Source organism: Nuphar pumila, chromosome 13 (genome assembly GCF_984573655.1).
Source record: "Nuphar pumila chromosome 13, dmNupPumi1.hap1.1, whole genome shotgun sequence".
Taxonomy (NCBI): Eukaryota; Viridiplantae; Streptophyta; class Magnoliopsida; order Nymphaeales; family Nymphaeaceae; genus Nuphar; species Nuphar pumila.
In genome coordinates, this window is record NC_143261.1 from 83843239 (window position 1) to 83915327 (window position 72089).

Here is a 72089-nt window from a genome sequence, read left to right on the forward strand (position 1 = left end):
ATAGGTTTGATAGACCTGGGTGTTAGTTTTGGTTGGGCCATATGAGTTGGTTTTTTAGCTCGGGTCAGGTCAAGCTCATGAGCAAGCACTTATTTCCATAATAACGGGAATCACTTTCTCACCATCCAAACGTGCCCCTATTGAATTTTTTTTTTTGATATTTACACGGAGAAACTGCCTCCAATAACAGAGACCTAACTGACTATCCTGTCAGCATAAAACTCTGTGGGCTTACCCCTTGCCCTTAAGGAGTCACCACGCTTCAGCTTGCACAAGGGGCAATGTCCATGAGATTTGAACCTAGACCACCTGCCTAGCAGCTTAGGCCCTCATTGAATTTGAGAGTCAAGTTCTAGCATGTAGAAGCGCCACATTTATGGGTAAATTGGAATAAAGAAAGGAGGAAGGGTTGGAGAGAGATAACTTGCATGATTTACTGGTTAGAGTAGTTGAAGGAGAGATTTATTAGGCTTTATTTTAACAAGACATTATTGGATCGATAATCATCTTCAATTTGCAGATATTTTATCATTAACTTTTTATATTTAAAAGTTTATTGTCACCTTTTTTTATTACAAAGGAGACCACTATGGAGGGTAATCGAGGATAGGGTGGGCAGTGGACCCAAGGGGCGGGGAGGACATGAAACAAAGAATGGACCGAGAATGGAGGTTAAAATCAAAACCCATGCAGGGATGGACTTACTCTTGCCCCCACCCCGCCTCGCCCCGTCCCCGATCTATGTTAAGAAAATACTATTATACCTTTTTACATATTATAAAATCCTATATATATAACTCTAACATAAAACCCTTTTTTAATCTCTCATCTCTTCTTCCTCTCCTTCCTCTAAAGAGTTGCGCGAGCTCCCATTTCTCTCCTCTCCTTCCTCTAATGGCAGAAGGATCAAAGAAACGAGGCCCCGCCTTGTCCCTCTTGGATCAGGGATGGAGGACATGAAACGAAGAATTAACCGGGAGTGGAGGTGAAAATTAAAACTTGTGCAGGGATGAAGGGCAAAATTTTGAAATGGGGCTGGATTGGAGACCTTGCCTCCTGCCTCCACCCCGGTCCATTGCCATCCCTAATCGAGGATGGATTCATGGATGCTAGGGATGGCAGTGGACCGGGGCGAAGGCGGGGGACAGTCTCCACCCCCACCCCCATTTCAAAATTCGAACCTCCATCCCCGCCTCCATCCCCGCACAGGGATGGATTTTAACCTCCACCCCGACCTCCATCCCCGTTTAATGTCCTCCATCCCCGGTCCAAACGGGGGCGCAGGGCGGGGCCCTATTTTCCCTTTGTCTATAGTTATCATTTAAAGGATTGGGGACGGGACGGGGCGGGCAGAGGAAAGCATAAGTCCATCCCCACACAGGGATAGATTTTAACCTTCATACCTGCCTCCATCCTTGTTTTATGCCCTTCATCCTCAGTCCAAATGGGGCAAGGCAAAGTGGGGCCCCGTTGTCCCCCGGTCCACTGCCATCCCTAATGGATGCTTTCCATTTATGGACCTGAAACCATTCTATCACCAACCATTCTTTCAAGATGTAAAACATCCGAGTATTGCACCCCTTCCCACCAGGAACATCTGCCACTAACTTTAATCAAGTGAATAAAGAGCCATAAATTGGATTCTAAACTTCAATTCAGATAAAAAAAATTAAAAACTATTCTTTACAAAATTAAGCAAAAAATACTAACATTGATCATTTAGAAGAAAAAGATAAAGAAAAATCAAAATAAAAAGTTTCAGCATACTAAAAGTTTATTTCTAAAATCAACATAAATGAGCGTATTGTATGGTAAAATAATGCATTTCCCTAAATACTTCATAATTTGTTAAAATTTGCTCGATCACCAAAACCACAAATAGCCAACTTCGTTAGCACCTTTTTACCTTTCACATGTGTGAAACTCACGAAGTTTACGCAATATATCTCTTTGCTCATCGGGTATCACAAACTCACACTTAAAAGGAGGTTTACACATTTTTTTTTTGCAGACCGCAAGAAGCACGTAAAAATTTATGTTATTTATGTGATCTTCTTTGTTAATCCTAAAATCACAAATACCTTAGTAAAATTGAATCTTTTATACCAAAGCTATGGGGTACCGTGCAAACCTCCTTTATCCTTTCTTTACTCCTCACTTAAATGTATATTCTCACATATTTTTTTGTGGTCTTCATAAAGCACATAAAAATAAGTTTTGTGAACCTCTTTATGAAAGTAACTTTACAAATACCAAAGCTAGATTGTGATGAGAAAGATGAAAAGTTAGGTCCTATGATCAATGAGATCATTAAGGAAACTAAATCTAAAATATGCAAGCCATCTTGATTATATAAAGGAACCACTCGTCTCATATGGAAAGAAAGTTTCATTGCCTCTAGACTTAGACCCTTCCTTGGGTCGATCCATGTTATATTTGGTTTGTATGTGTGAGTGTGTGGAGATTTGTGATTCAGTTTACATATTATTAGAGCCACTCTAATCTCCTGATCTATTCATGTGTGTATATCTACAAACTCGTGATCTACATAAAGTTCAACTGACTTACATCATCGGCTAGCATGTTTGCAGAAAACAATAGTCTCATAGCAAGTTCGAATAATTCCTTTTCCTTGCTTCCTACTCCTACAAGTTTACAATATTTTTTGTCTGTGAAGTTGTCTACTGACAACTTTCTTTTGTGAGAATCATAGTTTATCCCATTGTTGAAAAGTTACAACCTTATGGGGTTTGTAGATGGAACTAAACCCCATCCCAATGTGTATGGTAGTGAATCTAGAAAAGAGGTCGAGAAAAATCTTAAACACCTCAAGTGGGAATGCATGGATCAATTATTGCTAAGCTGGATCCTATCCTCACTACAATGTTAATTGTCAAGTGGTGGGCTTAACCACTTCATATAGCACATGAAACACGCTAAAAAAAATCATATGGTGTATACTCCAAAGCTCGAGTACATTAACTTAAATCACAATTACAAAATCTGAAAAAAAAATAGATAATATAACTGGTTATTTTCATGAGACCAAAAGTAAAACCCATCAACTTGGGATGGCTGGGAAACCCATCTCTAATGAGGACCTCAATATGCATATTTTTGTGGGTCTTCCTATGAGTGAATATGGGTCCTTAAGAACTATATTGAATACTATAGATGATTCCATCACCCCCAAAGATCTTCTGAGTATTATGCGAGTTCATGAACCCCAACTACATGAACTCGAAGAAGCCAAACCACCCTTGGCCAATCTGACCTACAAGCAGATCAATAAGGGCAATCCCATGGAAATTGTAGCACTCAAAATAGGTTTAACCCCTCAAGAGGCAGAGAAGGACGACACCTCAATAGGTCTGGTCAAAATAGAAGATATAATCAATCAACTCTAAATGGCCCATCGAATTCTATAGTCTGTCATGCATATGACAATCAAGGTTGCATTGTCGTATAATGTCAAACCACATGTCAAGCATGTAGAAAGCAGTGACACGGTGCTTTACAATGCAAAATATTTAAGTTCTAGAAGGATCCTCTCAATTCGGAAGCATACAATGCTACTATGATGAATCATATGGATGATGTAACTTGGTTTCCTGACTCCACAGCCTGTTCAACATATCATGGCATATCTGAACAATCTCTCACTCTAGACAAAATATAAGGGAAACAATCATATCAAAATCGATAATGGCTCTTGCTTATAAATAATGTATATTGGTGATTCAATTTTTAGTAGCTTAAATTCTAAATTTGTTATGAGCGATATTTTTCATATTCCTGCCATTATTCGTACTCTTTTATCCATCCAAAAATTTACTAAAGACAATTATGTATTTTTTTTAATTTTATCATGATTGATGTTATGTTAAGGATTGCAAAATAAGGAAAGTAGTGTTGCAGGGTACAAATGATTGCAGACTCTACAGATTGAACATTAATAAAGGGGGTTAGGTAGAGAAAACCCAACAGGGGGCGAGGAAGGGCTTGAGGCCGTTCTAAAGTTTAAGTTTTTAAAAATTTTATTTCCTAAAACTAGTTTAAGTTTTGAAAATTTTACAGCTATAAGGTTCCATTTCCTAAAACCAGTTTAGGTTGCATATATGCATGCCTATAATCCAGCAATTAGGTTGTATTCCTTAAAACCAGTTTAAGTTTTGAAATTTTTCATTATTTTATTATAAAAAATTATATTGTCCACTTGATATTTTAGTTTGTTTTTTATTTTATTATAAAAAAAATTCCCCCTTTAAGCAAGATCTTTTCATTATTTTATTATATATTTTATATTGCCACCCTTTATATTTTAGTTTTATATTATATTTTATTATAAAAAAATTTGCCCCCCCCCCACCCCCCCTTAAAGCAAAATCCTGGATCTGCTGCTGCTAAAACCCTTGGTGTGTCAGCATATGTAGGAGAGCAGGCATCTATTGAGTAGTGGCATGCCCTTCCTTTCACACAGTTCATCAAGTTTTGAATAATCATAGTCTTCCATTTTCAAATAAGAACTATATTTTCATATATGAGGCATATCAAATGGGTAAGAGTCACACTCTACCCTTTAAACCATCTACACATAAGGTGGATGAACCACTTGATTTGATTTAGTCAAACATTTGAGGGCTTGCATCGGTCCCTAGCATTAGAGGACATTTATATTATATTAAGATTTTTCAAGATTTAGTTGGATTTTTTTGTAAAAAAAAACTCAAGTTTTATCAGTGTTTCAAAGTTTTCAAAAACAAGTGAAAATCAAATTTAGTCAGCGAATAAAGTCCCTCTAAAGTGACGGGGAAGGAGAATATAGGTTGATTTCCATGTATTTGAAATCGTGTCACTTGCCCGCACACACGAGCAAAATGGATGTGTCGAACGTAAACATTGACACATAATTTAGACAGATCTTACTCTACTAGCTTAAGCTAGGTTACATTAGAAATATTGGGATTATGTGCTTTTAACTGCAGTGTATCTGATTAATAAACTCTCGTTTAGTGTTACAAATAAAAAGTCTCATTTTCAAATCCTGATCCAAACCATTCTTAATTACAAATTTTTTAAAACTTTTGGGTGTGCCTATTATCCATGCCTCAAACCTTTCAATAATCACAAACATTAGTTTATGAGCAAAAAATGCATCTTTTTGGGCTATAGTGGACAAGACAAAGGGTATTTTTTGCCTTGACCTTGAGACTAAGAAAATTATTATAAACAGAAATGTCCCATTTGATGGAAATGATTTTCCCTACAAAAATCCCTCACACCAACACCCGCATGCGCCTCCTCCTACCTCTCATGTGCCCATTCCACTCCCTCTCACACATGATGTACACCACCCCCCTCAAACACCTGATTTTACACATCTTCATCCTCCTCCCTCATCAAATCCAAAATTGGACCCGGTACTGAGTACATCTATACCTAATCCAAAACCAACTCTTATACTTGTGCTTGATCCAAATCCAACTTCATCCACTGTTCAGACCTAGGATCAACCCCATACTCATACCCACCAAATGATTACTCGTTCTTGGACCGGCTCCTTGAAACCAAAAACCTACCTTGCTAACTGGTATCCTATTCTTGTCATCATTCTCACTGAACTTCACCAAGACTATAAATCCACCTACTTCACCCAAGCCCAAAAACATGTTCACTGACGCAAAGCTATGGAAGTTGAGTTTAATGCTCTTCTAAAAATGGAACCCGGACTCTTGTTCCTCCCAAGCCCAACACCAATATTATAGGGTGCAAATAGATTTTTAAAATAAATTATCGTGTTGTTGGCACCCCTGAGAGGTATAACATGTGTCTCGTTGCTAAAGGATATAGTCAAGAAGAGGGGATAAATTATTTTGAGACATATAGTTTGGTTGTCAAACCTACAACTGCATGTTTGGTTCTTACTATTATGATTTTTCTGGGGTGATCCATTCGTCAGCTTGATGTTCATAATGCATTTCATCATGGAATCCTGATTGAAGAAGTATACATGACACAATAGCAAGGCTTTTTAGACCCTTGCTACCCTCACTATGAGTGCAAGTTACATAAGGCGCTCTATGGCCTCAAACAGGCCTCTAGAGCATGGTAATAGTAGTTAAGTTCCTTTCTTCTAAGTATTGGTTTTGTGAGCTCTCATGTTTGTTCTTCACAAGGAATGTCTCATTGTTTATATTCTCATTTACATGGATCATATCAATATCACTAGTAGCTCTACCAGTTATTTAGCTCATGTTATTAACAGGTTGGGTGATGAATTTGTTATCAAAGATCTGGGTGACTTATATTACTTCTTGGACATCGAATCTACAATTACATTTGATGATCATCATTTGTCTCAACAAAAGTATATGTTAGACTTATTGGAACGCACTAACATGGCTGGTGTTAAACCTGTCACAACTCCTATGACCACCTCTACCAAGTTATCTATTCATGATGGTGGCCTGCTAGCTTGTCCAACCCTGTACCAACAAGTGATGGGTGTCTTGCAATATCTCACCCTCACCAAGCCAAACTTAGCCTTCATGGTCAATAAAGTTTGTCAATACATGCATAAGCCCACTAATGTGCATTGGACAACAGTCCGAGGATTCTTCGGTATATCAAACATTCACTCAACTATGGTCTTCTCATTCCTAAGTGTCACAACTTCTAACCTGGTCCAATGCACTTCGGGACAAGCTCAACACCCTCCATTGGTTGTTGAGCTTGGGGGGGCTATTAAGGAGAGTTCGGTTCTAGTACCGGTCCATCAAATGGATTCCAGTTTTGATAATGTCCAAGATGAGAAAGACATCAATTGGGTGAAGACTCCTATGATGAAGCAAATGAGAAGCTAATCCAAGAAAGGAAAGACGCCATCTGGGCAAGGACTCCTACAGATAATAGGATAACATCAATGATAGATTGTGAAAATGCTGGATTGTGACGACAAAGATGAGATGTTAGGTCCCATGATCAAGGAGATCATTAAGGAAACTAAATCCAAAATATGTAACCCATCTTGATTATATAAAGGAATTTCTCCTATGAGAAAAGTGTAGAGAGAGAAAGTTTCATTGCCCATGGATGTAGACTCTTCCTTGGGTTGAACCACATTATATTTGGTTCTTGTGAGTGTGTGGGTCTGTGGTACCGTTTACATTTATACCACAAGTTTTACTAAATAGACTGTAACCGTAGGGAAATGAGATAGCCGATGTACAAGATCCAAGATCAAGGGAAATTGCAAGAGACGTGCTTATAGAAGAGGATTTCCAAACAAATCAAAGATTCTAGATGTTTTATTTGACATACCAACAGTATATTAACATGCCTATACACCCACTAATGCAAATAGAGATAAACCGAAAACTAGTTTCTGCAATCAATAGAAATACGTGAGAAAACTACATATGGAGATAATGAAACGTACAAAAGCATAATGAAATATACGCCGGTAATGTGCTCAATAACTGGAATGTATCCTCGATTACACCAGAGTCATCCATTCCCCAAAACAAATAAGAAAAAAGTTATACACCAAGCATGTCTGATCAGTTGATACTTGAATATACACGTATTTTGCGAATTTACCTTTTAAGCATGGGGCTGCCATATTAGGCATTCCCCAAGATATCCATCATCTTTTGTAACTGCTGTTTCATTTTTTCATTCTCTTGCCGCAACTGTCGGTTCTCTCCCCAAATTTCTTCCATCTGCCTTTGTAGAATACTTGTCTTTTGTTCTGCAATTGCTGCTCTTATAGCAGATCTAGCAGCTTCCCTTGCAGATTCAGCCCGGCTTGGGGTCAGAGTTGAACCCCCAAAATCAGATGGGACAGGACCCAGTCCATAAGTTCGTACACGTCCATGTCGATCTACTCCCATGACTTGGGAAAAGATGTCATCTTGGCTTGTCTTGTCCCATAATCCCACTGGGAGTTCAGACGACAGTTTGTTGAACTCAGTCTGCACATAAGCCCGTCTTAATTTATAAATATAAAAATCATCATAACTATAACGTATAATTACTTGAAAAACTTGGGGTCATAAAGCTTACAATTATTTCACTTGCCCTAGCATTCACAAGTCCTCCACACTTCTTCTTATGGGTCTTTATGAAAAATTCAACTCTGCTAGGTTCTGATCCATCTCCTATTCGGGCTATCTATCCTCGTGAAAGAAGGTAAAAATTGATCAGCATAGCTTCATTTGGTCATTTATCAAGTTAGAGTTTACATGAAATGCTACCTAAAAAAGAGAATCATTAGTTACCTCCTCCTCACGTATACGTGCAAAGCTCTTTGTGCCTGTAGTATGATTACAAGTTTGCTTTGCACGATTGGCCTTGTTTCTATTGCTCAGCTTCTAAAACGTGGAACAAATACAAATCACCTCTCAAGTATGAAAAAATTACATCAAAGCTTATAATTTCATCTTCAATATTCTGAACACATACCATTCCCTCTTCGGATCTCCAAAAGCGTACAAGGACAGCCCATTGGTCAGGCAAAATTCGTTCATCACAGTCTGCCAATCGCTGCTCATCTGTCTCATGATTGTCGTAATGCTCTTTCTTAAGTGTAGACTTCCAATTTTTCCATTTCTTTGACAAAGACATCATGACCCAACGCCTCATACAATTGTCAATTTCAAATTTATCCTGCAATACATGAAACTCACAATCATGTTTCAATCACATAAGCAAAAAACAAGAAAAAAGTAGAGACAAACAACTTGTTATCTATACCAAAACACTATGCCACATTTCATCCTTATGTTTCTGTGGCATCATCCGCCAATCTTTGAAAGTAAGAGGTGCAATGTGCCCATTGCGCGCTATTGTGCCCATGAAACTTGATAGTTTATTTGCATTATCACCAACCGCTTGCCCATGCTTGTTGCAGTGTATTTTAATCTTTTGACCTTTTGGCAACATCAGTACATCCAAGGCTCGAGTAGGTCCCCGCTTTCTTCGCAGATGAGGCACCAAACCTATTGATGAAACACACGCACTACAAATAAGCACAGAAACATGGATTGAAAATGTGTGATATAGCATCTTAACTAGACCTTTAGAATGTGTATGCAACATATCAGCTGACAAGGATAACTCTGTATGGGATGAGTAGGATGGATTGGGTTGAGATTCCTCCACCAAGCTAGTGCTACTGAACATGGCATTTTTCACCTTCTGAATTGCCTGCGTAATAGCCATCAAGGTGTAAATCCAAACAGAAAATGTTAGAATTACCAAGGATATATATATAGAGAGAGAGAGAGAGAACAGTGGAACATTGTCTCCAAAAATGTACAAAGGTTAAGAAAAAACATGTTACCCGTTCAAGGGGCAGTAGCTGCAATCATATTAAATACTAGCCTAGGTGCAATGAGTAAAACCTCACCTAGATGGATATTTAAGTAGATAAGGTCATAAAATGGGTTTAACATGGTTCATCATGTAATGAAGCGGATAAAATCCAATACACATGCAAGAACACACTTTCAATCAAGTAGAATACTTGGTTGAATCACCGATCCAAACACTCAAAGGTCTAAAGAATTGTTATTGCATATATTAATCATGAAAAAAGAGTTAAGAAACTACAAGGCCTTCAAGGCCTATTTATAATACAAAGCCACATGAGGAGCAGCCCAAAGTGGCTGTTGGGCTGCTCCCTACAGTCATAAATATGACTGTGGGGAGCAGCTCCAACAGCTACTTTGGAGCTGCTCCCAATACTTCAAAAGCTGAAAAAGTAAAAAGTGGAAAACAGAAAAAGTAAAAAACAGAAAAAAGAAAAATAGATTGTCAGCCCCTCTGACTCCTATTACAGTGAAAATACCGAAATACCCTTAATGGGTATTTCGGTTTACAGTTAAGTACATATACATATACGTATATGTATACGTACATGTACATATATATATATATATACACGTATATATGTACATATATATATATATATATATATGTACATACCCCCCCTCAGACCCATGATTCAACTACCGAGAGTTTGCAAGTAGGAAGTGAAATCTGGGTGACGGTAGCGCTTTGGTGAAGACATCCGTGAGTTGGTATTCTGATGGAACATAAGGTAATGTGATAGTCTTTCGCAGGAACTCTTCACGAACGTAGCGACAATCCATCTCAATGTGTTTCGTTCTTTCATGAAATGTATGATTGCTTACAATGTATACAACACTCTTGTTGTCACAACACAATTTTGAAGGTTCTGCAGTATGAACCCTCAAGTCTTTGAGAAGTTGTCTCAGCCAAACTAACTCAGACGTAGTGGTCGTCATGGCACGATACTCAACTTCAGTGGAGGAGAACGACACCTTCTGCTACTTTTTGCATCGCCATGAAATTAGAGTCACCTACAAATACACATAAACCAGTGATTGAGCATCTATCATTGATATCCCCTCCCTAATCAGAATCAGAATATGCAATTATTTATATTGAGGAAGAGGATAAGATGATAAAAACAAGCCAAAATTAATAGATTTTTTAATATATCTAACAATTCTCATTACAACACTCATATACACTGTAGTGGGAGCATGCTGAAATTGACTAGCAGAATGAATAACAAGGTATATATCAGGGCGGATAATAGAAAGATAAAGCCCCAATTATCAGTTTGTAGGGCGTTGGATCTTGCAAAGGCTCTTAATCATCTTTTTTCATTTTGACATTTATGACTTCCAGAGTGTCGACCATTTTTTCATCCGAGAGTCTTGATCTTTAAATAATCTTTGTTGCATATTTAGTATGTGACAAAAAATAACCACGATGTGAGTAAGCAACTTCTATTCCAAGAAAGTATCGTAAAAAACCAAGATTTGTCGTATCAAAATTGGCTTTAAGCACATCTTTGATATGATTAACTCCCTACTTATAATCTTTTGTAATTATCATATCATCTACATACAATAGTAAAATCATCATTCCTGTATTAGAAGACTTAACAAACAATGCAGTATCAGTAAAACAGAATTTAAAATGAAGTTGTGTCATCACATCATTGAACCTATCATACCGAGCCTTTGGAGTTTGTTTTAGGCCATACAAGGCCTTACACAATTGGAGACTCCCCATGTGCTAAAGTCAGGCCAAGTAGAGGATCCATGTACACTTCTTCATCTAGATTACCATTTAAAAATGCATTTTTGACGTCTATTTGAAATATAGGTTATTTCCTAATTGATGTTATAGCAATGAGAGTTCTAACAGTAGTCATGCGAGCAACTGGGGCAAATGTCTCATCATAGTCAATCTTATTTTCTTGACTATATCCCTTTGCCACTAACCTAGCCTTATATCTTTCTAATGTTTCATCGTACTTAGTTTTTACCTTGTAAACTCATCTGCATCTTATAGTTTTTCTTCCTTTAGGTAATGTTTAAATCTCTCAAGTTTTTGCTCTTTCTAATGCTTCTAACTCATTATTCATGGCCTTAACCCATTCAGGATGATGCTTAACCTCATGATATGATTGAGGTTCAGCATACGAGTGAATAACCATTAGGCAATATTTATACCTTGGTTCAAAGGAATCGTATGAAACAAATCTACTAGGAGTTTTTGAAATTCTTATGGATTTTCTAAGGCTAGAAGGGTCTTCTTCTTGGCTTTGAGAGTATCTTTCTAAAACACATGGTGGATGACCTTCGGTACGTCGAGCATAGGTTTGTAAATTATCGTGAGATAGGTCTATATTGTCAAGACTCATACTCACATTCTCATTTGCCTCGTGTATGACTTGGCTTTCATGAATATTTTCACATTTATCATTGACTAGATAAAAAAGAAACGAATAGTCACAACTCTCTTGGATATTATCCTTGAAAAAACCCTTTTCATTTTCGAGAAACATAACATTTCGAGAAACATACAATTTGTTTCTTTCAATGTCATAACATCTATATCTTTTTTGGTTTTCAGCATAACCCAAAAACACACAAGGAATTAATTTAGGAGAGAGTTTATCATTCTTGTTGGTAAGAACAAAACATTTGCACATGAATACCCTCAACCTTTTGTAACGGGAAGAAACATTTTCAATATTTTTTTAGGGCATTCTATTTATCAAATAGACTGCCGTAAGAGCGGCTTCGGCCCAAAAAACTTTGGGAACATTTCTAGATACTAGAAGTGTTCTAATGGTTTCAATAATGTGTCTATGCTTTCTTTCGGCAAGACCATTTTGTTGAGGGGTGTACGGGCACAATTTTTGATGTATAATCTCATTTAAGTCAAGATAATTTTCAAATTCTTTTGACATAAATTCTCCTTCGAAATCAGTTCTGAAGATTTGAATATTAGTTTTAAATTGATTTTGTATATGATTATGAAATTTTTTAAAATAATCAAATACTTTATATTTGTTTTTTAAAAAGAATATCCAAGAGTGTCTACTATAATCGTCCACAAACCCAACATAATAAGAAATGCCTCATTTGGATACGATCGGTGTGGGTCCCCGTATATCTGAATGCACTAATTCAAATGGATTCTTAGGTATAAGATGTCTTGTTCTAAAAGGTAAAGACTTTATTTTGCCAAGAATGCAATCTTCACATACAAAAATTTTTCTTTTACAATTTGAAAGAAATGGAAACAATTGTAATTTTGTCTCACTAGGATGTCCTAGTCTTTTGTGCCAAATTTCTATATCTTTCATTTTCACAAAATTATAAAAAAATTGTTTTGCAATTCAAGATTGTTCATAACATAGAAGTCTCCTCTTCTACGCCCTTGCCCAATCGGCTTTCCGGACTGGAGATCCTGTATTAGACAATCATTAGATGAGAAAACTATTTTGCAACCATAGTCCGCAATTTGAGAAATGGATAAGAGGTTTAAGTTCAATTTTAGTACTACTCTAATATTTGGTGTGTGAAAGATAGGTGTTTTTTGATAAATATCAAAACTTTTGATTTTTAAAGATGTGTCATCGGCAGTAGAAACGCAAGAATCATTTGAGTTAAACTTGCATTCGGTCAATATGGACTCATTAGGGGTCATAAGAAATAAAGCACCGGAGTCTATGATCTAAGAGGTCTTATCATGGTTGTCACTTGTCGATATAACCGCTCTCGAATAAGAAGAAGATTGAGATTTAACCACAGGTTACAACACCTTCATTCATTGAGCTAAGGAGAGCGAACCAGTGTATTTGGAGTTGTCAACTTCACTCCTTTCAACCGAAGTCACTCTTTTGTCTTCTTTATAATCCTTCTTTCTTTTGGGACAAAATGTTTGATATGTCTCAGTTCATAGCAATGATAGCAAATAATTTTTTCACCCTTTTTTGAATCATGATCACCCTTCTTTTCATAGTTGTTGGGGTTTCTACAATTCACATTTCTTACAAAATGAGGTGGTTTATAACTCTTCGTATGATTTTCGGGCTTTGACATAGCAAGCACGGATTCTTCTTCCTTAGAAGCGGACGGTCTTTTCAATTTATTTTCTTCCATAGTTAATTCTTCAAGTATCTCAACTATGGAAGGAACCCCTCCTCTATGAAGAATAGCGAATTTAGTTCCTTCAAATTCGGGCCTAAGCCCATTTATGAATTGATAAAAATGCTACGCTTTGATTTGATTTTCGCAGAGCTCAACATCTCGTGGGCAATGCCACTTTGGCTCAAGAAGAGTCAATTCATCCCAAAAGAGAGAGAGAGAGAGAGCATTGTAGTATTCTCTTGTGCTCATATCCTCACTTTATTTTGGACATCACAAATATGCGCAATATCCTTAAGACTATACATGTCTTTAAGGTATTTCTACGCATCACTAGCGAAGTCAAACTTTGTCAAACTAGAACATTTGTGAATGTCCACACTATTGATGAGTCATCCAATAATTTTGGAATGACCCATCCTCCATTCCTTCCATCTTTTCTCATCTTCGGAAATGGCTTTAGCCATTTCCTCTCCTTGAAACACAACTTATTTTTTATTCTCCAATTTTGTAAGGATAAGTTTAGGCTCCTTTTCGATGCCGTCAACCAACCCCTAAAACCCCTTTTCTCATATTTTATGTTTTATTATGTATGCCCACATCACATGGTGTCATTTAGGCGTACGGGAATAGAGACTATCACTTCTCTCTCATTCTTCATTTGCAACAAGAGAAAGCGAAATAAAAGAAAGGGAGAAAAAGGAGAGAAAGAGAGAAAATGAATGCAATATAAGACTTTTTTGGAGATGGTCCGCTTCTCGATGCAACAATCAAAGTTTCAATGTCTTTTTCCAAGTCAACAATCCTCTTCTTGATCACGATCTTTCTTCTAACAAACATCCTTTGGAACACCAAAGCTCTGATACCATGTAATGAAGCGGATAAAATCCAATACACATGTAAGAACACACTTTCAATCAAGTAGAATACTTGATTGAATCACTGATCCACCCACACAAGGGTCTAAAGAATTGTTATTGCATATAATGAGTTAAGAAACTACAAGGCCTATTTATAATACAAAGCCACATGGGGAGCAGCCCAAAGTGGCTGTTGGGCTGCTCCCAACGGTCATAAGCAGCTCCAACAGCTACTTGGAGCTGCTCCCAATACTTCAAAAGCTGAAAAAGTAAAAAGTGGAAAACAGAAAAAAAAATAGATTGTCAGCCCCTAATGGGCTGACGCCTATTACAGTGAACAACAACAACAACTATGCCTTCATCCCAAAACAATTGGGGTCAGCGATATGAACCAAAAAAGAAATTCATTTTGGGTCTTCCACATGAATCCTTTTCCTCCAATCATTTCTATCCAACGCCATGTCCTCGGTGAGGTTCAAAGCATTCATATCCTTTCCTATCATCTCCATCCAAGTCTTCCTAGGCCTACCCTGACCTCTTTTAACTAATATATTTTCCCATTTATCCAACCTTCTAACTGGAGCATCATTAGGCCTTCGCCGAATATGTCCAAACCACCGTAAACGATTCTCTCGCATCTTATTTTCAATGGGTGCAACACCTACCTTCTTACGTATCTCTTCGTTCCGAATCTTATCTTTTATTGTATTTCCACACATCCATCTAAGCATCCGCATCTCAGCTACACTCATTTTTTGAATATGATGTCTCTTGGCAGCCCAACATTCCGTACCATATAGTAAAGCGGGTCTAATAGTCGTCCTATAAAACTTTCCCTTCAACCGCAATGGCATTCTACGATCGCACAGCACTCCAGTAGCACTTTTCCATTTCATCCACCCAACCTTTATCCTATGATTTACATCTCCATCAATTTCTCCATACTTTTGAATGATGGATCCCAAATATTTGAAATAATCATTCACCGGTATATCTTGCTCACCAAGCTTCACTACACTCCCATCACTACTTCGTTGCTTACTAAACCGACATTCCATATATTCAGTCTTACTCTTACTCAACTTAAAACATCTAGCTTCCAATGTCTGTCTCCATAATTCTAACTTAGCATTAACCCCAGCTCTAGACCCATCAATCAAAATAATATCATCAGCAAACAACATACACCACGGTACATTTTCTTGAATTGATCTCGTAAGCTCATCCATCACTATCGCAAATAGGAAAGGGCTTAAAGCAGATCCTTGATGTAACCCAACCGTTATCGGGAAATTGGTTGTCACCCCTCCACAAGTGCGGACATTGGTTACTACTCCTTCATACATATCTTTAATTATACTAATGTACTTGAGAGAAACACCTTTCTTCATCATTGTCCACCAGAGAACGTCCCTAGGTACTCTATCGTATGCCTTCTCTAAATCAATAAAAACCATATGCAAATCTTTGTTCCTCTCTCTATATCTTTCAATAAGTTGTCTAAGAAGATGTATAGCTTCCATAGTTGATCTTCCAGGCATAAAACCAAATTGATTCTCCGATATCATGACAACCTTCCTCAACCTAGACTCAATCATCCTCTCCCAAAGTTTCATAGTATGACTCATGAGTTTTATACCACGATAGTTTGTGCAATCTTGTATATCACCCTTATTCTTATATAAAGGCACCAAAGTACTCTTCCTCCACTCATTAGGCATCTTATTTGTTCGCCAAATCAAGTTAAAAAGATTTGTCAACCATTCTAAACGCCTATTACAGTGAAAATACTAAAATACCCTTGATGGTATTTCGGTTTACAGTTAAGTACATATACATATACGTATATGTACATGTATATATATACATATACATATATGTATATCTTAAGACATCAATCATGAATGAGATGCTTAGATCAATAAATTAAATATTACTATATATTTCAGAACCAGATAAAATAGGATGTTCCAGATTGCATTAAAATGCAAATGAGCTGTGATAAACATATGACCTACTTGAAAATGTTCACCTACTATGTTACATTTTAGCAGCAGAATTGTACCCACATGCATATATATATATATATATATATATATATATATATATATATATATATATATATATATAAAATAATAAATTAGTAACAAAATCACATTCTACATTTTATTCTGATAGTAGATCAGGCTCCATTTTGATCCCAAATCCGATACAATCATGATCAGAACTGAAAACATAGTTGTCTTCCTTTCTGATCACTTAAGTTGTAGATAGGGGGATGTACACAGTTTGGGTTTGGGTTTGGGTTGGATAACTGACTGACCTGAATCCGTTAATTCGGGTTTGGTAGAAAAACCATATTCGATTAGAAAATCTAATCGGATACTAAGTTGGATTCAGGTTTGCAAGAGAATCCAGTCGGATTTTAGTTACTACTTCAAAAAATTACTTAGAATTGGGTTTGAAAATGAGATGCCTAAGCACAACACTTAAACAGCCAGGCTTAACCACTCAATCGCTTGCAAGCTATGTGATGCAGCGCATCGAGATAATTCTGACACATGCGAGGAGCTGGAGGACAATCCACCTTTGAAGACCCGCTACAGGAAGACATACCATCGCATACCCAAGCCCAAAATCACCCATTCAAGCCAAAACAAGGTACGAGGGTATTTTCGCTTTTTTATAATTTTGCATTTCTGAGAATTTTGTTTTTAATATCTCAGAAATTCATTTAGTTAATCTAGTTTCAAATTTGAGAATTTTTGAAACTCCAAAAATCATTTTTGTATTTTTTTTAGGAGCAGAATTCTACGGATCTGGATAGTTCTAGTATTCGTAATGATCATTTTAAGTACTAGAGGGTGCAGGAGTAACTTGGGTAGTTTTATATTTTATTTTTCAGCAATGAATCTGGATCTTGATCCATTTAAATTTTAAGCATTAGAGGATCCAACTCACCCCACAAGTGGATCCTCATTATTGGTCAAAATGAGGGTGGCCTCTTGGAGTGTCCAATCCAAGAGGCCACCTCACTAGCTTTTCATTGGCCAAAAGAGAGGTGGCCTCCTTAAAGAACCACTCTCAAAAGCCTTACAAGCTTCCCATTGTCAAAAAAGGAAGGAGAATGAGACAAAAATAAAGTGGCTTGTCTCATTGGCCTTCAAGAGAGGTGGTCTCTCATGAGAACCAAAGAGAGCAAGGGAGGGTTTACTTCTTCCTTTAAAAGCCTTTCCAAAAAAGTTGAAGGGGTCTTTCTCTAGTTGGTTTTTGAAAATTTTCTGTGATGAAAAAGGAGTGAACCTTGGGAGAGAGGTTTTGAACTTGTGAGTTTAAGGGAGATACTTGAACCGTGGTTGAGGGAGTGAGTTTGGGATTAGGGAAGGACTTGTGGAAGTGCTTCATCCCTACAAATGTTCCTTTGAATCTCAGACCAAGGACGTGTCTTGGTGTCGTGGAGGTGGACTCAGCTGAGCCTGGTCTGATTGCTAAACGTCTTGTTGCTGTGTTCCATCGTTGGACGTCTTGTGGCTGCGAACTTGTGTTCCATCGTAGACGTCTTGTGGCTGTGAACCTGCTGCTTGACTGAACCTGCTGACCCGTATGGTGGCTGGAACCGAGGAGATGAACTTCTCACTGCCAACATGGTTCCTTCATAACAAATGTTCACTTGTTTGTTGTTCTAATTTTCTGTGCAAGAAACAAACACCAAATTGTTCCTATTTTGTTCCTGCTGTGTTTGAATCCTGAGAAAAACAAGTAACTGCGCTACCTTGTTGTTTTGAAATCTCTTTAGAGAGTCAACTCCGCAAACCTGCTGTTTTACGTTATTGGGAGTTCTTTTTCTTTATTTTGTGATCCAGTTTGCATTATGATATTGTCTGTCAGAAGTCCCAATCTGTGTGCACGACTCAAACAATATCAGATTTTCTATTACTGAATTAACTGCACCCGCCTGCACCATTGGATGCTTGATTGCTGAACTGACAATGCTGAAGCGGATCAGTGTCAACCTGTTTCGTGCTTTTGTTCTGCACGACACTGGACACACATACCAGTCCGACACTTGCAATGAAAGAATTGCTGAACTGGGCAAGAGTGTAGTGACTGTTGTTTTATTGACTTTTTTGCTATTACTGTGAAAGTGTGCTTTCCTCCAAATTGCTGATGCATCTATCACAAAGTTTGTTTACAAATATTTTCCCTGTTCTGCATTAAATAGGACTGTACTGTCCAACATCTTTTTCTGTTGAAACAGATTGTGAGCACAAACCTATTTAGGTGCTGTTAATGTGGCCGAAACTATTTATTTCAGAAACTGTAGAATCTGATCTGCATTTGCATGAGAATCCTACATTTAATAAGAATCAGTTCTATCAATTAGTTTCTGAATATTAAATCTGAATTTGTGAAGTCTTTATGTGTGCTTACTCATCCAAAAATTCAATTTACAAAAGTGCGCAAATTTCAGAATTGCAAACTGCATTTTCTAGTATATATATCTTTGCTGTTTTGGGACTGATTATCGTTAGTTTTCTGAAATTAAAAAGTCTGATTTTTTCTAGAGTATCAAATTCTGAAACTGTTTTCAAAGTCACATCAAGTTTTGAGACTAGTCGCTTTCGCATCATGCACTAGTAGTGTGTTCGCGAACCGACTCCAAAGTCGGTATGCACCATTTTGGTATTAGAGCCTAGGCTAGGTGTCACCCACCTTAGCAAGATCCTACGTGTGGTTCGCCATGGCTTGGAGACAAGAAGGTCGTGGTCGTGGTGAATGCGTCAACGCGAATGACGCTAGAGACCAAAGGCATGTTGAGCAAGATTTGCGGCGTCAAGTCAAAAAGTTGACTCGAATGATTAATGACTTGAACCAAGATAGAGAGTGTGACAAAGTGTGCATTAGGCAATATGAACTCCAGCTTGAGTGAAATGATAGGAATCACTTTGCGGGATCGCACGTGCGGGGGTGCGTCACTTTCAAAAAACTTGGGTGCGGGGGTGCGGCAAATATATATATATATATATATATATATATATATATATATATATATATATATATATATATATATATATATATATATATATATATATATATATATAATTTGTGCAGGGGAGGGGTCGAACCCCCTCCCTGTGCCCTCTTTGTGCAGAAAGGGGGGTTCGGGGGCTATTTTTTTTTTTAAATAAAAAAAATTGGACACAAATGACCCTGGGTGCGGTCAACACACCCAGGGTCGGGTTGACCGCACTGGGTGCCGCATCGCGTCACGTCGACGCAGGTGCGGCACCCGGTTTGCCGAGTCCCTATGACATAGGTTTGAAATCTATACTCAAACTCATTCGAGTAGATTGAAATGAAATAGGGATCTTCGAAACACGAGCTTAGATTCACAAGGGAAAGTGTCATGAATGACACTAAAGCATAACCCTTAAAAAGGGTATAACTGAAAACAAAATAAAAATAAAAAAGGTATTCTTTATTGATATGAAAAACCAATTGCTTAAGAAGCATTGGAATGGAATACAAGAGGGGCTGCACCCCTTTATATACACAGCTGAAAGAGGAGGACTCTATAGGGCTGTTGGACATAGTCCAAAGGCTCTAAAGAGCTGTTGGACTGTGTCCAACAGCTTTATTGTTAGTCAAGTTTGGACAGGACTTGACTAGCAATAGTCATTCTAGTTCAAACTGAACTAGATGACATAAAGACAAAAAATAAAAATAAAGGAAAAAAGTTACAGAAAAGAAAGAAATGAAAAATATTTTATATATATATATATATATATATATAATAATATTATTATATATATACAGTTTTACATTTTAACATAGATCACATGAAATGCTTAGGAGAACCAACTAGGAAGCTAGGATTAAATTTGAAATCCCTAAATTTAATGGATCTAGCAGTCTTGAGAATTTCTTAGATTGGTTAGGAGAAGTCAAGGATGTCTTGGAGTTCAAGGAAAATCCTGAACACAAGGTAGGTTTAGTTGCCCTTAGGCTTAAGGTAGAGTTACAGTATGGTGGCTGCTAAAGCGAACCCGAATTCTGTTAAAATATGTTGTAATTTCGTATATATATTTTATATATATAAGGTAATACATATACATATATTACATATGTATATGTATCTACCTATTATATATATAAAATATATTTATTGCTAAGGGTAGCTTAGGTAAGGGTAGTTTAGGTATTTTACACATTCACTTTCGTGAACATGGTTTGTATTTTTTCCTTTTTTTCTTTTTCCTTTTTATTTTTCCTTTTTCTTCCATTTAATGCATTGTACTTGCATTGGGAGGGGCCCAACCCACTAGTCGTTGGGCCCTCCAATGGTCACATTTGTGACCGTTGGAGGGGCTCCAACGACTATGTGGAGCCCCTCCCAAGGCCTCCTAAAAGCCCTATAAATATGGGGCAGCTCCTCTTGTATTTTATTAAAGGTTTTGGGATTATAGCCCAACCTCTTTAGTTGTTTATGAATCTTATGAGTGCATTTGCACATTTGTGATTCCGTGTGTTGTGCTTGTTGTGCACAAGTGTTCCAAGTGTTCTTGGTGTGTGTATGTTCACACATTTATTCTCAAGGTTATTGCGTTATCGACCAAAGTATCTTGTTGAAGATACTTTCACATGGTATCAAAGCTTCGTTGAAAAAGAAGAATTGTGATTCGCCCTCTCTTGCATTCCTCGAAAAGCGTGCCTTCAAGTTTTTTGAAATCAAAGAGGATCACCTTCTTCGAGCAATATTTTAGGAGCCTCTCTTGTCAAGAAAGACGCGAAAAGTAATTGAGGTACGTATTATTCCTTGTCTTCTTTCCTCTCTAATGGGCGAAAAAGACTCCCATTTCTCTCTTGGGTTTAAGCTTAATGGCTCAAACTATCATGTTTGGGCCGGTAATATGGAAGCCCATATTAAAGAAAAGGGGCTTTGGGGTTACATTCATGGATCCATACCGGAACCGGAACCCAAAATTACCGTTATTGAAAGAGGAGATATTAAGATCCTTGAAGGGGATGAAAGACAAAAAGCCCTTGAAGAGTATTCTAAAAAACATGATGATTGGGAAATGAAGAACTTCAAGATCTTATCTTGGATTTTCTCATCCGTTGAGACCAAAATAAACGCCAATATCATCAAATTTAAAAAGGCTTCCGAAGCTTGGGTATATCTTGAGAAAATGTACACCTCAAGAGATCTATCCCACAAGTACTTTCTCCAAAAGAGGGCTTTGACCCTCCAACAAAATGACATGACCATTCGGGAGTACTTTGCCGAATTATCCTCTATTTGGGACGAGCTCGCAATTCTTGAACCTAAATGGAGTGGAGAGGCAATCGAATTAAGGCACAAACAACTTGAGGAAGACCGGTTCTTCAATTTTCTAAATGGCCTTAGACCCGAATTTGAACGAATTCGGTCCTCTCTTCTCTCCGCTTTCACATCTCCCTCACTTAAAGATGTTATCACCAAGCTTAGTGGTGAAGAAACCCGTATGGGGATTGGTAAAAATAATCCTAGCATTCTTGTTACTTCCTCTACTCAAGAAGATGGTGAAATGGCTAATGCCGTGTCAAGACCGGAAAATAACATGAAGACCTATAGACCTCCTCATTTCAAGAATCAAGGTCAAGGAGGAAATGATCGGTATGGCAAAAGAGACTATAGCAAATTGAATTGCTACTATTGTAAAGAACTCGGACATATCAAACCTATGTGTCCTAAATGGAAGAAATTGATTGCAACGGCTATGGCATCCCAAGTAGAAGAACGACCTTCTTCATCAAGTGAGTCTCTTTCTCTTCAACAAATCGTAGAAGCACTACAACCTCTTCTCAAGGGAGGTACTTCCAGAGCCGCTATGTCTTCTTCTTCCCCCGGTAAGACATCTTGGCTTTTAGATTCCGGGGCTTCCTTTCACATGACACCTAGCTCTTGCTCTCTTTCAAATTTTTCTAAAAATTATTTTCCATCCTTTGTCTCAACCGCGGACGGAACATCTCTTGAGATTAAAGGAATAGGTAATTTTGAAAAACAAGACTTTTTTGTTCCAAAATTCGTTTTATTCCAAACCTTAACTTAAATCTTCTTTCCGTCTCCCAACTCTCGGACCATGGTTGCGATATAAAATTCTCTTCTAATAAATGTTGGATACAAGATCGCCAGTCCGGGAGATTGATTGGGGAAGGCTCTAGAAGAGGAGACCTCTACTACGTAGATTTTCTTCAAGTTCCCAAGAGTCAATTTTGCAATGTCGTCCAAAACAAAGATATTCATGTATGGCATAAGAGATTGGGTCATCCCAATATTGTTAAAATCTCCTATTTGCCTTTTGTTAAACATCTTTGTAAAAGTGACTTTTTGTGTAATGAATGTATTCTTGGGAAAATGAAATGTTTGCCTTTTCCTCAAAGATCCATGTTTACGACAAAACCATTTGAAATTGTCCATTCCGATGTATGGGGACCGGCTCCGGTAATGTCAAAAGGAGGATTTTCATATTATGTGATCTTTGTGGATGACTACACTAGGTTTTGTTGGATCTATTTTCTTAAACATAAACATGAAGTTTTCTCAACTTTTAAAAGTTTTCACATGATGATTTCAAATCAATTCAATGGATGTTTAAAAATCTTTAGGTCCGACTCTGGAGGAGAATACCTCTCAAATGAATTTAAAAGTTATCTTGAAAATTTTGGTATTCTTCACCAAAAATCTTGTCTGAAAACCCCTCAACAAAATGGGTTAGCCGAACGAAAGCACAGGCACATCATTGAAACAACTAGGACTTTACTCATTTCTCAAAACATTCCAAAAAATCTCTGGGCTGAGGCAGCTCTTACTTCTGTCTATCTCATAAACAGACTCCCATCGAAAAATTTAAACAAAATTTCTCCCTTTGAAAAACTGTACGATAAAGAACCTGATTATAGCAGGTTAAGGGTCTTTGGGTGTAAATGTTTTGTTCTTACTGATAAGAATGACAAACTTTCTCCTAAAGTCATTCCTTGTGCCTTTCTTGGCTATTCTGAAACCCAAAAGAGGTTTCGTTGTTATGATACCAAAAGTGATAAATTGTATGTTTCCAGAAATGTGAGTTTTTTGGAAAATCTTAGTGGATTCGAACGTTGTGACCCTCATAATGAAAATGTGGATTATTCCTTTTTATTTGATTTACTGAATAAAGACGATGATACTAGTGATAATGAGTCAGATCAAAGTAACCCAAATGAATTTGAAACCGAGGAAAACATCTTCTTGTCTCCTTCATCACATCAACATATTGATGAAATACCTAGAGACCCTATCACCTATACTCATAGAGATCAAAACAATTTTAGGAGTGCTCTTGACAGATATAATGATGCCAGTCCCAGTGTCTCTCAGAATGAAGTGATCCCTCGTAGAACCGAAAGAAGTAGAAGGCTTCTTTCTAGGTTCATTTCCTATGACTCCTTTTCACCAAGATATAGAGTCTGCCTTAGTGCCATCCACTCCTATATAGAACCTAGAAATTTTGAAGAAGCACGAAAGTGCCCTGAATGGATTAATGCAATGGACAATGAACTTGAGGCTCTGAGAAGAGCCAAAACTTGGAAGTTTCAAAATCTTCCTAAAGGCAAGAAAACAATAGGGTGCAGATGGGTTTTTAAAGTAAAAACTAAAAGTGATGGATCCCTTGAAAGGTATAAAGCTCGTTTGGTTGCAAAAGGATATAGTCAAGAATATGGTATTGACTATGAAGAAACTTTTGCTCCTGTAGCTCGTATGGTCACTGTCTGATGCCTTATAACCGTTGCCTCTATCAACAAATGGAACATCTATCAAATGGATGTTAAAAATGCCTTTTTAAATGGCGATTTAAGCAAAGAAGTTTATATGGATGTTCCTCCTGGAATGGAGGCTCCTAAGGGAAAGGTGCTTCGTCTTCAAAAAGCACTCTATGGCCTAAAACAAGCCCCCAAGGCTTGGTATGATAGATTTAACTCTGTTATGATTGAGAATGGTTTTTCCTCTTGTTTTACTGACACTGCTCTATTTGTTAGAAAATCCAATGCAGGGATTGTAATTTTACTTTTGTATGTTGATGACATGCTTATCACTGGGAGTGACTCTAACGGGGTTAAGAGTATAAAATCTATCTTAAAAGATAAATTTGAAATGTCTGATTTGGGTTTTCTAACGTATTTTTTGGGAATTGAAGTAGCATACTCTCTTAGAGGATATTTCTTATCTTAAACTAAGTTGGCTTCTGAGATCATTGACAGGTCAGGTATTACAGATGAGAAGCTTTGTGAAACTCCTGCGGTAGTAGGAGCAAAGATGAAAATTGATAATGGGGTTCCCCTTTTGGATCCTACACCCTACAGACAGCTTGTAGGATCATTGATGTATCTGAGTATTACCAGACCAGATATATCCCATGCAGTCCATATTGCAAGTCAGTTCCAGCATGCGCCTACATCCGTTCACATGAGTGCCATCTTACGGGTCGTAAGATACATAAAGGGTACTCTAAATAAGAGAGTTTTTCTGTCCTCTTCTTCTTACTTAAAATTGATTGCTTATACTGACTCCGATTGGGGAGGTGACCCAAATAATCGTCACTCTACCATTGGTTTTTGTGTATTCTTAGGAGACTCACTAATATCGTGGAGATGCAAGAAGCAACAAAAGGTGTCACTCTCCTCCACAAAAGCTGAATATTGTGCCATGACAACTACTACCATGGAGATTGTTTGGATTCATCAATTGCTAGAAGACATGGGGATTACAATAGTGTAAAAGTATCTTCAACAAGATACTAAAGGCAATGGAACGATATAAATGTGTGAACACACACACACCAAGAACACTTGGAACACTTGTGCACCAAAAGCACAAAATACGAAATCACAAATGTGCAAATGCACTCATAAGTTTTATAAACACTAAAATGGTTGAGCAATAAACCCCAACACCCTTAAGAGAATACAAGAGAGAGTGCCCATATTTATAGGGCTAAAGGAGACCTTGGAAGGGGCTCCACATAGTCGTTGGAGCCCCTCCAACGGTCACAAATGTGACCGTTGGAGGGGTCCAACGACTAGTGTGTTGGGCCCCTCCCAAGGTAGGTACAAATGCATTTATTAAATGAAAAAAGAAAAATAAAAAGGGAAAAGAAATTACAAGACATATTCGATAAAGAATATGTGTAAAAATGTCTAAACTACCCCTAAGACTAAAGATAGAATTATATATATATTTTACATATATAATAGGTAGATACATATACATATACATATATTATATATATGTATATGTATTACCTTATATATGTAAAATATATATATACGAAGTTACAAGTTTGATTTACATAATTTAACACCCCCCCTCAAACTTAGGGCAAGATGACCGATAGTTTGCCAAGAAGGAAGTTGAATCACGGAGCGCACAAGGCTTTAGTAAAAAAGTCTGCCAACTGATATTCAGACGTAACATAAGGAAGATCAATGACTCCTCGGAGATATGCTTCGCGAACATAGTGACAGTCCATTTCAATGTGTTTGGTCCGCTCATGGAATGTGTGGTTTTTCGCAATGTAGATTGCGCTCTTGTTGTCGCAACATAGCTTGGTGGGCCCTTCTATTGTGACTCCCATGTCTTCAAGCAGTTGATGAATCCAAACAATCTCCATGGTAGTAGTTGTCATGGCACGATATTCAGCTTCTGTTAAGGAGAGTGACACATTTTGTTGCTTCTTGCATCTCAATGAAATCAGTGAGTCACCTAAGAATACACAAAAACCAGTGGTGGAGTGACGGTTGTTTGAGTCACCTCCCCAATCAGAGTCAGTATAAGCGATTAATTTTAAATCGGAAGAAGATGACATAAAAACTCCCTTGTTTAGAGTACCCTTTATGTATCTTACGACTCGTAAGATGACACTCATGTGAACGGATGTAGGCGCATGCTGAAACTGACTTGCAGTATGGACTGCATGGGATATATCTGGTCTGGTAATACTCAGATACATCAGTGATCCTACAAGCTGTCTGTAGGGTGTAGGATCCAAAAGGGGAACCCCATCATCAATTTTCATCTTTGCTCCTACTACCGCAGGAGTTTCGCAAAGCTTCTCATCTGTAATACCTGACCTGTCAATGATCTCAGAAGCCAGCTTAGTTTGAGATAAGAAATATCCTCTAAGAGAGTATGCTACTTCAATTCCCAAAAAATAAGTTAGAAAACCCAAGTCAGACATTTCAAATTTATCTTTGAAGATAGATTTTATACTCTTAACCCCGTTAGAGTCACTCCCAGTGATGAGCATGTCATCAACATACAGAAGTAAAATTACAATCCCTGCATTGGATTTTCTAACAAATAGAGCAGTGTCAGTAAAACAAGAGGAAAAACCATTCTCAATCATAACAGAGTTAAATCTATCATACCAAGCCTTGGGGGCTTGCTTTAGGCCATAGAGTGCTTTTTGAAGACGAAGCACCTTTCCCTTAGGAGCCTCCATTCCAAGAGAAGCATCCATATAAACTTCTTCGATTAAATCACCATTTAAAAAAACATTTTTAACATCCATTTGATAGATGTTCCATTTGTTGATAGAGGCAACGGTTATAAGGCATCGGACAGTGACCATACGGGCTACAGGAGCAAAAGTTTCTTCATAGTCAATACCATATTCTTGACTATATCCTTTTGCAACCAAGCGAGCTTTATACCTTTCAAGGGATCCATCACTTTTAGTTTTTACTTTAAAAACCCATCTGCACCCTATTGTTTTCTTGCCTTTAGGAAGATTTTGAAACTTCCAAGTTTTGGCTCTTCTCAGAGCCTCAAGTTCATTGTCCATTGCATTAATCCATTCAGGGAACTTTCGTGCTTCTTCAAAATTTCTAGGTTCTATATAGGAGTGGATGGCACTAAGGCAAGCTCTATATCTTGATGAAAAGGAGTCATAGGAAATGAACCTAGAAGGAAGCCTTCTACTTCTTTCGGTTCTACGAGGGATCACTTCATTCTGAGAGACACTGGGACTGGCATCATTATATCTGTCAAGAGCACTCCTAAAATTGTTTTGATCTCTATGAGTGTAGGTGATAGGGTCTCTAGGTATTTCATCAATATGTTGATGTGACGAAGGAGGCAAGAAGATGTTTTCCTCGGTTTCAAATTCATTTGGGTTACTTTGATCTGACTCATTATCACTAGTATCATCGTCTTTATTCAGTAAATCAAATAAAAAGGAGTAATCCATATTTTCATTATGAGGGTCACTATGTTCGAATCCACTAACATTTTCCAAAAAACTCACATTTCTGGAAACATACAATTTATCACTTTTGATATCATAACAACGAAACCCCTTTTGGGTTTCAGAATAGCCAAGAAAGGCACAAAGAATGGCTTTAGGGGAAAGTTTGTCATTCTTATCAGTAAGAACAAAACATTTACACCCAAAGACCCTTAACCTGCTATAATCAGGTTCCTTATCGTACAGTTTTTCAAAGGGAGAAATTTTATTTAAATTCTTCGATGGGAGTCTGTTTATGAGATAGACAGAAGTAAGGGCTGCCTCAGCCCAGAGATTTTTTGGAATGTTTTGAGAAATGAGTAAAGTCCTAGTTGTTTCAATGATGTGCCTGTGCTTTCGTTCGGCTAACCCATTTTGTTGAGGGGTTTTTGGACAAGATTTTTGGTGAAGAATACCAAAATTTTCAAGATAACTTTTAAATTCATTTGAGAGATATTCTCCTCCAGAGTCAGACCTAAAGATTTTTAAACATCCATTGAATTGATTTGAAATCATTATGTGAAAACTTTTAAACTATGTCACAGGGATTCGGCTAGCAGGGTTCCGCACCCGCGTCGACGCGACTCAACGCGGATGCGGGTGCGGGTGCGGCACCGGGCGCGGTCAACCCAATTTTGGGTGCGTTGACCGCACCCAGGATCATTTTGGTCCATTTATGTTTGGATTTTTTTTAAAAAAAAAAAATTGCCCTCCGAAATGGGCTGCGAAATTTTTTTTTAAAAAAATTTCTGCTGACAGCAGCTGCCTTTTCAATTTCGTAAAAGATTTTCTCTCTCCACAATAAATGACAGCAGCTGCTGCTCCTGCCTTTTCAATTTCGTAAAAAATTTTCTCTCTCCACAATAAATGATAGCAGCTGCTGCTCCTGCCTTTTCAATTTCGTAAAGGATTTTCTCTCTCCACAATAAATGACAGCTGACAGCAGCTGCCTTTTCAATCCTTTTTCGTAAAGGATTTTCTCTCTCCATAATAAATGATAATGATGGTTTTTTTAGTAAAGGATTTCCACTGTTCTCCTGACGAAATGGGTGCGTGCAGCACTGCAGCTGTATATAAAATGAAATTTGAAAAAACCCGCGTCGCATATATATATATTATATTTTTGCCCCTGCCGCATCCCCGCACCCGGGTTTTTTGGAAGTGCCGAATCCCCGCACCCGCACCCGCGCCCGCACCCGCACCCATGTGACATAGCTTTTAAAGGTTGAGAAAACTTCATGTTTATGTTTAAGGAAATAAATCCAACAAAACCTAGTGTAGTCATCTACAAAGATCACATAATATGAAAATCCTCCTTTTGACATTACCGGAGCCGGTCCCCATACATCGGAATGGACAAATTCAAATGGTTTTGTCGTAAACATGGATCTTTGAGGAAAAGGTAAGCATTTCATTTTCCCAAGGATGCATTCATTACACAAAAAGTCACTTTTACAAAGATGTTTAACAAAAGGCAAATAAGAGATTTTAACAATATTGGGATGACCCAATCTCTTATGCCATACATGAATATCTTTGTTTTGGACGACATTGCAAAATTGACTCTTGGGAACTTGAAGAAAATCTACGTAGTAGAGGTCTCCTCTTCTAGAGCCTTCCCCAATCAATCTCCCGGACTGGCGATCCTGTATCCAACATTTATTAGAAGAGAATTTTATATCGCAACCATGGTCCGAGAGTTGGGAGACGGAAAGAAGATTTAAGTTAAGGTTTGGGATAAAACGGATTTTCGGAACAAAGAAGTCTTGTTTTTCAAAATTACCTATTCCTTTAATATAAAGAGATGTTTCGTCCGCGGTTGAGACAAAGGATGGAAAATAATTTTTAGAAAAATTTGAAAGAGAACAAGAGTTAGGGGTCATGTGAAAGGATGCCCCAGAATCTAAAAGCCAAGATGTCTTACCGGGGGAAGAGGATGACATAGCGGCTCCGGAAGTACCTCCCTTGAGAAGAGGTTGGAGTGCTTCTACGATTTGTTGAAGAGAAAGAGACTCACTTGATGAAGAAGGTCGTTCTTCAACTTGGGATGTCATAGCCGTTGCAATCAATTTCTTCCATTTAGGACAAAAAGGTTTCATATGTCCGGGTTCTTTACAATAGTAGCATGTCACTTTGCTATAGTCTCTTTTGCCATATCGATCATTTCCTCCTTGACCTTGATTCTTGAACTGAGGAGGTCTATAGGTCTTCATATTGTTTTCCGGTCTTGACACGGCATTAGCCATTTCACCATCTTCTTGAGTAGAGGCAGTAACAAGAATGCTAGAATTATTTTTGCCAATCCCCATACGAGTTTTTTCACCACTTAGCTTGGTGATAACATCTTCAAGTGAGGGAGATGTGAAAGCAGAGAGAAGAGAGGACCGAACTTGTTCAAATTCGGGTCTAAGGCCATTTAAAAAATTGAACCGGTCTTTCTCAAGTTGTTTGTGCCTTAATTCGATTGCCTCACCACTCCATTTAGGTTCAAGAATTGCGAGCTCGTCCCAAATAGAGGATAATTCGGCAAAGTACTCCCGAATGGTCATGTCATTTTGTTGGAGAGTCAAAGCCCTCTTTTGGAGAAAGTACTTGTGGGATAGATCTCTTGAGGTGTACATTTTCTCAAGATATACCCAAGCTTCGGAAGCCCTTTTAAATTTGATGATGTTGGCGTTTATCTTGGTCTAAACGGATGAGAAAATCCAAGATAAGATCTTGAAGTTCTTCATTTCCCAATCATCATGTTTTTTAGAATACTCTTCAAGGGCCTTTTTTCTTTCATCCCCTTCGAGGATATTAATATCCCCTCCTTCAACAATGGTAATTTTGGGTTCCGGTTCCGGTATGGATCCATGGACGTAACCCCAAAGCCCCTTTCCTTTAATATGAGCTTCCATATTACCGGCCCAAACATGATAGTTTGAGCCATTAAGCTTAAACCCAAGAGAGAAATGGGAGTCTTTTTCGCCCATTAGAGCGGAAAGAAGCCAAGGAATAATACGTACCTCAATTACTTTTCGCGTCTTCCTTGACAAGAGAGACTCCTAAAATATTGCTCGAAGAAAGTGATCCTCTTTGATTTCGAAAAACTTGAAGGCACGCTTTTCGAGGAATGCAAGAGAGGGCGAATCGCAATTCTCCTTTTTCAACGAGGCTCTGATACCATGTAAAAGTATCTTCAACAAGATACTAAAGGCAATAGAACGATATAAATGTGTGAACACACACACACCAAGAACACTTGGAACACTTGTTGTTAGAAAGTGAGTTGGAATACATTGGGTTCAATAATGAACCCATACATATGCACGTGAAGTGCAAATATACCCATTAAAGGGAAACAACACAAGCACATAATGTGCTAACCCATAAAACCCATAAAAAGGGAAAAATATGACATAAAGTCATAAGTTGCATATCATTGAAGAAACAATGGACAAGGGGTAAAAACCCCATTACAATGGAGCATAAGCTCCCTCAAGAAGTAACAAATACAAAGAGGAGAGCCCCTATTTATAACAACAAAAAGGAGCCTTGGAGGGGCTCCACGCATAGACGTTGGAGCCCCTCCAACGGTCACAAATGTGACCGTTGGAAGGGGCCCAACATCTATTTGAGTGGGCCCCCCAAGGTACCTTTTGGTACTTGAGAAAAAAGAAATAAAAAATAAAAGAAAAAGAAAAATAAAATAAATTACAATCACATTCATAAAGTGAATGTGCGTAAAACAGAGGAAAAGACTAAAATACCCCTACGGCTAAACAAAAGGAAAATATATATTTTATATATATAAATAGGAGGATACATATACATATATACCATATATGTATATGTATCATCTTTTATATATATAAAATATGTCTAATTACAACAATTGATGGGTACATTTTAACAGTGCACCAAAAGCACAAAATACGAAATCACAAATGTGCAAATGCACTCATAAGTTTTATAAACACTAAAATGGTTGAGCAATAAACCCCAACACCCTTAAGAGAATACAAGAGAGAGTGCCCATATTTATAGGGCTAAAGGAGACCTTGGAAGGGGCTCCACATAGTCGTTGGAGCCCCTCCAACGGTCACAAATGTGACCGTTGGAGGGGTCCAACGACTAGTGTGTTGGGCCCCTCCCAAGGTAGGTACAAATGCATTTATTAAATGAAAAAAGAAAAATAAAAAGGGAAAAGAAATTACAAGACATATTCGAAAAAGAATATGTGTAAAAATGTCTAAACTACCCCTAAGACTAAAGATAGAATTATATATATATTTTACATATATAATAGGTAGATACATATACATATATTATATATATGTACATATACATATATTATATATATGTATATGTATTACCTTATATATGTAAAATATATATATACGAAGTTACAAGTTTGATTTACATAATTTAACTAATAGAAGGGCCCACTAAGCTTTATTGTGACAACAAGAGTGCAATCTACATTGCGAAAAATCACACCTTTCATGAGCGGACTAAACACATCGAAATGGACTGTCACTATGTTCGTGAAGCATATCTCAAAGAAGTCATTGATCTTCCTTATGTCACGTCCGAATATCAGTTGGCAGACTTCTTTACTAAAGCCTTGTGCGCTCCGCGGTTCAACTTCCTTCTTGGCAAACTATCGATCATCTTGCCCTAAATTTGAGGGGGGGTGTTAAAATATGTTGTAATTTCGTATATATATTTTATATATATAAGGTGATACATATACATATATTACATATGTATATGTATCTACCTATTATATATATAAAATATATATATTGCTAAGGGTAGCTTAGGTAAGGGTAGTTTAGGTATTTTACACATATTCACTTTCGTGAACATGGTTTGTATTTTTCCCTTTTTTTCTTTTTCCTTTTTTCTTTTTCCTTTTTCTTCCATTTAATGCATTGTACATGCATTGGGAGGGGCCCAACCCACTAGTCGGTGGGCCCTCCAACGGTCACATTTGTGACCGTTGAAGGGGCTCCAACGACTATGTGGAGCCCCTCCCAAGGCCTCCTAAAAGCCCTATAAATATGGGGCATCTCCTCTTGTATTTTATTAAGGGTTTTGGGATTATAGCCCAACCTCTTTAGTTGTTTATGAATCTTATGAGTGCATTTGCACATTTGTGATTCCGTGTGTTGTGCTTGTTGTGCACAAGTGTTCCAAGTGTTCTTGGTGTGTGTATGTTCACACATTTATTATCAAGGTTATTGTGTTATCGACTAAAGTATCTTGTTGAAGATACTTTCACAAATTCATCAAGATAGATGACCCATCATCATGTGAGAGCACATGGAGCAAAAGTTTAGAGCTCAGTTCTTGCCCCATAACTATAATCGAGAATTGTACCAAAGGTACCAAAACCTCAAGCAAGGTACGAAGTCGATTGATCAATACACCGAAGAATTCCATGACCTAGTTGCAAGGTATGACATTCGAGAAAATGAAGAGCAATTAGTGTCAAAGTACATAGGAGGTCTCAATTATTAGTTACAGAATATGCTCAATTTTGTTGAATGTTGGACCTTGTCGGAAGCTCATCAACGAGCTAGGCATTGGAAGAAGTCTTCCCAAAGAAAGGCATTAGGTAGAGTGAGTCAGCCTATGAAGACGACTAGTCGTGCACCCATTGCACTCACTAGTAAGTATGTGCATCCTTACATACACCCAAATGCGAACCCCCAGCCTAGGAAACCGAGTCAGGACATGCAAGGATCATCCCAAGATAGGGAAGCTAGTTCTAGCAAACCCATCAACTGTTATACTTGTGGGAAGATAGGGCACAAGTTCACTGAGTGTAGGGGCAAAGCACTCTTCGTGGATGAGTCCTTTTCATTTTGAGTCTTTTTATGGATGCCCTTTTGTGGGCTTTGTTGATATGCTCCTAATGGACACTTATTGTGCTTGTCCACTTGGATCTTTAGTGGACACTAATTTTCTTGATTAATGGATCTTGTTTATAAAATATTAATTTTTAAATATTATAGTGGATTTTATGTACTCTTAGTTGCCTTAAAGTTATTAGATTATTGGATATACATAAATTTAAATTTCCTTGTGAGTATCCATGATTGATTGTACTTGGGTATGCTCTTGGCCTTGTGTATGGTTCTTTGAGAATATTTGTATGTTTTGGCCTCTTTAATGTTATATGTCATTGTTGCCTCATAAGAGACTTATAATCTAGATTGAAATATTTCTCTGGATAGCTCATTTATATTGGCCATGCTCAGTATTCATTGTTATTGATGTAACCTTGATTGTCTTTACTTACAAGGTTTATAAAAAATTATCAATTGACATCTTGGTTGCATATAATTGAACTTTATCTCATTTATCTTTATTGGTTTTTATTTGAAACTTTGTTTTTCAAATTGGTTCTTCTATATGAACTCACTTATTTGGAATATTAATTTTCATGAGTATTTATTGCCTTCTTGTGGCATTAGCTTTGTCCATCACAAAATCTTATATGGTGCATCTTTCTCTTGGCCTTGTTATTGTTGAACCAGAGTTGTTTGTTGAGGTGAGTTATGTGCACCTCGATTATGCCAGTTTAGATTGTCAACTTATAGTTTGGCTCTAACTGAGTTTTGTTTGATCTCTGGTTTTCTGATTGTGTTGTATCACTCATTTGTTTTGACCATTGTTATGACGTTGGATGCTTATAATTATGTTTATCTATGATGGCTATCCTTTTTTGAAACCATGGTGATTCGAAAGATTAGTAAAATTGATCCTTATTTTTTTGTAATATTAGTTTGCTTTTATTACAATCTCTCTTACCTTGTATGTTTTTTTCTTTTTATGCCTTTTATTTAAGTGTCAGTTTATGTAGACAAGAGACGTTTATCAGTGCGGTGAGGTATATGCACGCGTTGAAACTGATGTTGTTTATAAGAGATTTTGGATTATCGGTGTGGTGAGTTATGTGCACCTGTTAAAATTGATGTTGTTTACATCTTTAAAATCATTTATAAGGTGACTTATATGCACCTCTTGTGGATTGTAGCTGATTTGTATTGTCAGGGAGCCATATATTGCCTGTGCATGGTTACAAAGATGATCGTTGCTGATATTTATGATTGATCTCTTAATTTGAATTGTTAGGGATCCCTGTAGTGTTTGTGCATGGTCACGAAGATGATTATTGCTGACATTCGTAATTGTGCTCTTGTTGTAGTAGCTGATACACTTAAATTTTAAGGTTTGGAGGTCTAGTGAGGTGATTGATTGTGATGGTCAAACTATTATTGAGATTTACAAACATCAGTCATTATGTTATACGAGATTTTTAAATCTCCACAAATTTTTTGAATTTCTACTACTCATTTATCTTTATATGGAAAATGGTTATTGAGATATTTTCATGCATTTTGCATTGAATATGCTTTAATTGCATGATTAAGGACACTTTAAATTTGTTTCATAATTGGTTACCTTGTGTGTTTTGCATATATATTACTATTTGCAAAATATTATTTTTTGATATTTGTGAAATTTTAAATATCTTATAAGTTGTTCTCTCTTGAAAAAGTTTTATTGTAATTGGTCTACAAGTGACTCTTTCATTGGCTCTAAATTATTGCATGATTCATTAATATAAGCATTAGTTGAATAGTTAATATTACTTCTAAAATATAATGTTTGATTGATTCATATTTGCCATATTTGTCTTATCTTAACCTTTATTGAATAATTTGAATCCTTTCTTGTATCTTCTGCTGTGTAAAAATGACTTGTTCTTAAAAAAAACTATTTATGAGTAAAACTCTTCTTTGTGGGATTTTATTATTTAAACACCTTTGTGAGTAATTTATTCAAGGTATTAATGTTACTCAACAAACCCTATTTCATGTCTTTTATGCATTAATGTGTTTTTTCTTGATAAATATGTGTTGATTATCCTAAATACATGAAGTTGACTCTCTTTTATTATTGATTGTTTTTTGAGTTTTTCACATCTTATGCATGATCGTGAAGTTTGCTTTGCAGGTTTTACTTTATCATTTTGAAGTATGGGATATTATGCATGCTTCCATGACTGTTTTTCATGAATGTTTAAAGTGATTAATGATTTATGAGCATGTCTTCTTCCATAATATCAATATATTTTGAACAAATAATATTTTAAAATGATTCTTTGTTTTTATGATACATATGTTCTTTTGTATAGTTGGGATATTTAGCTTGCTCTATTTACAGGTTCTCAAGTATTGAAGAGTCGATTAGAGCAAATGATTAACAGAAATATTGAACTCTATACCCCCTTCAATGAAAGGAACTAATGAAGTAATATGATGAAGACCATGAAGACTTTTAAAGACACATTTTTTTGTATTTGCAAACTTACGGTTACATCATTTTGTAGGTCTTTCTTTATTGTTCTTCTTTTCAATCTTTTGTATTTTATCTCTCTGTGTAAGGGAATTATTGTAATATGTCTCCATATAGTCGTTGGGAGCCACCGATTGTTGAAGAATCACACATGGGATTTTGGTACCTCTGCCACCTGATAAGAAGGTAGTGGGTTGTAGATGGTATATACCCTTAAATTCAAGCCTGATGAAACCATTGAACGATATAAAGCTTGGTTGGTAGCCAAGGATTTCACTCAAACTTATGGATAAATTATCAAGAGACATTTGCACCAATAGCAAAGTTAAATCTCATACAAATCATTCCTGCTCTAGCAGCCCACAGGTCATGGTCACTATATCAATTAAATGTGAAGAATGCATTATTGCATGGAGAGCTCTTCGAAGAAGTAGACATGGCTCCTCCTCTTTGTTTCATTCCAAAAGAAAGTCAAAATCTTGTGTGCAAGTTAAGAAAGTCTATCTATGGCTTGAAGCAGTCTCGTTGGGCCTGGTTTGATAAGTTCAGTAAAGCAATCATTGAATTTGGATATCGAAGAAGTGCTTTTGATCATATTTTTTTCATAAAAAGAGGACAATGTGTGAGCATTCTAATAGTATATGTTGATGATATAGTGGTAATGGGGGATGACGAAGAAGAAATCAAGAGGCTAAAGGTTCACTTAAAGAGAGTATTTAAGGATTCGGGAGCTCTTAGGTATTTCCTTAGAATTGAAGCTCTAAGATCATTCCAAGTGATAGTGATTTCACAAAGGAAGTATGTGTTAGATCTTCTAAAGGAAACAAGAATGTTGGAATGCAAGCCTCATCAAAGACTTGTGGGAAAACTAATCTATCTCACCATTACCAAGCCAGATATTGCATAATGTTGTGGGTGTGTTGAGTAGATTCATGCATCATCTGAGCAACCTTCATATGCAAAGTGCATTCACTGAGGTATCTCAAGAAGAACCCTAGAAAAGGGGTTCTATATGCCAATCATAACCATTGCAGAGTAGAGGTCTTCACAGATGCAGATTGGGTTGGATCTCTTGATAATAGAAGATCTACCACCGGGTACTGTACCTTAATAAGAAGGAATCTTATTTCATGGAGGAGTACAAAGGAAGATGCGGTGTCCAGCTCTAGTGTTGAAGCTGAATATAGAGCCATGGCACTAGGAGCATGTGAAGGGAATTGGATTAGATTGATTTTATGTGAGATAGGCATTGAAGCTACCATTCTTATACCTCTTTATTGTGATAATAGTTCAGCAATCCACATAGTTACCAATCTTGTTCATCATGAAAGGACAAAGCACATTGGGGTTGATTGTCAGTTTATCAGAGAAAAGATTGAAAATGGAATATTCAAGGTTTCACATGTGAAGACACGATCAACTGGCAGATATTCTTACAAAAGCAATTAATAGGACCAAACATGAAGAAATATCTTGCAAGTTGGGAATGATAAATGTATTCATCCCCAACTTGAGAGGGAGTGTGCAAAACACGTAAAGAGGTCATAACAGTACAGTCTATATGTAGTTTGACTATCCTTGTGTATATTTCTGATATATCACCCTCATAACTAAGGGTACAACAGTCTTTTGTGTAAAAAGGGGGCTTATTAATAAAAGAGAGGAGAGGAATGACATGCTCTCCCGTGTTTTCTTTCCTTCACTTCTTTTTTCTTATTTCCTTCTTCTTGCTTTTCCTATTTTCCTGCAGGTATCACAGGAAAATCACCATCTAAGGAAGCATATTGGGCATCTGAAAAAACAGTTGTCCTTTGAAAGCAAATGCATTCACCTAGAGATGGGATTAAGTGATCCTCATTCTTAGATAGGCTCCTCGTCATTAAAAATAAAAGATATCAAAGAAAAATCCCAACTTGGTACAATATTTAGGGGCTCTATGATAATATGACTAGATGAAATAGTAAAGTAAAAAATAAAATAAAAAATGCTCTTCTCAATTAAGAGAGGAATACTTCCAAGTGTGACCAAATAGAGCAAACCTTGGATGGATTAAAGAAGGACGGCATTTTGTCAATGTGTCCTCCATGGTTAACCAGAGAGAGCCAATAACACATGGCAAGGGGAAGATGGTATATGCATGCAGGTGGTGGTGGTGATGGTTGTTGTCAGTGGATTTAGAAAGTACCATGATAGTATCATGAATTCGATTACCAACACTCCCAAATATTAATGAAAAAACAGAATGTTGCTTAAGAACATTGTAATAGGCAATTCAAATAATCAAATGAAATAAAAAGAAAAAAGGTAACAAAAATATTTTCCAAATGAAAATTTCTCATTATAATTGTCTAGTTTCCAGATAGATGACATTAGGATTATATATCACAATGGCATAAGCTAAAGCTCTTATCATTTATAAGCAATACCACAAATAGCATACAACCAAAAAAACCATGATCAATAATTCTCAATGAACCTTCAACAATATAAGTCACATAATCAGAGCTTTCTGTAACTCCTTAACAACAAATTTTTTACCTCATAAAAAATGTGAAACAACAAACTTTAGAAATCTGAAACAGTTAAAGTACAGAACTCTGCAAGTATCGTGTCCAAAATGAAACAAGTAATGGTGAAACAAACACAGAAATGTTCATTAAGATTTGGGGGTTACTTTGTGATCATGTAAAAGAAAGCAAAAATGCTCAAACTGGTGAAATAGTTAAGAGTTTTGTGATATTTTCATCAGGTGATTAAAGGGGGAAAACAAAAACACAAAGCCATCAGCCAATTCTTGTATTTAAACATAAAAACCAGCTGCCAGTTCGCCTTTCTCCTTCATCTTTTCCTAGACAAAGAAAGGAAGACTTTTGACAGCGACAGGATAGAGAAGACTTTGGGTGGATGAAGGAGGACAGACATGCTCATGCTTTCCTAGTTGTTCATGTACTACGCACAATTACAGAGAGAGAGAGAGAGAGAGGTGGACTGATGATTAATGGAGGTGGCGAAAAATAACAGGCAGGAACAAGAAAGCACTTTTTAAGTCAATAATGGAGCCCTATCAAACAAGTTTATAATGGAGGTGCCATCTCCAGACAAAACATCAGAGGTGGCTAGTTGACATCCAAGGACAACAAAATAGCTTGATATAGAAAAATAAGACTGTGATTAAATATGTAATTCTATGGACACGTTTGGAAGCGGGAAAGATGTAGGAAAAATTATAAAAGTCGGACAACCCGTACGATTTTTCCGACTTTTCCAAATGAGAGAAAATATCTCTTTGCGAATTTTTTTCTAAAAAGCCCCTTTTTTGATAAGAAAGATTCCTCCACCTAGGGGGGGGGGGGGGGGGGGGAATCTTTCATATCAAAACTTTTCTGAGCTAGAGCTTCTCTCATCCTTCTTTCTTTTTCTGCAGCCTGCCTCCTCTCTCACCCCTCTTTCATTTTTCTGCAGCCAGGGAGAGATGCCCTTCTCTCTCGCCCCTCTTTCGTTTTTCTGTAACTAGGGAGACACACCCTCTGAATCTCTTTCATTTTTCTGCAGCTAGGGAGATGCCCCTCTTTCGTTTTGGTGCAACAAGGGAGAGACACCCTCCCAATCTCTTTCGTTTTTTTGTAACCAGGGAGGTGAAAAGACGTCGTCATTCACGATTGGGTCTGGATCCTGAGATCTAGACCCAATACGTTTTATTTTATTTAAACACATGCTCATTAATGGCATGTTGTAATTTTAATATTTTATGTAATGGGTATTTTCGTACCCTAATTTTTGTACATGTGTATACTTAATGAAATGCAAGAATCGTAGGCCCTATTGGGTTTTCATCTGCAGCCATCAAAGCCTCTCTCTCCTCCCTCATCGTTCTCTGACATGGTATCAGAGCAGTGATCCTCTCCAAGGTCTGTGGTTCCAAGGTATTTTTCTTACTCTCCTTTTTCTTGAATCTCGACAGTTGCTCCCATATAAATCACGATAGCCAAAAACAATTTCGTTTTTTTTTTCGACCAACTTAAAAAAAAACCTGTCATATCCCGATCATAATGACACACAATCATCGTGTCACAGATCTGTCATCAGATAAAAAAAACTAGAAGAGCAGCACACCTGTTTCCAACCCTTTCTGTTTTGTTTTGTTTTTTTTGTTGGTGTAGATCGATCACGCTCCCGAGATCTACCGCTCTAATACCATGCAAAAGATCTGAAAACAAACACAGAAACCGAGGCAGAGAGAGAGAGAGATGGCTGTATAGAAATGAGAGAACTCGTTACCTTAGATTAGGGCTAATCTCTATATTAAATAGAGAGAGACCAAAGAAAGAAATTACACACAAGTCCCTCATTAAACATTAAATTTCAAATAACCTCTAGTTTAGAAAAAACTTTAACTTAAAACCTCTTAGTCTCAACAAGCATGATGTATGATAGTAATCTTCTAGTTACCTTCTGGACAGAGGCTTTTCATACAGCAGTCTATGTCATAAATTGATTGCCCATGAACATCTTGAAAAACAAATCACCCTATTTCTCTTTGCATGGTGTGCATCCAAACTATCATGATTTGCGTGTATTCGGGTGTGTATGTTATGTTCATGTTGACAGTTCCATGTAGCACAAGTTTCAGGATAAGGCCTTAAAGTGCTGATTTGTTGGGTACGCTGATGATTACAAAGGCTACTGATGCTATGATCCTGTGAGCAAGCGCATCAAAATATCCAGAAATGTTGTGTTTGACGAATCAAATTTTGGCCATAGTGCTAACACTTCTCCAGAAATTGAAGTTTATCATCCTTGATTGAACTCAGATCTCTTTTCTAGTATTGATGTTGTTTGTTCTTCTGAATGTAATCAAAGAGATGAGGGAAACGTACCTACTGTTGCGCAAAGAACTCAAGAAAATGTAATTTTTGAATCATTGTTGGCCCCCGAAAGGTATAAAGGCATTGTTTACTCTAGACGTGAGAAGGAGATACCTCTCAGCTCTAATCAGGAGCAGAATTCTCCTTTTGTTTTCATTTAATCACTTGTTCACAGAAGGTCTACTCGATCTCGACATCCAATTGATAGGTGGGTTAATTATGAGAACTTCACGATGGATTTTCAACTCTTCTTAGCCTCTTTGGGCAAGAAAGATCAACCCACAACATTTTATCAAGCAATAAATTTTAAGCGATGGATTGAAGCCATGAACGAAGAAATGGAGGCTCTTCATGAATGTGACACTTGGGATATTGTTCCCATACCACACAATCAAAATGTGGTTGGGTCAAAGTGGGTGTATAAGATAAAGTATAAGCCAGATGGCACTATCGAGCGATACAAAGCTACGTTGGTTGCCAAAGGCTTCACACAGAAGCAAGAACAAGACTATGATGAGACCTTCAGTTCAGTCATGAAAATGGGCCTTATCCGCATCGTACTATCATTGGTTGTTGAGCAATAGTAGACTCTCAGCCAACTGGATGTGAAAAATGCATTTCTACATGGAACTCTGAAAGAGGAAGTATACATAAAGCAACCCACTGGGTATGCAGAAGGAAACTCTAAAGAATATGTGTGCAGGTTAAAGAGAGCTATATATGGTCTGAAGCAGGCATCTCGATCTTGGTTTGACAGTTTTTCACTTGAAGTTGAAAAATATGGCTTTAGTCGGTCTCTTCTTGACCATTCTCTTTTCATATTCAAATGCAAAAATATACTTACCCTGTTATTGATATATGTTGATGACATTATCATTATAGGTAACTCTAATGAACATATTGAACAGGTTAAAGAACTTTTGAACTATAGATTCAAGATGAAGGATCTTGGTAAGCTGTGATACTTTATTGGAGTAGAAGTTGACAGGACTCCTGAAGGCATGACACTTACTCAACATAAGTATGTCGTTGATATTCTTAGCAAGGCAGGTATGATCGATTGCAAACCTCTAAGCACACCTAGTGTACTTCAGAAACTCAGTTCCCAAGATGGAGATTTGTACGAGGACCCTACAGGATATCACAGGATAGTAGGAATGCTTCAGTATCTCACATTCACTCGGCCTGACATTGTCTATTCCGTCAATCAGATATCTCAGTTCATACATGAACCACATATTGAGCATATGGAAGTTGTTAAACGCATTCTTCGATATTTGAAGGGAACTATTGGAGATGATCTTCTGTACAGAAAGAGTATGCATGGCCATCATATGCATGAACTTCTTACTTACATAGATGCAGATTGGGCAAGAGATCCAGATGAGCATAGGTCAGTCTCAGGATACTGTGTTTTCATTGGCTTAAATCTTGTCTCCTGGAGCAGTAGGAAACAAAAGGTCATAGCCAAGTCAAGCACAGAAGCTGAATATAGATCAATGGCAGCTGCTACAGCCAAAGTAACATGGATCAGACACCTACTGACAGAAGTAGGAGAATCAATTTCTAAAAGCGTTTTCTTGTGTGATAATCAAAGTGCTATTAACATGTCATTCAATCCTATCTACCACAGTTGTGCTAAGCATATTGAAATTGATCAATATTTTATAAGACAGAAAGTCGAAGAAAAGGAAATTGAACCAGAATGCATTTGAACTGCTGATCAAGTTGCTGACTTGTTTACAAAAGGACTTATCAAGGATAGATTTTGGATGTTAAACGGCAAGTTGTTCATGGTTCAAAACCATGTACAACTTGAGGGAGGGTGAAAAGACTTCATCATTCACGACTGGGTCTGGATCCTGAGATTTAGACCCAATAAGTTTTATTTTATTTAAACACATGCCCATTAATGGCATGTTGTAATTTTAATATTTTATGTAATGGGTATTTTCGTACCCTAATTTCTGCACGTGTATACTTAATGAAATGCAAGAATCGCAGGCCCTATTGGGTTTTCCTCTGCAGCCATCAGAGCCTCTCTCTCCTCCCTCATCGTTCTCTGACAGGAGGGACACCCCTCTTTCGTTTTTCTACAAGCATACCATCATCTCTCTCTCTCTCTCTTAAAGAGGTTGCTCCAATAAGTTTGCAGTGTTGCAACAACAAGGAAGGTTGTAGCGTTGCAGCGTTCTTCTTATGTGCACCAACAGGCAGATGCATTGTTGGGGTTTTACCAAGAAAAACAATCTTTGAAAAAAATAAGTTATCATTTTTTTTATAATATTTTGGGTAGCTTTCATGTATTCTTCTTTTTCCAGTTGTTATCTTATTTCTAGTAGGATCCTTGCCATTTGGCTGGCTAGAAACCTATTGCCTAAATATCTCTTATTTTTGCATTTTCCTGGCAAGGTTTTTGGCCTTCTCCAAGAATAAGGTTTTACATATAAGCAGCAGTGAATTGTTCTTCCTAGTTCCTTGATCTTTCTAAAACCATTTTGTGGATTGGTCCTTGATGGGACCATTGACTTTTACAACTCTGTGACACATGTATACACAAGATGTTATAGTTTTCATGCTTCAAACATATGATAGATGCACTGGTCCTTAGCTTTTAATTGACTAAATTGTGATTGTTGGTAAGGAAAATTATTGCTTTTACAACTTCCGTTTATGTGGTAGGAATTGAAGAAGCCCATTTATGTTCATCCATTTAAACCCAATTATAAACTGAACTGGTATATGCACATATTCTCCTCACATGGTTGTATATATATGATTCTTGTTTTCTCTAATTCTGAAAAAATCACATATGCAACACCATCTTATTGTGGAAATATCACATGCAGCACCATCTTATTATGGAAAAAATCACATGTGCAGCACCATCTTATTCTCTAATTGTGTAAATATCAATTCAATCATCTTCATTTACCTTGCAAACACATATGCAGCACCATCTTCAAAAACACTGCTATGTTTCTTTAATCTTAATCCCTCCTAATTTTGGGTGTGACCTCTTGTATTAAGAAATTTTGGGAGTGACCTCCATCAAAATACTTTCAAAAGATAGTGAAACCCAAGTAACCACTGTTGTCGCTAGTACTTTTGGATATTTGGCACCAGGTATAATCTTTCATTTCAATGCTTAACTACAGGAAGCTTTAGCTTAAAAGTTGTGTTTTCTCTGCATGTGGTGGTTGTTGTATCAAAACTTTAGTTACTGATGAATGGGAAAGTACACTGATCACTAAGTTTTTAGATATTTCAGCTTACAAGGTTTCAATCTTAGCGCTTAAATTCATTTGATCCATCTTTCTGCAAAATTTTTGGTAACTAAACAATATGGAGAACAGAAATTTGGAACATTTTTGGTAACTAAACAATATGGAGAACAGAAATTTGGAACATTTTTGGCAAAGGTTTTGGTTTTTCAAAACTGAAGAATATTTCCGCTTGCAAGGTTCTAGATTTTCAAGTTTTTTTTTTCCTTTTCCTCTCTTAAATACCCCATAGTATGACAATCTTATTCACATGTTATGGTTCTATTTTTCCTCTCTTGTAAAGATTTTCACGCAGATATTGGTATTCATCAAATACCTCTTGCTGTTGGGAATTTTTTATACTGAACCTTCTTTCTTGGTATCTATTTTTTTAGTAGCAAACTGGGGTTAGGCAGACCCCTACCAGAGCATACATATACATAAATACAAGGAATTGAAGCAACTTATAAGTCGTTTGGATCCGGCATCCAATCAGGAGGCTTGTATTTCCACACAATTTTCATTTAACAACGGCATCTGCACAAGAGACCTTGCTACTATCATACGCATAGAATTCTCATGGATGAATTAACTGATTATTAGTCAATCATTGATATAGGAGAAAAACTTTTCCATGCACAAACAAACAAGCAAAAAAATTTCTAAAGGGAAAAGTTGTCATATCAAAACTTCTCATAGGCAAAACTTTCTTTTCCTATGAGAGTTTTTCTCGCTTCCAAACGTGCCCTATAAGATTGCCTCTAAACCCCAAGGACTTGACAGTAGAGATGGTTATCTTAAAGCATCTCTAAAATCCAAAAAATTCTAGCATTAGTAGAAGCAATTTCAGAAAAATAGCCTCTTTTATATGAACAGTGGTTCAATGACTTGACCAGGAGCAACAGAGTGACACTAAATGGCCTCTTTGTTCCAGTGGAATTAGATAGACAAGTTAGCAAGGTGTTACCATTTCCCTCATTGTTGAAGGTTCCTGGCCGGTATGCCAACCAATCAAGGAAGCATCAATGTTATCATCATTACCACAAGAATTACTATCACCATCATCACAACTGTCCTTGCTATCATCTTTACCATCACCATGTTGATCAGTCGCCTCAATAACACTATCGTCGCCATCACCTCCATCTTCCTCACTGTGACTGTAAGGGCGCTCGCCTGATGACCTTGAGGTAGCCTCTACGGACTGAGTTTGATGCAACAAGGTGTCTTGCACTAACTCTTTTCTAGTAGCATTTCCAATCATCTCTGATCTCATACACTCCTCACTTTCTTTCTCATCTGGGAGAGGTGAAGAACCTGCCTCCCCACCACCCCTATTCCTAGGCGGCATGATGTCAGTCAAGGAGCTTGGCTCAATATGGCCTACTGCGTTAGCACGCGATTGTGCTCTAGTAACCCTGCCCTGGTAGCTGGGATTAGCGCCAGCGGTTGAAGATGAAGTTTGTTGGCTCCGCTTTCTACGGGCCATGAGGCTACCTAAAAATTGAAATGTTGCAGTTAGTAATCATCTAAAACAAAGCTAGGGGTGCAAAATAAACTTTATCCACTTTATAAGCACACAAGTAATTGCACAAAGAAAGTTAGTAGATGAGGGGCTCGCGAAGAAGCAACAGAAACTGGGTATTCGTCTCATAACCCTTGAGGACTAGAGCATCGAAAATAAAGCAAAACTCGACATTCAATCCAATGCAAAAGTAAACATCAAAATTATCAAGTACAAACATTCTGACCCGCGTTCATAACAAAGATCATTATCGAACTCTCGTAAGCAAGTCTACATGATTTCATGATTTTCATCACAGACACGACCACCCACTCTTGTATTAAGCAAGGATACGTGTGTCAAGAGTAGCAGCAAAATATCACTTAAGAGAGTATTGAATGACTTGAAATTATCGCATAGCAACAGAAGTATGTGCGAGGACACGTAGAGACAAGTAAAACGGTCGGCGGCGGCATTCAATTGGAAAAAAGACCATACGAACAGATAAAAAATATATCAATGACAACTGAGCCTAGAGAGAGAGAGAGAGAGTTGTTTTTGCAAGAAGAGTGGTAAATGTGGGAACAGAGCCATCACCAACAGAAGAAAAGAAAGACTACCACCGCCAACGCTTAGGAGCAACAAAAAATCTCTCACATCTGACACATTTCACCACCAAAAGAAAAACTTAGCAACACAAGCTTTAGCCAAAACCCATATGTCTTCCTGAAAATCGAATGAAACCCAATAACCCGATTGACGGAAACCCACCAACTTAGGAGAGGGAAAAGCATAGAAACTGCAAAGGATGAGAGAGAGAGAGAGAGGGGGTGGGAAATCGAGCACACCTGCAAAATTGGGTGCTGGTGAGAGTGAATATCTGCAGCTCCCAAAGAGAGTGGAAGCGAGCGCTGCTCCCCTTTGGTGAGGTCAAGCAGAAGGGGGAGAAGCAGCGGCGGTTGAGGGCTGAAGGGTTTCGCTGCGTTTTTGGGGCGCCCGCCCCCCTTTCCCTTTGTTTTCATCAAAGGGATTTTTCCATTTTGGTCCTGATTCATACATCAAAGACAACTTCGTCCGTGTCCATCCTATGTCCACTTTCCAATACATTACTTTAACTTCATACTTTTAACCTTTTGATATTTTCATAAAGAAACCAGAAGTAGCCGCGCTGATTTTGCCTGCGGTACTTACAGTCGTCGTTAGAGATGGCAGTGGACATGAGATGAAAGGCATAGGACAACGGGGCCCGCCCCGCCTTGCCTTTGTTTTCGACATGAGATGAAAGGCATGAAACGGAGATGGAGGCGGGGATGAAGGTTAAAATCTATCCGGGCTGAGATAGACTTACACTTTCCCCCGCCCCCTCCCTGTCCCAATCCCCGGCCCACCCCACCTCGCCCCCATTTGGATCGGATGAAAAAGAAAAATTTTAAGTGTGTTCAAATTTGGTATCGGATATCCCAAACTAAATTTGAACCTAAATATTAGTCGCATTGAACTCGGCTTGCCGAGTTGGATTCGGTTGGATATTTGAGAAAAAAAAAAAAACATCTATTGGCTTTCTTACAACTGAGAATTGAAGGAAGTTTATGTACCTGAAGATGTTGGAGCTACGAGTTCTTGGATTTGTAATGGATTTGGCAGCTACCCACTTGTGCCAACCAAATCCACTTTTGAGTGCAAATACAAAGTGGAGTCTTAACTCTCTCACTTTCCCATTTCCATGAACTACTTAGCCACGGTTATTCTCCCAACGAACTACCACTGTAGTAGTTTGACCAGATTTAGATCCAAATCCTTAACTTTCATAACAGCTAGGGGTGTCAACGGGTCTGGTTTGGTTCAGACTCAAGTGAAACCAGACCCAAACCTAGTTTAAGATGCTGGCATCGGGTCCAAACAGACCCACCATAAGAGAAACTATACCTGAATCTTATAAGGATTACATGAACTGCACAGGGACCATACCCATTAAAATAGTATGTTTTATCTTTTTTACATTGAAAATTTGTGGATCTTAGTCAGAACTCGGGTTGGCCTCGGGTCTAGTATGAAATTTCACAAACCATACTCAGCTTTATATATTAATCGGACCCTTCAAGTCTGACCCAGATCTTAATTGGACCTTTTTATTTATCACCAAACCCTGACCCTATAGGGTTTGGTACAGGTCAAGACCAGGTCAAACCCTAACCCTATAGAGTTTGGTACAGGTAAGGTCCAAGTCAAACTCAAACCATGCACAAAAGGAACACCATTATAGCACGTGATGTAAATTATAAAGTCAAAATTAATTTTTTATTTCTTTTTGGTTGAATTAATCTCAAAAAGTAGGACAGTTGGATTGATCAATGCATCAAAGATGAGTTTTCAAAAAAAAAATGAAAAATAACCATACTTTATGACTAATTTGACACGTTTATCTAAAAAAACTACAATTTTCGTTATTCTCCCGATGTCCAAAACCGCAAATACCCAACCTCGTTAAGACCTTTTTACCTTTCACAATTATGAATTAATGGGTTATTGTGATAAAATTGTACCCCTTGTCAGCAAGTGCAAACTCTCATTTAAATTCCGAATTGCATTTTTTCTTATAAGAACTTCAAGAACTCACATAAAATTATTTTTGAACATTCGATGAAACTAAAATCACTAAAATCGCAAATATTTTATGTATTCGCATATACTTCATGAAGTCACATAAATATATTTGTGCATATCCGGTTAGACTGAAACCACTAAAATCATAAATATCCTACTTATTCGCATATACTTGACGAATTGACATAAATATGTTTGCGAAAATTAAACCTAGAACATCACAAATATCCTACTTATTCGCATATACTTTATGAATTTGCATAAACATGTGTAAACCTCCACTTAAATTTAAATTGAATGTTGCAACATCGCATATATTCTAATTACATGTTTGCAAATTTATGACATATATATGCAATATTTTTTTATTTTTTGCAGAGTTCGTGAATCATATATAAACTTAGTAAATGCACCTCCAAGGTTATTTTCGCATAAACTAAGTTTTTTTGTTACCCTCAACCTGCTTTCCTCGGTGACTATTTTAGGTACCTATTTTTGGCAACTATTCATAGGTAGCACTTCATTAAGACTGAACTATCGATGGCTTTTCTTAATAAGCACATCTTTAACTGGAAGACTTGCAAATTTTGAAGAATATTTATTGTCTTAAATATTAGGAAATTTTTAATTTGTTCATAATTAATTGTTATTTACCTTATTTAACAAATTCTTGACACATTATTTTTTGTGAATACCAGTTGTTTTGCAATTTATTATTATTTATAATTAAATAGCAATTAATTGGTAAATAATAATTAATTCATATTTAAACAAGACTAAAAATAAACTAATAATTAAAGCAATGATGAAATTAAATTTCATCCAATTATAAGATTTTAATAACATTCAAATTAATAGGATTTTAAAGACATTCAAATTTGGATCTTGATGGGGGATCCAAGAGGATTAACCATCATAAATCCAGGGTTGAAATGTCCAATTGAGGCACACTTGGACTTATCAGATCTCAAAACCATTTGAATACGGATCTTGGTAGAGATCCAAGATGACCAACCCAAATAGGCTAGTTTTGAACCCAGTTCGATTAGGATCCACACTATTTGGATCCTAGGATTCCTGGATTTAGACCTGGTTCAAATGGATCAACAATGATTGGATCCTTGACACTCTTCTTATTGGATCCAATTTTTTTTAATGACCAACCCATTTAGAAATGGGTGGGTTTGGCCCAAGAGGGGGGTCTACCCATGGGGTTTAGGATTGGATCATATTGGTGGACCCAATCCAAATTAATAATATATATATATATATATATATATATATATATATATATATATATATATATGGGTTTAGATCTTGGTGGGAACCCAAGAGGGTCGACCCACATTGGATCCACTTGGATCCCATCAAGGTAAAAGACCCAAGCCTTTTCCCCTCTTATTTTCTCCCTATTTTCCTCCTTAAATCCCCTCTTTCACACACCCTTCCCGTTCACATCTCATGTTTCATGCACCTCTCACATCTTAAAACACTCTTAACTTCACGTTTAAACTTATATAAATACCTCCCCCATGTAACACTTCAAATTTTTTAACTTGTAAAATTTAAGAAAAAATTTAAATTTTGTACATAATCTTTTTTCATAGTTAAAACGATAGTACAACAAAATATTTGTTGGAAAATATCAAGTTAAAGAACCCTGAGCAGGTTATAGGAAAAATATTCAACAAATGGATTGAGTCCCCAAATATCCCGGATCCACATTTTCACACAATCATTTAAATCCATAATTGTTTAAATCGAAGATTTAGATAGGAATAGTTTTATACAAAAACTCTATATACAAAATGTCAAAATGTGCTTAAGAGCGAACAATAAAAGGAATTAATTTTTGATATCATCGCATTATCGTGCCATCGCCTGTATCAATTGTTTACTTATCACTTGGATATCATAAAAAGGGTCAGACTCATGAAAGTCTAGTAGGTACAATGATGTCACATAGTTGTACAAAACTAATACACATATGATATATAGTCAATGCAATAAAATATGTACAACTTGTATCGATTGTAACACCCCAACAATTTGTACATAAAATTTTGGATAATTTTTTTTTGAAGTAGCGGAAGTGACCAATCTAAGTGTCAGGAGAATTACAGGGTAGAATAGAGAAGTACTAAAAGCATTTCATTCATTAATTAAAGTATTAATGTCATTAATTATATCTCATAATTGAAATATAAATCTAGCTAATCAGAGTCTAAACCAAAATACTGAAAACTGAGATCCCATGGCTACTTCCGTTGCGACACCCACAATTGCTTCATTCATTCGCTTCCTGAAATTTTTTAATACAGAAGGGCCAGACTCCTCTGTCTGCGTAAGAAGCATTGTATTTATATGTTGTGCTCAATATCTTGTGTACAAATATGTGCAACATTTGTAGTTATTAAACTCATAAAATTCCATACAACATAACTTTTTAAGAAGAAAATTTTTACTTAGACAGGAATGCTTTCTACTTTATTATGAAACAAGGAAAAAGTACTAGCTACAAGCTCATTCTTATAGGCATTACTTGTTTCTATAATTTCTAAGATCTAAGACAAGGATTACAAACTGTACTCTGAAACTAATACGAGAACAATGTAAAACTTTTATGTTTATCTTTTACTTATCTAGTGGGTACACACAGGCATTCGACATCGTATCGAACTGAGACCATACGGGGGTCTATTATTTTATAACCCGTATGACTAGTCGTACGGATATCCAAAGGGGGCAGGCCATGACCGAGAGAGTGCTCTCCAGTGGCTAGAACTAGAATTATGATGCACCCTGAAAAACTTCTACAGAAGACTTGGATCTACCACCTATGACATATTGGTAGTTTTGCCCCTAACTCCGAGAACTGGGGACCGAGTGAGACACCTAGCTCTCACAAAAACATAATGGTCCCATAGAGCTTGTGCCATCTACCCTCTCCAAGGTAGACCATGGGTCCGGTAACGTACATCATCTTTCAGATGTACTCAGAACCCTAGGAAACCAGTAACATATACCGTTTTCAGGTATCCCGAGAAACCAATAACATATACCGTCTTTCAGGTATACCCAAAATCTCATATTTGGGTTATGTGTGCATATTTTTCATTCTTGTTTATTTTTTTGTGCAAGTGATTGCACCATAAGGGATTTTCTAAATCCCAACCCACACTCGGGGTGATCTCAGTGTATGCATATTACCCATCGAATGCCCAATAGGAAGCAATCATAATTTCTCAGAATTTTTGCTCAACTATGAGCCGAGTACTTATACTTGCAACATTCTAAAGTTTCATTTATAAGCTCGGGTGTACGTTTCATACCCCATTGACCATGCACTCATAAGGCAAGTCTCAAGTATAACTTTTCATAAGTGCTTGCATGGCACTATAATGGTCCTGCAAGACCGCAAGCTTGGTTTTGAGCTTTCACATTATCATGGCATGAAAAACATCTTTTATTATGCAATTTTTTGCAGAACAACCATAGATCAAATGGCACAAGACATGTCATAATATTTATATGCAATCATGATGCAATTATATGCAAAACAATTAGCATCATAAGTGTCTACATGGCACCACAAGGATTTGGCATGCTCAGTTTCAATCTTGTACTATCATGTCCCTGTAGTTTTTCTTAATTGTGCAATTATAACCAAATATGCATTTAACAACAGGCAATTCATGCATTGAAACATTGGTCGCAACCTTCGTATGTCAATCACTTACAAAAACCATGTGCAACATGAATATGTCATGGATATCTCATTCATTCGCTACATTCATCGACACATAACTTTCTTTTCATAAGCATATAATAAACTCATCATGCTATTTAAACATGTGCACTAAAGTGAGCTTTTGCCATAACCAATGTATATGCGCATCAGTGCATTTCAGATCTACTTTGAACATGTGCATGATAGTGAATCTCAAATGTAAAACACATTTCATATGTAGGGAGAATAACAAGTATAATTGGAATTTCACATTTCGAGAATGAGATAAACATTCATTTCAGGAACAAACAGTGCAAAAATGACACTTTTGCAAAAGTGTGTATGTGTACACTATGATGGCCAAACCATCCAAATTTTTCAGTTTTTTTCTTTAGATTGTCAAATAGAACAAGAGTACTTATACGCTTGACGTTTTCTGAATTCAAGTATTTTATCATTTAGATGATCGCTATGAACCTTTTGTCACGTAAAATATTGTATCATATATGTACTCTCTTTAGACTGCAATTGGGCTGCCCTCAGTCATAGCCAAGCCGATAGTCGATGGTATCTTCATGTTCGACGCAACCCATGTATGATGCCATGAGACTATAGTGATTTTAATATTATGCTTGAATAGATTAGAAAAGTTTGCATATGTGGCAGGGTGGCTATCTATCACAGATTCGTATCCCTAACCACTTGGCATACGCTGTCGGTTAGAGTCACGAACTTGATGGCAGCCCCATACCCATAGGTGATCTCACTACAAGAAAATTGTTAATTAGCGACGGAAATTGGCGACGGATTTTTTCCGTCGCTAATTAGCGACAGATTAGCTAGAGATAGAATCTGTCGCTAATTAGCGACGAATTAGCGAGGAAACAACTTTTATCGCTAATCTATCGCTATTTAGCGACGGATTAGCGACTGTAATTTTTTGTCGCTAATTTTTATTACAAGAACACCATTTTAGCGATGGATATAGAGAGGGAACTCTTTCGTCGCTAAATAGCGGCGGCGTAGCGACAGAATATATTCTGTCGCCTTTTTGGTATTTTGAGTTAGCGACGGCGTAGCGACGGAATGTTTCCGTCGCTAAGCCGTCGCTAAATGTCGCGTAAATCCCTAATCCCATCCCTCTTTCTCTTTTTTCTGTTTCGCTGTATTGCTCCCGCCCGTCGCCCTCTCCCTCCCGCCGCCCGTCGGCTCTCGCCACCGTCCTGCCGCCGCCGCTCGCCAGCTGCCGCTCCCCGTCAGCCTCCCGCCACCGCCCGGCGACGCGCAGGTAATCTTCTTCTTCTTCTTCTTCTTCTTCATGCTGTACGCCCCGGCGATGGCATTGAGCACGCTGAGGCTGCCGACGGTGAAGGTGACGGCGCAGGCACCGACGCCTCTGGCCCGCGCGTACCCATCGGCGGCGTACCCGGCGTTGAGCTTGTTGCAGCCGATGAACTTCGTCCCCTTCACCCATGTGATGCACTTCGCCGCTCAGGCTGGCGTCTGCTACGCCGTCGATAACCCCTCCTCCTACGTTCGCAGCAACGTTGCCGGGCTCGTCACTCTCCTAGAGGCCTGCAAATCGGTGAACCCGCAACCGGCATTCGTGTGGGCGTCGTCGAGCTCGGTCTATGGGCTCAATGTAAAGGTCCCCTTCACCGAATCCGATCGAACCAATCGGCCGGCGAGCCTGTACGCGGCGACGAAGAAGGCCGGCGAGGAAATTACTCATGTCTATAACCATATCTATGGTTTATCGATCACCGGCCTTCGGTTCTTCACCGTTTATGGCCCCTGGGGCTGGCCAGACATGGCCTACTTCTTCTTCACTCGCAACATTCTGCAGGGGAAGAAAATTGTGGTTTATTGGCGGAAAGATCACTGGGAAATCTCGCGGGATTTTACCTACATTGATGATGTAGTGCGCGGGTGCGTAGCTGCGCTCGACAAGGCCAGAAAGAGCACCGGCAGCGGCGGAAAGAAGAAGGGGAAGGCCGACTACAAGATATACAATCTAGGGAATACGTCACCACTTGGGGTGCCAATGCTGGTGAACGTACTAGAGCGTCACCTGAAGGTGAAAGCCAGGAAGAATGTGGTGGAAATGCCTGCGAACGGCGACGTGTCGTTCACGCACGCGAACGTCACGCTTGCGAGGTTAGAGTTCGGTTACATGCCTACTACTGATCTGCAGACAGGGTTGAAGAAGTTTCTAAGGTGGTACCTGGATTACTATGGCTATGGATATAACACTAAGAGCATTGTTCACCACCACTACCATAGCAACAAACAACAACAATAGCAATCGTATTTGGATTTGGATTCTTGATTGAATTAGACAAATTCTTTGTTTTTTTCTCTTTATTGCTTAGATTATCTTGTGTTCTTTCTTCGATTTATGTACTTAATTCAATAGCCACTTGGTGTATAGAATTCTAACCATATATGGCCAACCAATTAGTTTATAAACAGGCGTGTCCTTTTTATAAATCATTTGTTTAGAGTGAGTTTTTTTTCGTGGTGACTTCATTTTAAAAAATTGTTTTTTTGTGCAGATTTCTCAACAGAACTCGCTTGTGCCCCGCCACCCGTGGTAAGTAAGTGACAAAAACAATGCAAATCGGGTAAATACTCGTGGTGAGTAAGTGAGGCAAGCGCATCACATGTTATTTAATTTATTGAATGTAACGCTTTATTGTTCACACACTCACTTAGTTGTTGATATCTAGGACTGCTTTGTTGGAGTTCGGAGATCATGCTGAGCATGATTTTAATGTATGAATATGGAAGTGTTCTTATTTTTGGAGTACGAAGTCCATGCTATGCATGGTAGTAGTTAGTGGGATATTGAAGTGTGTTTGCTGCAGGTACATGTTTGACATTTGTTTGATATGAATTATTTCGATGTATTGCAATGTTTGATGTGATTGTATCCATGCTTACATGTAGTTACTTTCAATTTGATTATGTCTTTCATGTGAAATTGTATACTGAAAGCATGCTTCAAATGAATATATCGTGTCATGAATAGTTTGCACATGAAAATATTAAGTTATCAATGCATGCATCATAATTCTTGTGATTGTATGACATCATATATTGCATGATAAATCTGATATTTTCTTCATCATAGCATTCTGATGGTTCTCTTTTAACTGGTTAGGATACTATTCGTAACATCATACGACAGAATGACTGCAAACCGTGAATGGATGTACCGTAGGATAGTGGACAATGAGTTATCACATGAATATATGGATGGTGTCGACAGTTTTATTGAATTTGCAACGGCAAGTGTCAGTACGGTAGATCCCACAGGTCGGATTAGGTGTCCCTGCAAGATTTGTAAGAATAATCGATTTGTAGAACCTCATGGCGTTAGACATCACCTATACAGGAAGAGTTTTGTGAGTGATTATCAGAACTGGACGTTTCATGAAGAAGAATTTAGAAACGATTTTGATGCACGGGTGAATGTGGTGCACGATAATCCATATACGAATTTGATATTTGATGCTGCAGGAACAGAACTGGGTTCTGCTATGAGTTCTAGTGATGTAAGAACTGCCGTAGATGAAGAATCACCAAACGATGCAGCTAGTAGATTTTATGATTTACTTAGAGATGCTGATGAGCCACTTTGGAACGGTTGTGAGAGTCACACTATCTTGTCTGCAGTTCTTTTAACTGGTTTGATTGCCATCGTCGATTTCTACCCAGCGATCATCCGTTCTGACGTCAAAAGAATGCATTTACAGCAGGCACAACTGAAACGGAAGGTCCATCCTCAAGATTGTCTGGCATAGAGATTCTAAGAAGATTGCGATACTTTCCAGATGTATTAACAGATGCCCGCAGTCCTACACCCTTCCGTGGATTTAGGAAGGATCACAATTGGACAAAAAAATCTATTTTTTGGGAACTACCGTATTGGCCGACCCTATTGATACGCCATAATTTGGATGTGATGCATGTAGAGAAAAATGTGTTTGATAATGTGTTCAATACAGTAATGAATATTAAAGGAAAAACGAAGGATAATTCGAAGGCCCGTATGGATTTAAAATTAATATGTAAAAGACCAGAATTGGAACTCAAAGAGTATAATGGCAAAGTACTGAAACCAAAGGCGAAGTACATGCTCGGATCTGATCAAATAAAACATGTATGTCAATGGTTGAGACAACTGAGATTTCCAGATGGATATGTCTCTAACTTTGTTCGGGCTGTGAAGATTGACGATGGACAGTTATATGGGTTGAAGAGCCATGATTGTCATATCTTTATGCAACGATTGATACCCCTAGCATTCCATGATATGTTAGACAAACCTATATGGGGGGTATTGTCTCAGTTGAGCGGATTTTTCAGAACATTGTGCGCATCGGAGGTCATTGTATCAGATGTAAAGAATCTCGAGGACTCTGTCATCACCACTGTTTGTCTGTTAGAAAAGATATTTCCGCCAGCATTTTTCGATGTTATGGAACATTTGATCATACATCTGCCATATGAACTAAGGGTTGGTGGCCCTGTGCAATATCGATGGATGTACCCATTTGAAAGGTATATGTTTTTTTATATTTGTCTCTTTAATGACAGATATTTAAAATTTGAAATGTATATTCTTGTCAGATGCATGTTCGACCTAAAAAAAAAGGTTCGTAATAAAGCAAGAGTAGAAGGCTCTATTTGTGAGGCGTACACTTTAGAAGAGATTTCAAATTTCTCATCTATGTACTTCGAACCTCATATTCCATCACGTTACACATGCCCGCCCCGTAACGATGATGGAGAACAAGTAACTGTAGCTGACAAGCTGTCGATATTTCAACCACTTGGGCATGCATTTGGTAGTTGCCGATCAAGGCTATTGACAGATCAAGAGCAAGATGCAGCACACATCTATATTCTTTTTAATTGCTCAGCGATCGACCCATACATCGAGTAAGTATATGTATATGCAACTCAATTATAAATCCTTTTATGTTCTATATGTGGATACATGACTCGGTAATATAAGTATTTGTGGTTTGCAGACGATTTGATCTGGAGTTGCAAAACGAAGTTTCACATCTCACTGATGCAGAAGTACAAAAAGAACGTGAAACTAAGTTTGTGGAGTGGTTAAAACAGTTGGTAAAGAAGCTAACATAAATTGTGTACTTATAAACAACACTAAGTTACTTAATTGATCGTGATCACAATCATTGTTTATGTTTGTGCGTGGGTTCACAATGGTGATGTTAAAGATCAAGGAATATGTGATTTAGAAAATGGTCCGACCAAAGTTGTGCAATGCTACAACGGGTATATCGTAAATGGTTATCGATTCCATACAAAAGACTACGGTATAAACAAATCAACGATAAATAGTGGCGTGTGTGTCAAGGGTAGCAGCTACGGTGAAAATGAACATGATTACTACGGTGTTATAGAGGAAATAATAGAGTTGACTTACTTAGGCATGAATAACAGGGTTACGATATTCAAGTGTCATTGGTTTGATCCAACTGCAATAAGACTCGACAAAGCTTCAGGCATTGTGGAGGTGAATCATAAATCCAGGTTTGGAACATATGAACCATTCACATTAGCCTCGCAAGCTCAACAAGTTTATTATACTTCATATCCGAGTATAAAAAAGTCAGATAGAAATGAATGGTGGGCAGTTTGCAAGGTGAAATCCAAACTATACCCCGAGTATGATCAGTTACAGGAAGATGAGTTAGCTGAAGACAGTGATTACTATCAATCAGATGATGTCTGTGACTTCGCTTATGGTCACGATGTTGCGCATGATATGCATGTCATATCTCCATTGGCCGATGAAACATTCATAGAGAAATGTGATCCAAATGATGTACCAAGTGGATGGGCAAACAATGAAGAAGAAGAAGAAGAAGAAGAAGAAGAAAGTCAAACTAGTGACGAGGAAGAATTCTCAAGCTAGTGAGCAAAATCTTATACTACAAACCTCTATTTAAATGCATTGTAATACTTGATGTGAGTTGTATTGCAATACTTGGTGTGAATGATCATAAATTTTATTTGAATGTATTGTAATACTTGATAGGAATGATTTGAATGCATTGTAATACTTGATGTGAATGATTTCAATTATCTGAATGTATTATAATTTATGCAATTAACGAATGATTTGAATTAGTGCAATACTTGATGCCAATGATTTGAATTATTTGAATGCATTGCAATGCTTGATGTGAATGACTTGATTGCATTGTAATACTTGATGTGAATGATTTCAATTATCTGAATGTATTATAATTTATGCAATTAACAAATGATTTGAATTAGTGCAATACTTGATGTCAATCATTTGAATTATTTGAATGCATTGCAATGCTTGATGTGAATGACTCGAATGCATTGTAATACTTGATGTGAATGATTTCAATTATCTGAATGTATTATAATTTATGCAATTAACGAATGATTTGAATTAGTGCAATACTTGATGTCAATGATTTGAATTATTTGAATGCATTGCAATGCTTGATGTGAATGACTTGAATGCATTGTAATACTTGATGTGAATTATTTAAATGTATTGTATGACATATGTTATTTGTTAGAATATGGTTCGTGGAGGTTATAGTGGTCGCTCATCCAGTAGTAGCCAGGCTCAACCTTCATCTTCACGGGCTCCTGTGATAGGTATATCATATAACTAATTAGATGCTTGATTAGTTCAAATGCACATTCTGAGAATTTCTAATATATTTTTTTACAGATGATGTTGCGCCTGTACACGACCCACCTACACCAGTTGATCACATAAGTCAACAGCCAACACAGGAAACAGGGTCTTCTTAGGCTGGCACAAGAAGACTTATTCGAATAGTGTATATCGATAATCGACCGTAAGTATTTTGTTTTCAATTATTGCATATCTTTTAAATATTTTATATTGATATTTACTGTGTAACAATTCATGTGCAGTACGAGGTTTGAGCCACAAGAAGTAGTACGGGAGATTAGGAATTCACTTCTTCAACATCTACCAGGACTAGTTGCTCAATGGAAAAAGTACCCAAAGGAGGTGTTAGACAGATTGTGGTCCTCATTCATGGTATACAGTTGTTCCTCATAGTTAATGTGTTTCATATTTAATTTATTTAAGCAATGTCTACTAACTTTCTGAAAATATCTGTAGGCTTCGAATCGCTTTGCAACTACGGTGGAAGAAAATGATGCAAGGAAGGTGTGGCAGAAGGTGACCGTCAATCGATTTGCAGACATGCTGCACACTATGAAGACTGCAGCAAAAAAAGCATCTGGCGTAGTAGATGATCCATTACTGTGGAAGGGCCATGGTCCTATTACTATCAGGAGAGATTACTGGGATGAAATGTGCGATAAGTGGGCGGGAGATGCATTTAAAAATCGTTCTGCGAAGGCTTCACAAAATCGATCGAAGATGCCCGAAGCCCATCTACACACAGGTGGATCTAAGACATTTGGGAGACACCTAAAGAAAATGGTAACTCATCAATATATAATATTAATTTTATAAGTATTGTTGCAAACTTGTGTACTAAATCTTTTGTCATTTAACTTCGTAGGAAGCAGAAAAAGGAGGCAGTGTACCATATAAGAATGTGTTTGTAGAAACACATAAACGGAAGACCACGGGAGTCTTCGTATCAGAGAAGGCGAGAACGACAACGGTATGTATTAATTCTATTAATAATCATTGCAATATATATGCAAGTTATCATAATGTTATCATTAATTATTAATGAATACTTTAAACATTATTTTGTAGGAGGCATATGAGCAACAGATGGTAGAGCGATATGGCGAAGACGCTACTCAGCATCCATCATTTGATCCTACAGCATGGGTGACTGCAGCAGGTGAACCCAAAAAAGGTTGCGTGTTCGGGTTTGGGAGTAATATGAACACTTCACCAGTTATTGGTTCTTCCAGTTACGGCTCACCGACTTCTTGCGCCGACATAAGCTCCAAGCAGCCGACTATTCTTTCTGGTGATGATGTACGCGAGATCATTAATGAATCACTGAATAACTACTTCCAATACACCGTCGCCCCCTTTCTCCGAAATGAGATCAAGGCCGCTGTTCAGGATAGGGGATCTTCGATTCCAGGTCCCTCTCAGGTATAATCACATATATAGTTTTTTTGACTGTCTTAAAACACATCTGAGCATGGTAGAATCACATATAGAGTTTTTTTATATGCCTTAGAACACATATGAACATGCTATAATCACATATTCAATTTTTTGACTGCCTTAGCACACATATGAGCATGATAGAATCACATATAAAGTTTTTTTGATTGCATTAGAACATATATGAGCATGCTATAATCACATATTCAGTTTTTTGACTGCCTAAGAACACATATAAGCATATTATAATCACATATTCAGTTTTTTGACTGCCTTAGCACACATATGAGCATGCTATAATAACATATATAGTTTTTTAACTGCCTTAGAACACATATGAACATGTTATATATCATTTATGATAGAATCACATATAAAATTTTTGGCTTTGCCTGCCTTAGAGCACATATGAGCATGCTATATTCACATATTCAATTTTTTTACTGCCTTAGCACACATACGAGCATGATCGAATCACATATATAGTTTTTTGCCTGCCTTAAAGCATATCTGAGCATGGTAGAATCACATATACAGTTTTTTTAGATGCCTTAGAACACATATGAACATGCTATAATTACATATTCATTTTTTTGACTGCCTTAGCACACATATGAGCATGATAGAATCACATATAGAGTTTTTTTATTGCCTTAGATCACACATGAGCACATGATAGAATCACATATAGTGTGTAATTTATTTCATTATATTTTGTTTATCAATACTGACTGTTCTTTTCTTGTGTAGGCTGCTAGCGATAATCAGGGTAGTGGAGCTGAAGGGACAGATAAAGACAATGAACAAGAAGACGCACAAAATCTTGGCGATGATTAGAGGACTGTGTTGAAGAAGTTCTATTTTTTTTATTTTTCCTAAATGTAATTGTTGAATTGTAAATAATTAAACTTCTTAATTTTAAGGTGGAACGATTAATTATTGTAGATACTTGTTATATGATTTTTTTGTGTGGTTTGTTTTTTATTTACAGGAAATATAAATTGTACAGGAAATAGAAATTGTACAGTTCTCGATAATTAATTTTTAAATAATTTTTTTTTTGATTTTTTTTCGTGTTTGCGACGGATTAGCGACGGATGATTCCGTCGCTATTCATATTAATCTAGCGACGGAACCATCCGTCGCTATTCATATTAATCTAGCGACGGAATTAAATCCGTCGCCAAGCCGTGGTCGCCGTTTAGTACCGGCGGATTGACGACGGAATATAGCGCTCGTTATTCCGTCGCAATTAGCGACGGACCTGGCGACGGAATAATTCCGTCGCCAGTTAGCGTCGAAATATTCACGACGTAAGCATACTGTCGCCTCGTTGTCGCTAACCATGTTAGCGACGGATTAGCGACGGAATGTGGTCGTCGCTAATCTACTGCTTTGTTGTAGTGTCTGCCCACGTGGTAGCGTAGTTTGCATGACTTCAAGTTATAAGTCTGTCAGAACCTATTCAACAACCACTATGTGCACCACCCCATATGCGTGATTGTTTTTTTTTTTTTCGACGTTAGAACAATTACCTTTTGATATTTTATTGTTAGAATTTCATTCAAAAGTTTGTTTCATTCCTAAATTAACGGTGGACAGTTGGTGTGATGGTTAAACCTTGCTCAACATAAATTTTCAAACTGACATGGGAAGGTTGTGACTGTTAGACCTCGGTCAATACATGTGGTGGGACTTAGCACAATCCGTTAATCATCATTTTTGGCCAATACCAATTTAGGAAGTGAACAGACTGTGCATACCATTTACGATCAATAACTAGCATTTTTTTTCTTTTTCTTCTTAATATACAGGGTTTGCAATATTAACGTGTGCATACCCACCTATGCATGCCCCATCACGGTTTTCATGTATGTTGCAATAGACATAACTGAAGGTAATTAGCCATGTAATAAATTCAGAACAATGCTTCAACACATTATTTCAAACTACAACGTAATGTGGCATGCGATATACCCCTTTTTTTCTTTTATATCTCACGGCTGACATGGATGATGGCATGCAGGCACATGCATCCTTGTTCAACGACCACTTTTGGACAGACCCCTACCTGCAACGTCCAACCAGGTGATGCCTAATAAACCCAAAGTGAATAGTGTGGGGTCGGACAAACCCCTGCTTATTTGAATAGGCTAATCACCCATTCATTTTTTTTTCATACTTGAAACCTACGGATGTTGTTCCAAACCATGACAGAAAAATACAAAATATCAACAACATATGTAAGTGCAAAACCATATTTATCAGCACGTGTAAAGATAGATAAAACTTCTACATTTCCTTAGTATGTAGGATATGAGATATTAATGTATGCAGACCCATCCGTGCATGCCCATCACGACTTTCATGTATATTGCATCAGACATATTAAAATAACTGAAAGTAAATGAATGTATATTAAGTCCAGGGTAACATTTCAAATCGTTATTTCAAACTACAACATGGTTAGGCATGCAATATACATCTCAGATCACTCACTCAATTTTTTTTGAATACCTAGCGATAATGCACTTGCTCTAAAAAACAACAACAACAAATCTAATATTAGTAGATCGCCGCATCATGCTCTTATATATATATATATATATATATATATATATATATATATATATATATATATATATATATATATATATATATATATATATATATATATATATATATATATATATATATATATGTGTGTGTGTGTGTGTGTGTGTGTGTGTGTGTGTGCAGCTTAGCACAAGATCACGTTGGTGACCAAACCTCCATTGATCTTCATTTAGGTGAATGGAGGTTTGGCACAAGCCTGAACACGCCTTACGATGCCGATCATCACTCGTGTCGACAGCATCGTTCGTGCTCAAAGTCGACCAACTACAACATATTCGGGTTCCAGGGCATCTAACACGTACATATAAAATAGAATACCCCTTACCTGTTCGAAGATTTGAGCCAGCGACGACAAAGCTTCTTCTTTCAGTTGAAGCACCACGTCACAACGAGGAAGAAGATGGTCTCACATCCCACAATATATATATATATATATATATATATATATATATATATATATATATATATATATATAGAGAGAGAGAGAGAGAGAGAGAGAGAGAGAGAGAGAGAGAGAGAGAGAGAGAGTATGGAAGGAGTCAAAATCGTGTATCACAATTTGTAAGCCTTCTTCCCTATTTTATCTTCGTAAAAGTAGCATTTTCAAAACTTTTTGAAACCCCATGAAACGCCCCCCATCTCCCACAATTTTGTGATTTCAGTTCACTTCCATTAATACCCCTCGCCCTCCTATGATAAATTTTTTCCTAACTTCCTTTATTTTCTCTTTTGTGGCACCCCTCCTCCCATGATGCATGGGATTCTCCCTAATTTTTTGGTAAAGTGAGAAGAGTAGCAACTCCTCTCACATTTTTGGTGGAGAATGGCTAAAATGTAGGGTTTCTTTTGAGTCCACGTTTTACCTTTTTCAACAAAGTAAAAATTGTAGGTAGTTTGTGCAAAAAGGACTCCGCACACAAGGGGTTTTGAACCATGGTCATCCACTAGAGGGGCAATAAACCCCACCACTTGTGCTAACTTCAATTCCATTGTAAAGAGTGCGGAATTATTTGTATTTAACCTATTTGGTTTAACTCTGGTTTCCATGTAAAAAGGGAAAATATTTTTTCCTTTCTCCCATACGCATGCACACAATGGGTTTTGAACTAGGGTTGCGGCTCCACACAACAATATGTCCTACCACAACACCCCTTCACCACTTGTTGTTTGAATATGCAAAATAAATTATTATATGCTTACTCTGGACGTTTCACTATTCGGCAGATTTTCGCGTTTTCACATGGGCTTTCTCGGTTTTTCTTATCTTTGTATTAACTTCTATTTAATATATTTTGAATCTCACACCGAAGTCTTGAATTATTTGAATTTCTCAAAATTCCCTCACAATTCGGGTCGATTCTTTAGATCGCCCTGGAGTCGGAATCCAATTCCATGTTTTCTTTATTGGATCTGTGTGGACCATTCTGGATTCAGTGGAATTCCATTGGATTTTACAAAGTCATATTATTTCACAAAATTTCACATTTTTATTTCTCTAAAAATTCCTTAAAATTTCTAGGTTTTACGTCGATAATGTCATAACACATGCAACTGAACGATCTGCGGATTTGTATAAGTGGGGCATCATTTTCATTTTGATAAGCAGTGTGAACACCATCTATTTGTTTTGATATTAACCTATCTATGGGTACTCACAGGACAAAATTGTGGAGACAGACTAAAATCATTCAGGAGTTTATTATTTTATTTAAATTGATACCCCAACACCAACGAAAATGGTCGCCGTAACTGGGAACACTATAGCGGTGAGACAACTTATAATAGTGAGGTTGTATCCATTCATTCACATCATTTATATCATGTACATTATAGTCATATGAAGGGATTTGTAGCATGTTCGATACCGCTTAAAATTTGCATCAATACGTAGAATGAACACTTTGGTCCATCTATTCGATATTGGTCACAAGGAAAGCTCGTGCCTTAACATTTTAATCAGTTCATGTCTCATAAGTGGACACTTTAATTCTCTGTAGACACTCATGTTTTTGACAGTCCACAACCATTGAGCATTCATTTGAAACAACATACACATATATGCAGAGTTTGCAACAAACAACTAGCCAAGTACCAAAACTGATTCCAAACTCGCGAAAACCCAACTTTGTCCAACTGTTACAGAGACTATAAAAAAATTTTTAGTTGATGGTCAAAGCTGAATTTTTCATAGTTTATAGGAAATTTGTCAGATGCCATAAATCTTTATAAAAATTTATCCATATGAGGGAGTTACGAACGTTTTTATGCAGACTTATACTTTTCTGTTCCAACTATCACAAAATAGTGTTCATCCATGAACATAGCTCAAATTTTCATAGTAGATGTGAAATTTTGTTAAGTTTCTAATGCAACAAACTGCTCATTAAAATTTTTCTGAACGAGAGAGATACAAGTGATTTACCAGTCGGGTGTCAGATCAGAAATACAAAATAATAGATATATGCATTCGGGTGGGGCCAAAATAGGCCACCCGAATTCATATTTTCGAATTTTCTTACATGAATACTTTTTAAAATTTATAGAAACCACAACTAAATTAATTCTAACTACCCTACCATACACAAATCATATTTTTTGCAACTGTTAGACCGAAAAACAGACCCGTCTCCCCGACGACTATTTTCTAAGAAATAATTTTGGTAAAATTTTGATAAATCATAATGTTCAAACTTTAAATTGTTAAATAATAAGTTTTAATGCATAAGCAATTCTGAAATATGCAATTGTAAGTATTTGACTGTGCAGTTGTGGGACTTTAATTATATGAACCAAGGTCGCACATAAATCAAGTCCTTTTGATATGCATATGAAAAATCTAGATTATCCCGACTTGAGATTCGTGTATTATTAAAGACAAAATGTAAGTTTTGACTACATGATTTCTTAATATACCTTTATTGGTTTTCAAATACGAATTTGTTGACTTTTGAAAAACCTATATGCTTGTATTTAATGATGATACATATGACTCTAATGTTAATGCATGTTATAATATGTTCATATGAACTAACATATGCATGCGATAAATGTTTTGGCTCATGATGGAGCTTAGGGTTCATGGAACCCGGTATACTATGCAGAACATGGTATTACATATTTATCATACGCTATTTAATAAAAAGTGCATGCATGGAATATATATGGCCCATGTTAGAGCCTGTGATTTAAGGAACCAAACTAATAGCTTGATATGGTGGGTGGCATATAAATGGTATAGTAAGGTGTGTGAAGCATATATGTATGAGTGGTGACTTTGTAATAAACTTGATTTAATAAGAACCTTAGAAGTGCTAAGGCTGCACCGTAATAAATAATAAACATATACATAAAAATTGATTGGGGATCGCTTTCATGGGCAAGATGCTTGTTCAGTTTAGACACCCGAGCATAATGAATGAGTTATTTTTAATAACCCAATAACACATTTAATAAATTACTTACCTTAGAGAGGGTAAGGGGTACAACCACGAGTGACAATCTGTTGTTATGGGAGCAACGATGTCCTAGATGGTCTCTAGTCACTCGTAGGTTAAGAGATCAGGGCTATCAATATGTCCTAGGTGATAGGCCTCAACTACTGCAATTAGTCTTAGATGCATCCGATTGAGTGAGGAGTGAATTTTAGGAAATTGTCTCTCGGTCATTGATTGTTTCTCCTTAGAATCTGTTTCAGCTAGTCATTCAGGGTATTAAAACAATAATATAATAAACCTCTAAATGGTCTGGGCCAGTTTGATGATGAGTGACTCTAAAGTATCCGCAAGGAGAGTTGTTATCGAAACAAAGACCTTACATTTACACAATTACTTAACGTGGAATTATATCTAGTTAATACTGCATGCAAGAGTGGAAATTTGAATTATACTACATGCAAGAGTGGACACTTGAATTATGAGTGGGCATTTGCATGGTATTGCATGAGTGGGCACTTGCACTTGCATTGCATTGCATGTTGTGAATAATATTGCTTAGCATTCATAAGTTTCATATAAGTGATATGTGAAATCATCTTAATGTGAGCATGTTATGCTGCTTTTGAATTAGCATGCTAATTAGTTTCATAGATATTTGAATTAATGTAATGTGGTATTATGATTTGGAATGTATGTTTCAATGTTGTATAATTCTTTGTAATTTGGTGTATAGCTACTGAACAAGATGTAGTTTGACCTCTTATACATTCAGGTGATGAATGAAGTACTGAGCTGTGGATGGCGGATGCAAAACATAGATTTGCCAACCAAAACATTTGACAGGCCTCTAGTTGGTTTATGTTTTTTCTTAAACAAATCACCCAAGTAGGGCATTTCATCGCTTTTGTTTAACTAAATAAGAGTGGTTTTATCACCAAGATTTTTTTTAAACTTAAATTAAAAAAGCACGCAGCTAAATATAATTAGTGAAATGTTGGGCAACTTTTCATAAATATCTGATAAATAGGTGGCTTTATGTAAATCGCTCACATGTTTCTCTACTTTTCAATTAAAACGACAGTTTTGAGTGTTGACTCATAAAAGAGGATCTGGTGTTCCCTGGTTCCAAGGATGGAAACTAGCAGTTACAGGGCATTGTAAACGTGCCTTGAAAGGCAGAATTATGCGTTCTTCCCACAACTTATCCAAGAAAGAAGCAGCCAATCTCTAGGAAATATATCGTACTATACTGAGATCAGAATGAGCACTTTCCTTCCAAAATCACCTTCTTACGTGTTTATGCAATGCTTCTCAATCTCTTTTTGTGCCTGTAACCTGTACTAAAGACATAAAATTTGACAGAAACCTTACATACCATCAGCATAACCAATGTGGTGATGTCTCTCCACGGATCGGTTACATGTGAAAAGTGATGTATATCTCATTGTAACATTTGTTTACATAGCATATGCACCCATGATGCACTTCCATTTGTGGCCCCACTCTCTGCATTAGTAAATACTTTCTCCCACATGTTTTGGAAATTTATTAGATTAACCCTTATAATCTATAGCCTACAAGGGCTTTGCTCATTTGACAAGGGCAACTCATGAGCATGAGTTCACAAGTGAGTGGGGTGGTTTTCACTGTTAGAGAAAAAGAAGAGCTATGAATCTGTTATAAGAATAGTGCTGTCAACAGGTCTGGTTCCAACCTGGTTTGGATATGATAGGTAGGGTTGCAAACCGATCGGATCTCAGATCCCAAAACACATTGAGAAGTTTCAAAATTGGCTTTCTGAATTCAACCCATTTGCGATCCTATTGATAGGAACCCGATTTGTGCTTAACACAAGTATGGATCAGACCCACAAGGTTTGAGTGGTATATGGACCTATGTCTGATTTATGAATTTTCATACCAGGCCCAGGTTTGACCCATAGTTATACATGAAACAGCTAGAGATTGTTAAAAAGTATGGAATTAAAAGGATTTTTTTTTTTAAAAAAATAATCGTATTGTCTTTGCAAAATGGTGCATTTTCCAAAATACCTAGAAATTTATCAAAATCTCTTGCATATCCAAAATTTTGATTCTCAATTTTTAGGACATTTTTACCCTTCCACAAATACAACACAACCTTCATAACTCTTACTTGAGAATGTCTTCAAAATGTGCGAACCTCCAGAAAAAAATGGCATATGCGGAAGGACATTTAGAAATACATTATGACCTTCGCAACTCCATGGTTGCAAATGTAATTTGTAAATGTCCTCTTGCTTGTGCCATTTCTTTTTAGAAAATGTTTGTAAATATGTGAGGATATTCGGCCTTTAACAGTGCTTTTGAAGTGCTGCTAAAGCATCTTTTTTTCGTTTTAAAATGCTTTGGACCATTTTTTGCATGTTGACCGTCCATTGGTCAGCACACATGTATTATGTTTAAATAGCTATGGACAAAGAGCTACCACTTTTTCACAAATGTGAGAGTATTTAGTTAAAGGAGGTTCACATATTTTGGGGACTCTCACATTTGCGAATGTTCTCAAATGTCCTCACACATTTGCGAACATCCTTGTAAAAAAAATAACACAAGCATAAAGATATTTACAAATACATTCATAACCATGAGTTGCGAATGTATTTGTGAATGTTCCCCTACTTGTGCAGTTTTTTTATGGAGGTTCACACATTTTGGAGACATTTGCAAGTAGGAGTTGCCAAGATCATATTGTATTTGTGGAGGGGTAAAAATATCCTAAAAATTTTAATAATCAAAATTTTGGATATGCAAGAATTTTGTCAAATTGCTAGGTATTTCAGAAAAAATGCACCATTTTATTGGGACAGTATGATCACTGTTGTTTTAAAATGACACTTAACAATTGGATAATAATAAAAAACACACCTAAGTTTTTTACATTGTTAAAAGTGCACCTAAACTTTTATTTGTTGATAAAAAACAAACCTTTTGGAAGATTAACTTTGGTTTTTATTAACCCAAGTTGAGTTAAGTTGTTAAAGTTACTTTTTTGTCCTTGATATCTTTAAAACCTCTCTCTCTCTATATATATATGTATATCTATATATATATAGATAGATATATATATATATATATAGAGAGAGATAGTCTAATGGCTACAACCTCTTATGAAGTTCTTCTCTTTGTTTAACCTACTATTGGAGCTGTTTCCTTGTCCCTGCAAACTTTATGTTTGCATGAGAAAGAAAAACAGGTCAAAGGTGGACCACGGTAAAAATGTACAAGAGAAAAATGGTGGTGATAGTGGCAGTGGCAAAAGAAAGGAAAAACGGTGATTGATAGAAGATTATGGCAGAGGATAAGAAAATGAAACAAAACATGGAAAGTGGTAGAAAAAAATAGGTGATGGTGGTGCTGCTGCAATGGTGGCACCAGTAGAAGAGCAGTATTGAGAGTAAAGCTAGTAAAGCCGGGGATGCTGGTGGTTGCAAGCCATAGTGAAAGTATTCAGTAGATGGTGGTAGTTGAAACAGAGGAAACGAGTTGGAGAGAGAGAGTAGATGGTGGTAATTGAAACAAACAAAGGAAACGAGTTTTTTTTTTTTTTACTTGAAGAAACCGCCCAAGGATCAGAGACCGAGTGGCGCTAGCTCTACCTGTTGTATTTATGGTCGCTATCCTGACAGAATCAAACTTGGAAAGCTTACCCTCGCCCCGCTTTGGCTTGTGCAGGGGGGCAGCCTAGGGGCCTACCCCATCCCATTGTGCCAAACCCCTTGGGGCTGACAAGGGAAGAGAGAAATGTAAAATTGTCAATATGGCATAAATTTGACAATCAGTTGAACAGTTTAGGCCACTGGAGCTTTTTAATTAACCAAGCAAATTGTTAGGTGCTTTTTTACAAATAGTAAAAACTTAGGTTCTTTTTGGTTATCATCTAAAAGTTAGGTGCGTTTTTTGAAAATTCCCTGCATTAAAAAGGACGGATGAAAAAAGGCAGAAAAAACGAGTAATAAAAAAATCAGCAAACAATGTAAATGAGTTTAGTTCGGCTTTAATTTCATAAAACAGTAAAAAATGAGCATACATATGCCCTTTTTTCTTAAAAACCAAGTTAATGTATAAGAAATATAAGATTAAAATTCATAAATCAGTGTGATCTAAACCCAAGATCTAATAAAATTGATTACATATTTCATAAATGTAATTTTTGGTGATCTAGTTATCTCATAATAACAAGCCTTTTGATGTTTTTTTGGAAGCACTAAGTTTCAATTTTTTTTTTTAAGTTTTACTGAAAGTGACGTGTTTTAATTAGAGTTTTGCTAACTATGGTTTAACCCAAGTTCTAAGTAAAAAACCATAACCTTTTTCAACAGAAAACAACGGTATTGTACGGCAAAATGACGTGTTTTAAAAAATGTTCTACAATTACCAAATTCATCAAATGGACAATACCACAAGTTTTCACTTTTTTTTTAATGCTTTTAACCCTCGCAAATGCAGATTTTTTATTTTCGTGCATCATGACGCTAAAATAATACACCCATGAAACTCATCAACAAAATCACATCGGAGGTTGCGATATTCCAAAAATGTTTGCAAAATTCTAAAAGAATTGTGAAACTAGTTACGAGTTCCGCGCGACCACCTGCAAAAATCATAAAATTTGCGAAAGTTTGATCATTGTAAAATTGTAGACGAATATCGCAAGACACGTTGCAAAAACCCGTTTAAGTATTGTAGAAGTCCGTACCTTGCAAAATTTTGAATGAGTATCACATAAAGTATTGTGAAATTCTAAAATATTTATGAAAGTTCAATATTGCAAAATTGCAATGAGTATCACACATTGTTTTGCAAAAATACCTTTATATGTTGCGAAAGTCTATAATTTGCAAAATTTTGAAAGAGTATCGCACAACATATTGCAAAATTTTGATAAATTTATGAAAGTCCTATATTGCAAAAAAAATTATTCGCATCGTACAGGTATTAGGAAATTTCTTTTTCTTATGAAATTTCGTACGAGCATAGTATAAAAGAAAAGCTAAGGTTTCACATAAACTAGTGTTTTTGTGTTCTCCAATCAATGAGAAATTATGATCATTTTTTCAAGGCCAAGCATCAACAATAAGAAGACTGTCGACACTTCATCGATGAAAAATCATATATAGTGAGTTTTTCCGGTTAGCGCATCCTATGGTATAAATGAGACAGGAAACCAAAAGTCCACAAGTAACATATGAAAATCTATTTTCATCATAAATGATGATGATTTAGAATCGATGAGGTGCCTCCGCTATAATGAACTGTGATAGCTGGATAAATGTGTTGGAAGATGATAATGTAGAATCAATGATATACTGTATTTTTTTTACATCAACACAAACTCAATGTATATCAAAGTCAACGTTCAATCATATGGTATGAGTGAGATAGAAAAATTCAGAAGAACAACACAAAGTGTAGAATCAATGATAGTATACTACATTTTCTCCCTCATCAAAGATACAGTGATATGCATCATTCTTGATGCCTAATATATAAATGTACCTTTGCACATCCTATGTTTTCTTTCCATCAAAGTGGCAGTGAGAAGCAACATTCTTGTGAAAGAATAAAATGAATGCAATGTATGAGTGACTTCATTTTGTGAAAGAATAAAACAATGCAATGTATTACCATTCATTTATTTTGTGAAATAATGTCATGAATGCAATATATGAGCATCTTTATTTTTAAATCCGCATAGTCATCAAAAAGAAATTTTGTAAGGTACATGCGAATTTTCATTCATTATTTTTAAATCAGAAAGAAATTTCACAAAGTACATGCAAAATTCTCAACTTTGCATAGTAAAAAATCTGTATAGTCATCCACCTTTATAGTAAAAAATACATATAATCATCCACATAAATTTAAAATTTATACAATTTT

The 72089-nt window shown here is 36.9% G+C and overlaps 2 protein-coding genes and 1 pseudogene across 2 annotated transcripts; 2 read left to right on the forward strand and 1 right to left on the reverse strand.

The window, feature by feature from the left end:
- Positions 1-7428: 7428 nt before the first annotated feature.
- Positions 7429-46649, reverse strand: LOC149818925 (uncharacterized). The gene is made up of 8 exons (XM_089984208.1): positions 46475-46649; positions 45090-45619; positions 9078-9207; positions 8755-8999; positions 8464-8667; positions 8280-8372; positions 8065-8172; positions 7429-7973 (listed from the first exon to the last, which is right to left on the reverse strand). The coding sequence occupies exons 2-8, from the start codon at positions 45609-45611 to the stop codon at positions 7623-7625; spliced, it is 1653 nt and encodes a 550-aa protein (XP_089840334.1). The 5' UTR covers positions 45612-45619; positions 46475-46649; the 3' UTR covers positions 7429-7622.
- A 6647-nt stretch (positions 46650-53296) lies between these two features.
- Positions 53297-54262, forward strand: LOC149818926 (UDP-glucuronate 4-epimerase 1 pseudogene; annotated as a pseudogene).
- A 5409-nt stretch (positions 54263-59671) lies between these two features.
- On the forward strand, positions 59672-61260 carry LOC149818927 (uncharacterized). The gene is made up of 2 exons (XM_089985838.1): positions 59672-60103; positions 60869-61260. The coding sequence occupies exons 1-2, from the start codon at positions 59768-59770 to the stop codon at positions 60953-60955; spliced, it is 423 nt and encodes a 140-aa protein (XP_089841964.1). The 5' UTR covers positions 59672-59767; the 3' UTR covers positions 60956-61260.
- Positions 61261-72089: the final 10829 nt, after the last annotated feature.

Excerpts from the sequence above, each read along its gene's own strand:
- LOC149818925 (XM_089984208.1), bottom strand. The coding sequence starts at position 45,611 with ATGGCCCGTAGAAAGCGGAGCCAACAAACTTCATCTTCAACCGCTGGC. Across the intron at positions 9,208-45,089 it reads CTTCAACAATGAGGGAAATG|GCAATTCAGAAGGTGAAAAA; the intron begins GTAACACCTTGC and ends GCTATTACGCAG. Across the intron at positions 9,000-9,077 it reads GTTGCATACACATTCTAAAG|GTTTGGTGCCTCATCTGCGA; the intron begins GTCTAGTTAAGA and ends TTTCATCAATAG.
- LOC149818927 (XM_089985838.1), top strand. The coding sequence starts at position 59,768 with ATGGTAGAGCGATATGGCGAAGACGCTACTCAGCATCCATCATTTGAT. Across the intron at positions 60,104-60,868 it reads CGATTCCAGGTCCCTCTCAG|GCTGCTAGCGATAATCAGGG; the intron begins GTATAATCACAT and ends TTTCTTGTGTAG.